We start from the raw sequence: 72,089 nt of genomic DNA, 5'->3' as shown, positions 1-72,089 counted from the left end.
GAAGGCCTCCTGCACAGGCAGGGCACCGTCCTTGCTCCTCCAACCTCAACAAAACTTTCCTCTCTGACTCTGTGACAAAGTTTCCAAGCTGAGTAGGGTATCAAACCCAACTTAGAATGTGCAGGATGCCCAATTATGCTGCAGTGAGATCTCTGTGCGTCTTAAGACCTTCTAAATTATGGAATTAAGAGGGTTTGGGTGGGGGGAAACAGAGCTGGCGATGCCAGATGTGTTCAGAATTTAGATTGTGCTTTCTCATATATTAAAAAAGATCCTTTGAATATCATCAAAGAGATTGAGCAATTTTTATTCCTTTTAAAAGCTGCTTTAAGTACTGATTGGGATCTCTGGTTTCTGGCTCATGTGCATGTGTGTGTGTGTGTGTGCGTGTGTGTTGTATCACAAAAGCATCTCTTGCTAAATTTGGTTGGTGCCAGGTCCACCTTCTGAAACCCTGGCGTGCAGGGAAAGCCTCGCGCATGTGGGCAGCTTTGGCACAGAGTCCTGGCACTGTGGATGAAGAGAGGCGTCAGCACTTTTCAAACAACAAACTAGCAGCAGAAGGCAGGCGCCAATCTCCGAAGTGGGCTTTGTGGGAGAGGTGAGGGCTGTGTCTGGCTAAAAATCTGCCTGTAAAGGCCCGACAAGGAAAAGGCACAAGACACTTGAAAAGTAAGAGAGAGTCTTCTCTCTATGGGCCACACAAATATAAATCTCTACCCAACCGACCATGGGTTTCTGGGTGTATCCATATGAGTGAGATGAAATAATAATAGCTTAAGTTTTAGTTGATAACTTAAGCAATATTTATTAAGCAACTAGCATGTGCCAGGCACTAGGTAAGTGCTCTATCTATCATCTATCGAAGCTTCCATTTATCAGGTAAGTTTAATCCTCACAACAAAGAGGGCGGTGTCATACCTGTTTTATTGATCAGAAACAGAGCCTAGAGAGTGTATGTGGCTTTCCAAGGTGTTATGGGCTGAATTGCGTTCCCCCAAAATATTTGAAGTCCTAACCCCCCAGTAGCTATGAATGTGATCATAGTTGGAAATCGGGTCTTTGCAGATGATCAAGGTAAGATGAGGTCATTAGGATGGGCCCTAATCTAATATCATGGGTGTCCTTATAAAAAGAGTCTTCCCAGAGGGAAGAACGCATAAAGACGCAAGGAGAAGCCAGTTATTTACAAGCCAAAGAATGCCAATGATTGCTATCAGAACCATCAGAACCATCAGAAGCTAGGAGAGAGCCCTGGACACATCCGTCCCTCACAGCCCTCAGAAAGAACCAGCCCTGCTGACACATTGACCTTGGACTTCTGGCTCCCAGAACGGTGAGACAATGAATTGGTGTTGTTTATGCCACCCGGTTTGTGGTACTTGTTATGGCAGCCCTGGGAAATGCAGACAAGGTCACACAGCTGGTCAATGGTATAGGTGGTTGTGTATCCAGGCCATGCCTGTGCTTGTTACTCAGCGTAGGCTGCACACTGCCTTTCTCCATGAAGAAGTGCCAGCACCTAGGCTTGCTCAAATGGGCCTTGAAACTTTTGTAGTTGCTATGTTGGGGTGGTTTGGGGGCAGATGCTGAAGGGAGAATTCGTTATGAATCTAGTGTCTTATATATACTTTAGCTTGAGAAATCTGAGGACAAGCCAATTTGATAGTTTATATGAAGAACCTTAAAATGTTTATATCCCATTTCTTAGAAATCTATTCAAATCAAATAGTAATAAATACAGGTACATATTTATGTAGAACTCTTTATCACAGTACTATTTATGTAACAGGTAAGAATGCCCCACATCTCAGGAAGGTATGAAATGCCACATTATTTTTCAAAGTGAAATTACATCTAGTTGAAGCCAACACTAGCCAAGAGTGATGAAGAGAGCCCTCAATTTGTCCAGCTCGAGCTGGGTTTGAGGATCTTGGCAGAGCCTCCCCAGATGTGACAGGTGATGGCAACCCCATAGGCAGCCACACAGCAGGCCCCTCTGAGGTCACCCAGGCATGAAGCTCAGATGGAGCCATGACTCCATCATGGCTTGAAGTCCAGCCCTTATCTTCTCTTCCCAGTGTTGGGAGGAGCCGGCCTCTTTTCAACACCAGTAGCTCATGGCCTCCACCCCTCTCCTTGGATAATGTAGCCCACAGGTGTTAAAGGCCTCCACCTTCGAAACACAAAAGATCATATTCTCCCCTAAAGGCTTCACTTTCCATCTGGGAGCAAAGTGAACCCTCTAGAAATACCTTCTCTCTCTCTTTCTCTCTCTCTCTCTTTTTCTCTGCAAGGTAGAGCTCAGCAGCTTTTGGGAAAGAGATGTTTCATCTTTCTTTCTTGTGACCACAGAAGCCAAAACAAGCACAGGCAACAAAACAAGAAGCAGCAGTTGATTTTTAAATAACCAATCTCTAACACCTATGAGGACAACACCTAAATGCCCAGGCTGGTTGCATCAATTACCATCCATTCACACAATAGATATAGACATTAACACTTTAGTTAACAATAATCGGAGAGAAAGTTTAACTTATAATATGAATGAAAAGTAGAGTATTCTCTTAGTCTTCTATTGCTGCATAGCAAATTACTACAAACTTAGCCACTTACAACTGCACCCATTTGTTATTTTATGGTTCTGCAGATTCTGTAGTTCGGAAATCCCAGGAGGCTCAACCAGGTTTTCTACTCGGGGTTTCATTAAGACTAAAATCAACATGTTGGCCAGGTGCTATTCTCATCTGGAGCTGGGGTCTTCTTTCAAGCTCATTCAAGTTGGCAGAATTTAGTTCCTTGTGGCTGTAGGACTAAGGTCCCCATTTCCTCACTGGATATCAGTGGGGGCTGCTCTTAACTTCTGGAGGCTTCCAGCATTCCTTGCCACATGGTCCTTTCTATCTTCAAGCCCACTGAAGGAGAATCTCCTTTGCTTAAGATTCCTCTCATGCTTCATATCTCTGTCTCCAGGAAAGACCCATCCCTTTTTATGGCTCACCTGATTAGGCCTGATCCACCCAGGATAATCTCCTTTTCTTAAAATCAACTGTAAAATAACCTAGTCATGAGAGTGCTATTCCATCATATTCACAGGTCCCTCCTGCCCATACTTGAGGAGGAGGAGATTAATCAAGAGAAAGGGTGCTATGAGTCATCCTAGGATTCTGTCTAACACAGGTATCAACAGTATGTACAGCAAGATCTCAGCAGTGGAATGTATACATGCTCAGAAAAACACTGGTGTGCTATAAACCTCAGTGTTAATAAGATCTTTCTGTGGGGTAGGATTATGGATGCTTCTCTTTTCTTCATGCTTTCCTGTATTTCCCAAGCATTTTAGGATGAGCACATATTAGCATTATAATCAGAGAAAAACCCCACATTTTTTAGATAAAGAAACAATTGGGCCTCCAGCTAGGAGAGCAAAGCATGGCTAAGAGGCATTTGATCTGTGGCATTAAGCATGTGGAGCTGAGTGGTTTATTCATTCATTTATTCTCTCATTCGTTCACTAGCCAAGGGATGGAGGAGCAGGCAGATTGCCTTTTCCTATAGGAGCGTGTGGGGATGGGGACCTTCTGTCCAGAATCTCCCTGGAATAGCTTCCCACTTTCCAACAAAGAGATTCCCAAAGGCAAGTGACACTTCTGTTTGTAATTTCTCCTGGGAAAAAATACTGAAGGCAAGTTACTCAAACTGGTTGAGAAATGCTTTGCAATTTCTATTTTCCCATCACTGCCTCAATAGCTTGATAATTTTTAGGTTTTGAAATTTCCCATTGTCTTTGTTAGCAAAAAATACCAGCTTCTCATAAATAAGCGAAATGAAGCAACAGAACTCTTGGCTCAAATTCACTTTTCAGCCTGTCATGTCAGAAGGAGCTCGATGCCAAATTCTCTCTCAAAACAGAAGTGTGGCCCTGGGAGACCCAGCAACGCAAATGAACCAGAACCCCTTATGGTGGGAACCCCCTCCTCGAGCATTAGAAGGAGGAATTGCTTAAGGAAGGTAATCTTGGCTTATAGCAGTGCCACCAGGGGCACCTTGACCAGCCATCTTGGGGCATCTGGTGCCAGTAACAAGTCTGGGGCTCAAGTCAGAAATGAAGAGAGTGTGAAGTCAATGGAGTTGTACAGAAAAACCAGGCAAGGCTGCCCTGGACCAAAGGTGACGTTGGCCTGAAGTGCTTTTGGGCATCTCTCACCTCCTCCCCCTCTGCCACGCCCCTGCCCTTCTCCTGTGCCTGCTCTGGGCCCCACTTACTCTCAGTTAATGAAGATCATTAGGGTGTTGGTTTTGATGTGGATGCTTTGTGGGATGTTTGTATTTTAATAAGGGGATGTAAAAGGTGGAAAAACCTTGAGGACTAGCAAGGGAGAGTTTGCTCATAATGGAAGGACCGCTAAGGAGGTTATTTTTCCTCAAGCATCCTAACATTGTCCCTAAAGTCATCTTCTTCAAACAGTCTGCACAATTCCTGCGTGTTTTTTGTACAGTGATGACCTGACTCAGGACCAGGCCCCAAGGATTCCGGCCTGTCGGCCTTAAACGGATGAAGCTGGCTGGTGGAAGCTCTCTGAGGCATCCCTGAAGAAGGTGGAGGGACCTCTTCTTTCTGAGACTGGGTATGTTCAGGCAAACCTGAAATCAAGCTAGTTTTAATTGTTCAAAATGTATTGACTTTTTATTCATACAAACTTACAAAATTATGAAACATAAGACATAAATGGATAATCATGAAACTGCTACCCAACTAAAGATAAAGAAAATTGTCGCCCTCCACCCCCTCTCAGATGCTCTTCCTCCCGTCAGCTCCTCTCCTTCCCACCTCGCTCTATGCTTGGCAGGTAACCACTCTCTCAAGGTTGCTTTTATTCTTTTCTAAAACATTTCTGATTTCTACTTTTTTCGTTACAGTTTGGCCACATATGCACCTAGCGCATATTATTTACTTTTGCTTCTTTTCTGAACTCTGCATGAGCGCTATCGCAGCATGTGTATTCTTTTGTGACTTGCCGTTTTTATTCAACATTATGTCTTTGTGATTCAACCACTTTCAGGCCTGTAGCTTTGGGTCATTCATTCTCACACCACTGCTTTCCCTTATGAACACACCAGAATTCAGTCACCTGTTCTCCCATTGATGGAGGAGCTTTAGTTTTTAAGTTGGTTTTAAACATGCTTTCCCCATAGGATGTAGAGTGGTGTTTATTCAAATGGCGACCAAGACAAGGTGTGGTTGGGTGGGATTGAGTGATTGGGCAGAAGACAGTAAGAAAGAAATATTTTGAGGGTAAATCAGGTAGTGGTCCCACCTCTCCCAATAGTTCCTTGTGCATACTATTTTAGTATCTCTTATAAACCCTTTTTTTCATAAAATAAAGGAGTTGGAAAAACTTCAGGTTTCCCTCCAAGACAACCCTTTAGTTCAATGAGTTATTCACTCAACACACAGTGAACACCTGCTATTTGTCTCCATTGTGAAGATTCAGTGGGAAACAAAACAGATATGGTCTTTGCAGTCAGAGAACTTTCAGAGTCAGGAGGTGTCAGAGAAAAAGGAGCAGGGCAAAATCAAGTTGGTGTTTTTTAATCATCCAGACATAACCATCTTAATGTTACGTGAACAACATAGAGAAATGGAAATACTTTTATTCGTAAATGGAATAATAGCAACAACAATAATAATAACGGTTCATACTTATTGAACTTTTGTTATGTTAAAGTTGTTTTTTAAATTAGCAACTACAGTACATACTATGGAAGCATGCATGGGGTGAAGCTACAGAGTTCTGGATGAGTGTCTTCAGACAGAATGGTCAGGAAAGGCCTCCCAGAGGATAGATAGTTAAGCTGAAGAGAAACCAGCAATACACAGTCAGGAGGAAGAGAATTCCAGACTAAGGGAACTGCATGTGCAAAGACCCAGGTAGAACACGAACTTCACTGATTCCAGAACCTGCAAGAATGGTGTAAGACGGCGTGTGGCTCCAGGCGAGCCCCAGACACATCTGGGAGGGGTACTGTGGGCTGTGGTAAGGGCTTTGGATTTTATCCCATGGGCAAAGGGCAGGTGTTAAAGGGTTATTAAGCAGAGGAGTGACATGACCAGATCTGCATTTTTAAAGATTGCTCTGACTGGTGTGAAGAAAGTAGGTGGGAGGGGGCTGGAGCGGAAATGGGCTCTGGTGGGAGGTGATAGGGGTTCAGACCACAGCAGTGACCACAAAGATGAGGGAGAGGGAACAGACTGGGTTCCATGATGGTTTGGAGCCAAGAAAGGGTCATTGTTAGAGTTTGTTTTTAATGAGAAACATAATCAACATTAGGGATCAAAGGGGAAATAATCAGACCGTAGCTCACTTTACTAGAGAAGAGAAAGTTCAAAGACAGGGCTGGGCAGATAACAAAGTCCTAGTCCTTTAGTAACCGAACAGTACAGATCCTCTTTGCATCTCCCTCCCTCCCTCCTTTCTTCCTTCCTTCTTCTCTTCCTCCCTCCCTCCCTCCCTCCTTCCTTCCTTTCTTCCTCCCTCCTATTTTCTGATTGTTTTATCTGCAGAGGATCTTTAAAAATCTATTTGGTTTGAAGATGTCTTTTTCTACAAGAATGCAGTAGACAGGAGCCACCTTCCGCCATCTTGCAGAGGAGAGAGGACATCTCGCCCTGCACCCCCCTGACCCATACGCATCTAGGCTCCTGACAGTGTTCCCACCAGCACGTTTCCACTCCTCCCCATCCTCCTGGCTAGAAGTGCCTGAACGCTGTTCTGTCAGAGCCCCACCTCGGCATAGACTTTATATCTCCCTAACAATATACTGTCCATTTAAAGTACTGTAAAACATGACCGAACGGGGAATATTGGTGGCTGTTTAGTATGCTTTAAAATTCTTTAATTTGCTGTACCAGAATAACTTGCACCTTAATAAAGGCAATCTCTCTCGTCTTAATAGCCACACAATAAAGAGTTATTTATATGAGGCAGCGTGCAGGCCCGAGCCTTCCAGGTGTGCCCCAGATTTTAAGCACTCCGAGAGATCTGTGGGGATGGTGCTGCCTGACGCAGCCGCGACAAGCCTCCTAAACGGTGCCATTTTGCGGTGTCACAGCTCCAGGGCTGCCGCCCGGCCCAGCTCCGGGCCCTGCACAGCACGCTGGGCGCACTGATTTATTTCGGTATTACGTTTAATTGTTTCCTTCTTGTTGAAGCCTTAACATGCGATGCTTGTAAATCTGACCCGAATCCTCCATATGGCGCTCTGGTTTTCCATTTTCAAATGCATTCGCCCTGGAATAATGACTGTGGTATAACTCAATTTGAGTTCTGCTGCTGGGGACTTTATTACATAATGCTTTCTAATTGACCCTCATAGTTTAATAAGACAGAACATTTCACCAGAACATTGACAAAAGTTATTAATTTTCACTTCAGCAGAGACCCATGTCCCAATTAAATCCCCCGAGAATGCCTGACTGACTGACTGACCTCATTACGGCTAATGCTTATTAGTCCTGCGGAGAGGATAGCCTCGCACACTGTTAAAATGCCTAAATGAGCACATACAACCGTCCAACGTGATTACAATTTACATACATGACTAATTTCACTCCCCTAATCCTTGTCCGGTGCAACGAATGTGGTGTGCTGCTGTCATACCAGGAGATCAGGCGCTGAGGATGCGGAAAGTGGTGTAAAACTGCTCTGCAAACGGCGAAGCTACACCCAGTTAAACTCTCTCTGCCTTTCTAGGAAACGATTTCAAGCACGTGGGCGTCTTTAAAGTGGGGAGATTGACTCGCGCCCATTCCGTCTTTAATGTGAAACAGCCAGTACTCACTCGGTTTTTTCTAGGTGTTTTATTTTTCTTAGCCAACTTAAAAAAAAGAAAGGAAAACAACTACCACCGGCAGCAGCAAACAATTCTTCCAGCCTTGCGGCTTGGGAAGCTCCTACTCACTGAAGTGGATTTTTCCTCCTTAAGTGTAGTGTCTTTGCACGTTTTCTACGAGCTTTCATTTCGCAGGAGCTGGTGGGAGGAGCTGGTGGAGTCACCACACCTGCCTTGTTTCGTCAGCTTCGATGTGCGGCCCTCCCAGGTGCCACCCTGCCTCCCCGAAGGTGAGACCAACCAAAACTAGTCCCCTCATGTGGGACGATGGGCTGGAAGGTCCGTTGGATGAAAAATACAGTATTTGCCCGTGCTGGTAAAATGAAGGTCCAGAGTGGCAAGAAAACGCAAGTAAAGAAGCCTTACAGTGTCTGAGGCTTCCGATGGTTTTTTGACCTCTCTTTTCCTGGTCTACATTACGGTGTTTATCTTGTAGGCAGCCTGACCACAGCTCAGTTTCTGCCTTTTCTGTGCATTGTACTCGTCCCCCCGGGCTGTATGATTTGACACATGACAGCAATCTCCCAGCCCAGATCAAGCTTCTCCTCAGACTCTGCAATGTGACAAGTAATGTGTATTGACACAGCAAAGTGCACTCTGGAAATATGAGTGGTTGGGCGGGTACCCGACCTCCTTGCTCAGCTAGAGAAAGCTTAAATCATAGGCTTCAGTTGCCCACAAAGATAAAGCCAAAATTTAAATAATGATAACCAGCTGGAAGCTGCAATTCATTGAAATCTTTTCTCTTTCTTTTTTTTTTTCTTTTGATACTATCATACGGAAAGCAAGAATTTGGTGGAAAAAGCAATAGTAATAATAGCAAAAGAAAAAGACAAAGGCAAAAGAAATTAAACTAAACCTCCCAGGGAATATTTGAAAGTACTACACATTCTGCTCAGTCCCCCTTCTGCAGGTGTTTACTAAGTACCTCCTTTGTTTTAGGCACTGTGGACGAGACCCCAGCCTTCATGAAGCTCGTAGTCCAATAGACAATGCTGTCAAAAGTGAAAAGCAGGTATACAGAGCGATCAATTCTACTGATGACAAAGGCTTATGGGATCCCAAAGAAGGGACATTTTATCCCACATTTGGTGCTGGGAATAGAGGTTAGGGTAGTCCAAGAAGGGCTTCCTGGAGAAGGAGACATTTAAATTGAACCCCAAGTGGGAAGTCAGAGACAGCTAGGTAAATCAGGGAGGAGTGGTTGGGCTCCAGATAGAGAAAACAACAGTTCCTTCTCTCCTTCATTCATCAGACAAGCGGGCGTTTAGCCCTACTGTGTACTGCATGCTGTTCAGTCAGTGTCTGCACCTGATGTGGAAGAGTGCCTCCTGGTGGTGACCCGCGGTGTGGCAGCCTGTTCAATGAGAAGAGGATTCAACGGGGAATCATGGAACGGAAGGCCCTCAGTACTCTTTGTGGAGTAAATGGTTGAGGGAATGCATACTGTGGAAAAGTGCACTTGTTCACCCAAGAGAAGATCTTCAAAGGCACCGCTGTGAGAGAAGAATCATCAAAGAGCAGTGTGAACTCCGGGAGAGGAGAGAGCTAGTATTTTGATGGGAGAGGATGCTCAGAGCTGTTGCTGAGGAGATGGCTGCTAAGTTTTGTGTGTGGTTTTGGTGCTTAGACCTGATCACACATCCTTCTTCCCTTGGGGTCTCCCGCTGTTGTGCTGGAGCCAGCTCAGACTGGCTCTCGAGAGCCAATCATGCCTCTTTCCAAACCCAGGCTCAGCTGCGTCACATTGGTAGCTTGATTTTGGTCATAGTGGGAGTCTTTACACCACAGGAGTGGATAACTCTACAAGCCAGAGCTTCTGCTCCCCACCTACCTGCTCCCCGGACAGGTGGTTGCTAAACATTGATCAGCACACCCCTGTCTGTACACAAGGATCACTAGCTGTAGCGGATGAGGAGGATTCAGAGGTGTGACGAATGTCTTTCTTCTGAGGGTTAGGGAAGAAACTTGAGTCAGGGGGCAGACGTATGCCTGCTCCCTCACCAGCAATGAAGGTTGAAGAAATGTCCAACGATGGGAAAGGCAATAGGGCAGTGGGCATGGCGTGTGCAGAGGCATGACGTTATGCGTTTAGGAAACTGTGCACAGTCCTTTGGATCTTACAGGTGTGTTCTGGGGAGGAGAGTGGTGATGCAATGGAGGAGCATAGAAAAGAAGATGGGGCCCAGACTGTGGGCCAAGGTGTTGGTTCTTTATTCTGTAGCCACTGAGGATTGAACAGAGATGTTTAAAAGTGGGGAACAACTTGTCAGATTTCTTTTCGGGGAAATAGAGGGTAGAGTAGTGGGTGAAGATTCTGATGGCTGGGGGACAAGACTAGGCGATTGCAGATAGTTATTTGCTTGCACAGTATGAGTTCCTTTTTTCTTCCTTTTCAACAGAGCCCCAATTTTATTACTGGAGGCAATGTGCCTTGCTTAAAAACAAACAAACCAGACTCCCACGACCAACCCCAGTCTTCCTTGCAGAGAGTGGTCACATGACACAGTTTGGCCAACGGGAAGGTAAGTGCAGGTCACTGGGTGGAGCTTCCAGGAGAACTCTTGGAAAGGAAGCTGACTCAGGAGGCATTTGACCTTTGCCCTTCCGCCTTCTTCTTACCTGGAGTGTGGATGGGGAAGAGGAGCAAGCGTTTTGTGAGCATGAGGTGACAAGCCTATAGATAATAGCCACGTGTCAAAGATGGCTGAATGGAAAGGTAAAAGGAACTTGGGGTCCCTAGAGGCATCGTGGGGCTGCCATATTGGTTCTGGATCTTCTATATCTGGATTTCTTACTGCATGAGAAAAGAACCAAACTGTTTGGTTAAGCCATGGCAAGTTCCACTTTCAGTTATGTCAGCTATGCCTACTCTTAGCTATTTCGGGTACTATTTCAAAGATTCAGGTGACAGACCCTAAGGACAAGAAGCAGAGCAGCAGCAGTGGCATGAAGACGTAGGAACATCTCTCAGGTAGACTTGGCAGCAACACCTTGTTAGGGAGAATGAAGCGTGAAAGACCATTTAGCTTCTGAGTCGAAGTGAAATACAGAGGGCAGAAGAGGCTGCAAGGGTTCAGGATTCGGGGGATGGGGAGGACAGAGGCAAGAAGACAACACGCTCGTTTGGGTCAGGCTGAGTTTGAGGGGCTTGACGTGCAACTAGACGGGGCATCCTGTGGGCAGCCGGAAGGTATCAGGAGAGAGGCTGACAGAGTTCTGAAACAGAGATTTGACAGTTAACAGCAAAGACGTGGTACCTGGATGCGTGGGAGTGGATGGGATCACTTAGGAAATGGACGTGTGATGAGAAGAGGAGTGGGGGGAGTTCTGGGGAACACCAGCAGGCAACAGACAGGTGGCAGAGGGGGAACAGAGGGGTTCAAGAAAGGACAATGAAGGGTTGGGAGAGAGGTGGGAGAAGGATTCACAGAGGCAGGGTCTCAGGAGCTGAGAGCAGAGAGAGTTTTGAGAAGGAAAGAGCAGTCAAGAGTGCCACGTGCAATGGAGTTGTCAAGTAGGATGAGGAATGAAAATTAGCCTATGGATTTGGCAATTAGGATGTCAGTTTTTCTACTAAAACTGCTCCTGCTGAGGTCACTAATGAAGCCAGAGAAATAGAGTGATTTGCCCAAAGTGGCATCGTTAGTAACGAGTCTAGGATTAGCAATGGAGGCTCCTGATTCCCCAGTAAGTGCTCTTTCTCTGCTATTACGCATACTTTAAGGCTGCCCCAAATCACGAAACCAGGTTTTCATTCTAGAAGAATAGCCTTGGGGGATAATTTATGGTCAGATGCAAACAACTTCTAGCTGCCTTTCTTGACGAGTAGATTTAGATAAGCATCATATAGTCCCCAGATTAAAGTTATCTCCTTAACTAATATTTTGATGTGCTGAGGTCTCCTAACAAAGAAGGAAGCAAGCCACAGAGAGGAATAGAGTCAAGACGGGTGCCAGCCATCTACTCCCCTGCAAATCGCTCAGGGCCCTTGGCCTGGCAGGAGACTGTCTTCCATTTCTCAATCCGTGCCTGCCCCACAGCAAGAGGCTAAAAGGACAATCTGAGACGTTGGCTGGCATAGAAGTGCTGTTTCTTTTATCTTAAGCAAGGAGGAGGCTTTTTTGGAGACAGGCCCATCCTGAGTGGATTTCTGGTCTCATGGAGACCAGAAACAGCCTGGGTTCGTGACCCCAGCAGGTGCTATTTTAGCCAAAAGTTCTGACCCCATTTCCACACCAAGGAACATGGAGGTCACAGAGTCTAAAAAGCCATGTCTATCAACACGAGAGAGATGGGGTTGAGAGGGAGGGAAGGGAGTCCATTTGGAAATTCTGGAGGCTGAGCTGAGCCTGAGTTTTTTTTTTTTTTTTCTTTTTGCCTGAAAGCAGGAGTCAGAAAAGTGAAACTCTGAGGGGTGAAGGTGTCAAAATCCCAGTGAATTTGACCCAACTGATCTCCCAGGCGATCCCACACCTACCAGCACTGAGGTTAGAGCATCAGATATACAGGCTGGAACCCCTCCTGCAAGACGCTCTGTACATTATAGCACAAAGGGAAGCAGATACATCCCCCCAAGGCTGGAAAGCTCTCCCATTGCTACCCCTCCCCAGGCCGACAGGCCGTGAATCAGCAGCGTGGATAGATAGCTGGCAGTTGGCAAAGAACCTGGTGGGTTTGCTAGGGGGCACTGCAATCCATAAAGGAAGAATGGTCTAAACAGAGCAGGAGGTTTTGATTGTTGTTGCTTTTCCTAAGCAAACGAGCCCTGATGTTCTCTCCCGTGTAAGAGAAAGCTGCTACAGATCTGGAGACAATTTTTCTACGATGGACAAGGCAGCAAGGGCTTCTGGCTGATTAAAGGAAGTAGCTACTATTCACCATCTCTCAGAAGTGGGAGCATAAAGAAGGAGATGCAGCCAAAATAAACAGATGGCTGGATCGGGTGAGGGATGCTGTCATGAGCAGACACACAGGTAGCATGGGCCCCAGGCAACCACACAAAGCCATTAAGAGGAGCCAAAACTCAGCAAAGAGTTCTAGAACCCTGGGAAACAGCATGTGCTCTGCCCAGGGAGGTCGCCTTGGAATTGTCACCAATCCAAAGGTAGTGAAATTTGCACAGAGCAGGAGGGACCCAGCAAGGAAGCAATCCTGGACGCCAGGGAGGACTGAGAGAAGATGGAACTGGGAGTGAGGGAAGAAGTTAGCAAAGTCAGCATAAACTCAGAGCCCCTCAAGGGCCTGGAAGATGGAGTGGGAGATAACATGGTGTGCCAACTGGCAGGCTGCTTCCAGAACCAACTCAGAGCCACTGAGGCAATTCTGCAAACTTTGACTGAACACCTTCTGGGTATCAGGCACTAGGACATGGTTCTACCTTTGAGGACCTCGTGTTTTGGGGAGTGGAGTGTTTTTAAATAGACCAATTACACCGCAATGTAGTGGTTATGAACAGAGTCCTGAAGGACCCCGAGGGAGGGAGTTGTCAGGGAAGGCTTCAGAGAGGAGGTGACATTTGAGCTGGGTCATGAAGACTGAACAGGCGTTTGCCAAGTCAAGAAGGAAAACTTGCACCAGAAGGCTATAGCTGGGTGACGGTAAGGTTATCTTAGTTAAAGCTCTGGTTGCAAAGCAAAGAAATCCAGTTAACTAGCTGAAGTTAAGAGGAGTGTTACGACAGAAGTACAACAGGTAATCTTACAGAAAAATAAGAGGAAAGAAGTGCTGTTAGACTCCGTGAGGTCCGGAACCAGGAAATCGTGAGCCGATGTTCATCATATGGGCACAAGGACTCTGATCTGCCCCGTTCTGTGCATCTGCTCCACTCCTCTATCTCGCTGAGGTTCATCTCTCTCTATTTACTTGTGGCCTCAAAATCTCATACCTCTGCTCATAGGTGGCCTTTTTTATCTGGCACCAACTTCAGGGCCAATTCTCTATGACCTTTCAGGTCAAGTGCCAATCGTCCTTTGGGTACACCTAACTCAATCTCTCACCATTCTCATACCAAATTCCCACGACAGAGAATCCCATTGGCCCAGATTAGATCATTGATATCTGATTGCTGGATTGGCTCCCAGGAGTCAAAGAGGGTAATGCAGGCTGTTTGTAGTGTCACCCTTTTGAGGTGTGAGTGGATATGGATCGGGGGATGATGACCAGCATCTTTATTATGGTGAACTTACTCATGTAAACACTCTGGAAATACAGGAAACCTGCCATAAACATCCAGCAGGGCCTATCAGCTCCTCCTCTGTGCTCCCATCGCCTCCAGTGCAAAGCTTTATCTTAACACCAAAAATATTATGATTAAATTTTATCTTCATGTGGATCTCTCCTTCAGCAGAACTGAAATTCTAAAATAAAGGTGAAAACTTTAAGCATAGTTATCATTGTAATTCTAGAAGATAGCATAGCATCTGGTACACATGAGGCTGAATAAACTTTGACTGTACTGATTGCTGTATCTGCCATCACCTTCATTCTTTATTTTCCATTCCCTACAACTGTCTGCTACCTGCAGCTTCCCGTGGCGGGGAGAGGGGTGTATTCCGGATGCTGTTTAAGTTGACAACTGAGAACAGAGATTCTATTGGACATCTATGACAGATGTCATAACTGGGCCTTACTTGTGTCCAAAGTCCATGTGTATGCAGTGGGGTCCTAAATTATGACCACTATGGGATAGACATACCTGGGAGTGTTCACCCAAAGTCTTTCTGCAGGCATAACTAAGGAGCTACTTGCAGGAGACCTCATTCTAATGGAAGATGGGATGGGCGGACATAAGTTTCCTCAATGTCAAAGGGGCAGGCAGTATCTGAGTTTACCTGGCCCAAGCTGTACAAATTCCTGTCTGGGGATCAGAGAAGGGGAGCTGGAGGTAAAAATGAAATGCTGTGGGGCGGGCCCCGTGGCTGAGTGGTTAAGTTCGCGCGCTCTGCTGCAGGCGGCCCAGTGTTTCGTTGGTTCGAATCCTGGGCGCGGACGTGGCACTGCTCATCAGACCATGCTGAGGCAGCGTCCCACATGCCACAACTAGAAGAACCCACAACAAAGAATACACAACTATGTACCGGGGGGCTTTGGGGAGAAAAAGGAAAAAATAAAATCTTTAAAAAAAAAAAAAAAAAGAAATGCTGTGCTTTACTGAAAACTTTATAAGACCAAGGCAACCTCATCTTGTAAACCTGTGGACAAAGCATAATATGGGAGGGAAGACCTCTTCTACTCATATACTGAGTGTGGCTTTGAGATGTTGAGAGCTGCAGTCTTGGTCACAGTGGAGCAGATGTCTGACAGCTGCTAGGTGGTGGAACCAGTTAATGTACAATGCCGCACGGAGGTGGCAGCAGTGCCCAGCATTGGTAGCAGTACCCAGCATCCAGAAGGTAGACATTGGCCAAAGAGCCCAGCAGGATACCATTCACACCTGACTGGTCTTGTTAGCACACAGGACTCACCCAGCTACCCGGGCAAGCACTTAGTAGGGGGTTGAGGTCCTGATGTGTGCACAGAATACCACTATAACGTGACTCCACTGCACCCACAGGCGGTTGACTTGGGGAAACTCGAGTGACGTGTAAATCGAGGCACCCAGCTCCTTCTTGACCTGCAGAGCCATGTCTGGGGGAACTGCTGATTCCCAGTAAGGCGCAGCAGGATTTAGGATACTCTTAGAAGGACATGCAAGAAATCCAGGGGGAACAAAATTTGTCAGCTCCTACCAAGAAGATCCAAGGGCACTAAGAGATTGGAAAGGACAGCTGCTGATGGAAGAGTATAATCGGAGGGAAATGAATAGAAACTGCCCAAAGAAAATATGTGCTCCCTAGCAACATGAAGCGTGGAAAATAGGCCAAACAAATAGCTCTAAAAAGGATGTGGTAGTGGTAGGGGAAGTAATCAAAACTAGGAAAGCGAGAAAGTAAGAAAAAATCAAAAAGCGACTCAGCTAGAGACATTATAGTACAAAGTTAAGAAAGTGCAAAAACATGATAAGAAAAGCAAAGGTGAGGAATGAAAAGAAGATTGCGAGAGAGGCTGAGATAAATAATAAGGCATTTTTCAAGTACAGAAGGAACAAGAGGTCAGTACAAGAGCCAATAGGGCCTCTAAAAGCTGGCAGAGGTAATTTATTGACAGAACACGAAGACAGAGCTAAAAAATATTAAAAGGCTTTTTTCTTTCACCTCCTTGCCTCTCTTTTCACAAAGGAAGATGGGGACATATGCCAGAACAGACATAAATTTCCCAGGAGTGGAAAAAAGACATATTGAAGGAAATCAGGATCGTGTCAGCACAGGTGATCAAGAAATTAGGACGTCAGAAAAATTGCGGAAAGCCGAGAGCCAGGCCAGAGCCTCCTGGATTGAAGGACCCAGAGGCCAGTGAGGTCCAAGGCCAGGAAGGGAAGGATGGGAGCAAGTCTGCGGCGTGCAAGAGCAGAAGGGCAGTGACCCACCCATTAGCTGGCGCAGGAAGCAGTCTTGGGCTGTGCCTTTAAGCTCATCTTGTGGCTGTTTTTCATCTCTGATATAGGGAACAGCTTTGTGGTTTTTATCAGGGCTTTTATACTACAAACTGTTGGTATTTAATGATCCCTGACGGAGCAATTGTTTTTAAGAGTACCCAGGATGACCCAAGTTTTGGAGAAAAAGTTTACTTTCCTTCCCATAAGAAGACTTCAGAAGACCTGGGTTCGAGTTATGGTTCTGCCACGGACTGACACTGTGACTTCAGGCCAATTGCTTAATGTCAGAGATGTAGGTACCTCATCTCCAAAATGAAGATAAGAACTACCTTATTAGGACCACAATGCTCAAATGAAATTATTCACTCATCCACCCATGCCACAAATAATACTGAGTGTTTTTAATGTGCACTGTTTTTGGCCCCAGGGAGGCAGGAGTAATAAGAGGAGAGGTCCCTGCCCTCATGGGGCTGATGTTCTAGTGTGGGGAGAGAGAGATCAAACAAGGAAACCGAAAAATAAATAAGGTTGGTTTAGAGAGTAATGAGAGCTTTGGAAGAAATACACAGCTGTGTAAAGGCTGGCTCATAGGGGTGGTCAGGAAAGATGACATTGAATTGAGATCTGAACTAAGAGGAAGGAAGATTTAGTATAGAACATTCCAGAAAGAGGGCAGCAAGCCTCAGTCCCAAAGTTAATGTGTAAAAGCATTGTATAAATCATACAGTGTCATCAAAATGCTGGCTCTGAGTAGTATTATCCAGAGCCTTGTCCAAGGCTGAGAATTTGGTTTTATCCCCTGCTCCCTCCATCTGAAGAGACTACAAGAAATTGTCAAATCAGGGCGGACTTCAGCAAGACAAGCCTGGTGACAAAGAAAGAAGTACAAGCACACAACATTTACAGAAGCATAATACGGATTCCAGGAGAAGCAGGAAGGGTATGGTCTTTCTTTCTCAATGTAGGGGCCTGCCTCCCTTATCACAGGGCCTCTGAGGCTGTGGTCACTGCTTGTGGCCTGCCTCAAAGTCCCAGACAAAAGTCAGCTTCACGTGCGTGGCTTACCTTGGGCTGTCCAGGTTCTGTATAGCGGTTGGGGTAAAAAATGTTGTGTGAATGCGCTTCCCTGCTCAAAAGCGTCAGCTCTATTTGCAATGGATTCCCTTCCATGCCCAAGCTGTAATAATTGGCATTGGGTCATGCAGCAGTTAAAGGGGAAAACGTCATCTTATGTTTCCAAAGATATACTTTCATTTTCATAAAACAAGTCAAACTCTTGCTCTTAAAAATGAGCTGAATGCTGAGAGAGAAAAATAAGGGGAAGCAGAAACTTCTGACACTGTGTCTTGACGCAATAGTCCAATGAGAGGGAAGTCAAATTTCATTTCACCAGTGCCGATTGAAAACCTGCTAGTTTCAGGGCATCACCAAAATAAATACCACCTCGTCCTTGTCCTTCACAAACTTGTGGTCTCTACTTTGCATCACACTATTTATAAATGTGGTATCTACTGGATGAGGAGAAAAACGTTTATGGCGATTTTCCCCAAGAAATAAAGCAGAAGAATCATACTTCATTTAGGAATATTCGACATTCACAGATGAACATTTTTTCAATAAATGAACCTTCGGATATTGGTCAGGATGTGCAGGTGAGGTCTCAAATGGAGCAGCGCAGAGTGGGAAGGCAGCTTTGTCCTCAGGCAGGCCTGGACTGAAAACCTAGCTCGTCAACTCACTAGCTGTGTGATCTTGGGTAAGATATTCAGCTTCTCAGTTTTCTTGTCTGTAAAATGGGGCTAATAATACTTACCTTGTGGAGTTGCTATGAAGATAAAATGAGATCATGTATTTAAACCCAGAGCTTGGCTATCGTAGGTACACCACAATTACTCCTTTCCCCTTTTCTTTTCTTTCTTTCTTTCTTCTTTTTTTTTTTTGAGGAGGATTATCCCTGAGCTAACGTCTGCGGCAATCTTACTCTATTTTGTATGTGGGTCACCACCACAGCATGGCTTGATGAGCAGTGTGTAGGTCTGTGCCTGGGATCTGAACCAGCAAACCCCAGGCTGCTGAAGCAGAGTGCATGAACTTAACGATTGCACCAATAGGCTGCCTCCACTCCTTTCCCCTTTTTATTGGAGAAATTTAAAAATAGGCAGCTAAATGATTAAAAATTTACAATTTGTTTGTATCTTCCTTTTCAAGAAAGGGATAATACCAGCTTGACATTTTAGAACTGATCCCTACAATCTATTTCGTGTCCTCCTCTCGTAAGAGAGAACAGCTCCTTATTTATAGCATGATCCTCTGCTTTCCCAGGTCACACTTGGCTGAGGCAGAGCAGCAAGGGTAGACCACAGAGACAGGACAGACCCTGCCCCTGCTTGTACTGAAGCAAATACCCCTCCTAAAATCTAAAATCCTCCCCACTTGGTTCTGGAGTTTCTAAGTTTCTAAGGTTGGTCTGGATGAAGTTCACTGAGTGCCTGCTGGGCGCTACTGAGGACACAGTGGTGAGAAACCCCACACAGCCCTGGCCTCATGGAACCTGGGCTGGGGTTGCTGAGTCACGTGGTCACCCAGTGCATGTTTGTGATCGTTTCTCTGTGACTTCTTGCAGCCGTGGCAGGTATTAAGGAGAAGAGGTCCATGGTGCTGCAGGAACATGAAATAGGGAATTTGTCCTAGGCAGGGAGTCTGGCTAAAGTGAAGAGAGAGGTAGAGCTCGCATCATGAAGGGCCTGGTGGCCACCATAAAGAGCTTTGTACCTAAGGGCAACAAAGATCTACTGGAGAGTGTCAGGAACTGACAGGATTAGCATAATTTTGCAACAATCACTGATGAAACTGGGAGGGAGGGATGTAAACCTGTTAGATGGAATTGTAGATGCCCCCAAAAGAGTTGATGGTGGCTTAGACGTGGTGGTGGTAGAAGTGAATGGGGGGAATTTTATAGATTTTAGGTACATTTAAGAGATAAAATCGACAGGAGCTTGAAGACGGCTTGTGTGGAGCGGGAGGTCGGGTGGTGGAAGGGATGGTAGGCTGAAAGGGACAGAGGGGTCTTGGGAGATTCCTAGGATTCTTCCTTGTGAAGTGGATGGGTTTCATGGAGCTGGGGAGCACTGGGAAGCATTTGGGCTCGGGGATGTGGGAAGACCATGAACTCTGTTTTGGGTGTGTTGACCTTGAGACCACCTTACATACTTGGGTCTGGAGCTCAGAGTAGTCTGGCTGGAGGTATAACTGAAACTGTGCGTATTATTACGGGAGGAGGTCCCTAGAAACAGACCCTGAGATGAAGGGTCATGTGCAAGGTACTCAGTTAAGGCTATGCGCCTTGGGAGCCCTGAGAGGAAAGGGGAAGAAGCCGAGCAATGGTGTGCTCTTGGGCAAATCCCTGCAGAGGGCAGGCGTTGGCCGGCTCTCCAAGGGAAACTCTGGAGAATGTTAGCCTCACAGCTTCCCCAGCCCCCAGGGAAGGAACCTCATTGGTAGAGGGGATACAAACACCCAGGCTTTCCCCTCTTTGCCCTGCAGACAGAACAGCTCCCATAGCTGAGAGCAGTCTCATTCCTCTCACTCCTCCTCCTTCCCCTCCTCCTCCTCCTTCTCCTCTCCCTCCTCCTCCCCCTCCTTCTCCTCTCCCTCCTCCTCCTCCTTCTCCTCTCCCTCCTCCTCCTTCTCCTCTCCCTCCTCCTCCTCCTTCTCCTCTCCCTCCTCCTCCTCCTCCTTCTCCTCTCCCTCCTCCTCCTCCTTCTCCTCTCCCTCCTCCTCCTCCCCCTCCTCCTCCTCCTTCTCCTCTCCCTCCTCCTCCTCCTCTTCCTCCCTCTCCTCCTCTGAAGAACTCCAGGTGCAGCTGAAAGCACAACACACCTGGCAAGGGCTGGGGCGGGGTACAGAAACCCTAAAAAGGGAGCCAAGGGCCCCTGGGTAGAGTGCTGACCTTGTCACTATTGGGGTGGACCAGACTGCCTAGGGAGAGAGAGAGTGAGAAGAGAGGATGGTCAGGGCCTCTGGGCTGAGGAACCCCAACATCACTGACTGAATAGAAGAGAGGCTTATGAGGGAAACCAAGAAGGATTGTTGCTTCACAAACAGGTGCGAAGGAAGTGAGCAGGACAGTCATTATGATCCTTGTTTTAAAGATGAGAAAACCAAGGCTTGAGCGTTGAAGTAGCTGTCAGGTTAATGGGGGAGTTAGGTCTTGAACGCAGGTCTCTAGACCCTAAGCCCAGGGCTCTCTCAAATGCACCAAGGGAAGCTTTCCAGGGCTCAAGGGCCCCTGGGGCCAAGGGAGCTGGTCCTCTTTTGGAGATGTTTATAGATGCTCATGCTGGTGGTTGAGCACTTTGCCTTGTCAGACGCTGAGGACCAGGGAGGAGGAAGGGAAGCTCCTTTCTCAGCGAGCCTAAGACTCTCCTGTTTTGGAGACCATGTCATCAAAGGCTCTGGGATTATGATTTTTCTTGTGTGAGGTGGGGAGATGGGGTGGAGAGATTTGAACACTCAGCGCAAGGTCTCGACTTGGAACAGCTAGCAGTCTGGCCCAGTGGGGAGGGAGGTCTTTAGCCACCCCTACTTGCCCCAAGAGGGACAGAGGTGGGTACAAGGAGGGCTTAGGGGCGAATGAGGAAGTGTGGGCTGCCCAGGGGACAGGCCCTGCTGCGCTCAGTGCACCAAGGCCCCTGAGTTCATTTTCCGGCTCAGGGCAAGTGCTGGTGGCTTTGTCCCATTCAGCAGGCTTGCCAGATGTCTGCTGGTCCCAGGCCCTTTCTCCCCTGGGGGGCCCACTGCCTCAGAGATCAGCAGGGGTGTGCTCGTTCCCAGGGCTGCCACAGTCCGGAGGGAGGGTGCCTGGGCTGGAGTGGGCTCTGGGCTGGGACTCAGGGGCATGCTGTGGGACACAGAGCATGACCCTTTGTTTGCTGAGTCTCAGCACGAGGAGCAGTGAGGACAATTGGAAGTAATAATACCTGCCCCCTGAATTGCCTGGGATTAATTAGGAGACTGATAACGCACAGTGTGTGCTTGGGATAAAAATGAGTTACAGTCTCGTTATTAATATAGCTGGATGGATGATTAGTTTATACAAAACAAGGCCACTTCTCGATAAGCCAGAGGTCATTAGGTGTCCTTGTAGGGTGACTTAAGGGAATAGCCTAGGGGCGTATTTGTGAGGAATTCCCACTGATTTACCAGAGGGCCAGCGAGAGCCAGCAAGTCAAAGTTGTTTTGCCCCGTTTAGTAAATAAAATGCAAAGACCCAGCAGGACGCCTGTGTTTACTTTTTTTCTTAAAGAAAATATTTTCCATAGAACTGGACACTGACATTAAAAGTGAAAAGGGGTTGGGGAAGAAGAAACCTAAAACCGATGTAAATTGGAGGCAAACTAATGTTCATTTCCTGTGGAGGAATTTTCTATTTTTTAATGGAGTTACTGTGGCTTTTTTATTTCAGTATAAGGTGAAGAGTCAAAGCATGAGGATTTAAGGCTTCCAAGTGTGTGTCGTTATATGAGCAGACCTTAAATTTGCCAGCACGCCCCGGGCGCTGCTTCTGCATAACTAACGTCTCCCTGCCAGGGCCGGGGCTGAGGGCCCTTTGACTCCCCTGGAAGGTATGCAGGGATAAGGGGAGTGTCAGGAATGCAGGATTAGGCCCCATAATTGAAGCTGTCATTAGCTGCAGAGGCGGGTGGGTCTTGAGCCTTTCCAAGTTTGCATTTATTATGGCATGAAGATATGGCTCCTTTAGTATAAAGGGGGTCGGGGGGATTTCTCCGTAAGTCGGCGGTATTTTCTTCTCGTTCTCTCCCTTTTTTTAAGTTGGCTGGTTCTGTAACATTCATTACACTCTTCTTAATAGATCCCAGAAATGCTGAAATAGTCCTTTTGAGGAAGCATTCACTTGAAACAACAAAAGATTAGAGAGACCTTAAAAATGTTGGATTTTCTTTACCTTTTGAGGAAGGCCAGCTGGAACCTTCTGAAATTATTCCTATTCAGTGTGCAGCCACAAACAGTCCTGATGTGAGGATGAAATATTATTTTTGTAAATCACATGTGGATACAGCAATGCCACTTAATCAGATACTCCTTAGTGGATGGTGGGAATAGAGGCCACGGCCAAGGCTGAGGATTTTGCCGCAGCGTCAACAGGCCAGGGAGGGGAGAGGACTTAAGATTCTGAAGAGAACAAATGGCCTGTGATCATTCTTGCACATACATGCAAGTGGCATTCTGAGTACATCCATTCTTTTCTTTTAAATTTTTTTTTTACTGTAGTAAAATACAAGTAACATAAAATTGATCATTTTAATCATTTTTCAGTGTGCAGTGCAATGATGTTAAGTGCATTCACATTGTCGTGCAACCATCACCACCACCTAGCTCCTGAATTTTTCATCCTCCCCAATTGAAACTCTGTACCCGGGAAACAGTAACTCCCCTTTCCGGCCTCCCTCCAGCCTCTGGGAACCATATTCTGGTTTCTGTCTGCGGGAATTTGACTATTCCAGCTACCTCATACAGTGTTTGTCCTTTTGTGTCTGGCTTATTTTACTTAGCATATCATCTTCAAGTCTCATTCATGTTGTAGCATGTATCAGAATTCCATTCCTTTTTAAGGCTGAATAATATTCCATTGTATGTATGTACCACATTTTGTTTATCCATTTATCCATGGATGCACATTTGTATTGGTCCTACCTTTTGGCTGTTGTGAATAATTCTGCTATGGACATGGGTAGACGAATATCTCTTCTAGACCCTAATTTCATTTTCTTTGGTACAGACCCAGAAGTGGAATTGTTGGATCCTATGGTAGTTCTATTTCTAGTTTTTTGAGGAACCACAATACTGTTTCCCATAGTGATTGCTCTATTTTACATCATTCCTACCAACTGAGCAAAAGGGTTCAGTTTTCTCCACATCCTCCCCAACACCTCTTCTTTTTTTTTTATAGCAGCTATCCTAGCAGGTGTAAGGTGGTACCTCATTGTGGTTTTGATTTGCATTTCCCAAGTGATTAGTAATGTTAAGCATCTTTTCATGTGCCTGTGTACAAATATCTGTTGGAGTCCCCGCTTTCAATTCTTTGGGGTATAGTATACCTAGAAGTGGAAGTACACACAATCAAACTTTGAAGCAGGCCCCCTGAGGACTTGCTGGGCAATGCTTCAAGTGGGTTACTACAAATCCTTGAGAGTATAATAAAACTTTGATTAACCAGAATGCTTAGAGGCAGAGGATATTCTGGTTAATGGTGGGTTAATTAGACTTCTCCATTTTTGTACCAATCACTTTTGCTGAAGTTCTTCCCAAAATGTTTTATTGTGTTTTTTAGATGAGTTACACAGCCTGCCCTAGGGGGATTTCTCTTTATCCTGGAGGAATATTAGAGGTAACCAACCAGGAGCTAGATTCTTAGTGTGCTATCCTGGAGGGCTAGATTAGAAGGCATCAAATACCTCTAGTTATGTTATGAGCAAAAGTAACCACTGCATAGGACTGTGAACTCTGAGTGAGTTAAATGTTCAGAGACGTGGTTTCAGAAAAGATGTTCTCTGTAGCTCTTCTTCTTGGCAGTAATTGGAGAGCAAGGCCTGTTGTCTATTAAGGCCACTCCTAGTTCATGAAAATAAAACCATGTCAACTGCAAATAAAAGAATGTTTATCTTTCTATTCTCTATGGAGGGAGTTGGAGAGCCCAGGCTGGGAATGTGTCTTATTCATCCAAATGCGATAGCACATCATTGATGTTTTACTGGGAAACAAAGCGAGTTCAAATTCATCTGTGTTTCACTTCACTGGAAATCGTGATTTAGGTTAGATACTGTGTTTATTCATCATGGCACCTCTGGCACTAGCCCCATGCCAGGCACCTGGTCAGTGATCAGTAACTGTTAGTGGAATGAATCAGTGTGGCCTGACCCTTTAAAAGACAGCTCTACTGCAGCCCACTCTCACCAAGTGTTGAGATGTTGGTTCTCCATCAGCACTGGGATGGAGCATTCTGCTGGCCAGGCTGGGTGCCAGGTGCTGCTAGTGCAGACAGGTCCCTCCTTACTCCCTACTTGTATCTGTTTGTGACTGTTCCTTTAATTGCATGGGGAACACTTTTTTTTTTGGCAACTAACAGGGGAAGGAGGCAGGAAGATGTGGCTAGAATGGCAGGAACAACTATTTCAAGTCTGCTCTGGTGGATGGGGTTTGAACCCAGGACTAGAGGAATGAGAGGCAGAGCATGAGAGAACTGTTTTCCTGAGAATGTCTGTGAGAGTCTGCACGTGCACCTGCTGCCTCAGCACCCAGGTGACAGTGTGGCCAGGGAGGGCTCTATGTTCCTCTCCTCTGCATGGGTCCGCTGCTCTGATCTGGGCACATCGGAGACAGCAGCCTGGGTGGAAAATGTCATCTGGGGATGCTCGCTGTCCCAGGGACAGCAGGGCCTCCTTCAGGAGCTCTAGGGGAGCCAGGGCAGAGAAGAAGGAGATATGGGCACCTGGTACCCACAGAAGTTGAGTGACAGACTGTAGGTTCATGCAAGCTCCTTGTTTGGACTCAGAAGAAAAAGGAAAGGCACTTAGAAGCTCTGTACTTGAGTATATGTGGGGTTCAACGTCACAGCTCTGCGTGTGTGTGTAATCACCAGTTAATGGGACCTGGGGGATATTTATTTGTGCTCCAATTTACTACCTTTGTATCTACAAGCAACCAAGCCCATAACAGACACCCATTTAGATGATAAATGGATGAAGAAAGGGCAACAAAATCTACACACAAAAATCATCCATTATTCAAATAGATTTTTCCATAACTTGGTATAACTCATGGTCCTTGTGTCAAACCAGAGACTCAAGTTTGAATAATAACAATAATAATAACAGCACTCTTCCATAGTGTTCCCTGTATGTAAGGCATGATAATAAGCACTTTGCATAATTTAATTAATTTAATCTTCCCAACAGTCCTATGAGATAGGAGTTTTATTACGTCTGCTTTACAAATGAGGAAACTGAGGCACAGAGAAGTTAAATAACTTGGCGAAAATCACACAGCCAGTATGTGGCAGAGTTCGGATTCAAACTCAAGAAGTTGGGCTCCAGAGTCTGAGCTTTTAACCACCTGATATATATATATTTACAATGACAGCTTTATTGACACATAATTTACATACCATAACATTCACCCTTTTAAAGTGTACAATTCAGTGGTTTTTCATATATTCACAGACTTATACAACTATCATCACTATCTGATTTTACAACACTTTTACCACCCCCAAAAGAAACCCCGTACCCATGAGCATTACTTCCCATTCTCCTCTCCGCCCAATCCCTGGTAACCATTAATCTACTTTCTGTCTCTATGGATTGGCCTACTCTGGACATTTCATATAAATGGAATGAAAGAATAAATGGAGTCACACAATGTGTAGTGTTTTGTGTCTGGTTTCCCTCACTTAGCATGACGTTTTCAAAGTTTGTCCCTGTGGTAGTATGTATCAGTACTTAAATACTTTTTATGGCCAAATAATATCCCATGGTATGAATATACTACATTTTTTTTTTCCGTTCATTGGTTGATGGACATTTGGGTTGTTTCCACTTTTTGGCTATTATGAGTAATGTTGCTATGAGCCAGCACGCTATAGGGACTACCACAAGTTTATTAAAAACATAAAACCAGTGTATAGTTTACATGCAATGACTAACAAGCTAATAAGTCTATTTCCTGGAAGATTCAAGAATTGCCCCTCTAAAACCAGGCGGTCACTCCTCTGCCCATCTGTATCCATGGAGCTGATGAAGATTGCGTTGATCATACCAGGTGAGGTCTGTGAAAGTACTTTCTAATGCTTTAAAGCATCAGTCCAAATATTAGTCACCAACCATGTGAACTTGTCTAATTACTTGAGAGTTCTAATTAGTTATTTGAGGATAGTTAGTTGGCTAATGGAGGTTTTATTGTTAAAAATATTATTTTAAAAGGTTCCATCATGCGTTATTTGGGAAACAAGAAAAAGACCCGCATGCATATCACAGCCAGCTGCAATGGGCTTTTCTTCCACAAATGCCACGTGGGACCCAGACATACCAGGCTCCCTGCTACCATTTTCCTTTTTCTTATAGGTTGTTCACTTTTGACATTTTGTTGATCATTCTTCATGCAAAGAAAAAGAAAACTTTAATCTCTAACCTGGGTAGGAATACGTTTAGCGTTAAGTAACAGAAAAATCTAACAGTGGCTTAAACAAAACTGCCATTTTCTCATGTAACCAGAAATCTGAAGGTTGCTTTGGTGACTCAGTGATCCCGGGATTGATGTCCCTGTTTTTATCTTGAAGTTTTTCTTGTGTTCACAAGAAGATTGCCCAACTTGAGGCGTCATGTCAGTGTTCAAGACAGAAAGGGTTTGGGTAGAGATGGTGTCGGGAAAGCAGACGAGTTCCCAGAAGCCTCTAGCAGACTTATGTGTCCATCTCATTGGCCAGAGAGATCAAATGACCACCCTTCCTCACAGGGCAGGCTGGAAAAGTCATAGTTAGCTTTTCTAGCTGCTATAGTGGAAGGATGTGAAAGAAAAGAAAAGTGTTTGAAATAGGTGTTGAATTGTTAAAAAAAAAAAAAAAAATTCTATGAGCCACACTCTCCTCAGCAAGAGAAGGTTAGGAAATCTAGACAGACAGAAGCCAGAAGCAACAGCTCTGATGGAAGAGACTGGCATAGCCCCTTCTTTTTTCCAGTTGGTGTGTCCACTGAAGTTCTCCGTTTGCCTTTTCTGCTCTCAGACTTGGGATTGTCCTGGAACCACTCATCTCCCCGCAGACACTGGTTTGGCTGCCTGCTGGTTGAACACATGTCTGGATGTTTTAGTGATGTGACCATAGTGCATTGTGACATGATGTGGTCTTGAGACACTGTGACCGGAACCGATCTGGCTGGCTGAGCCACGTCTAAATCCCAGAAAACTTGTCCAGGGCTCTGGGGCCAACTCAGAGTGTCAGAAGGGTTCTGCAACGAGCTTTCAGAATCTGTCCCTCCTCATTAGGATTAAGACGCTTGAGGACAGGGCCTGAGGCTCACCGTTCTATTATCATTCTATTATGTCTCCTTTTTCCTGCTCTCCTCCCCCAGGGACTGGAGCAGCCTGAGTCTCAAGAAATACTTGATGGGTAAACTCACATTCCTGGTGACTGGTCAAAGATGTGTCACTTGGTATGAAGTGTGCCAAGAAAGTCAGTCACTCATTTGTCCAGTAAGCACTTTAGTGATTTAATCTGTGAACCAATTACTTCAATACAGTTTCCAGAAATAGAGTTCTCCATCCTTTGAAGCGGGTTAATTGTCAACCGATATTTTATCTGTGTTCATTCACCTGATACACAATTAATGAGGGCTTCAAAGTATCAGACGCAGTGCTAGGCACAGGGACACAGAGGAAAGTGTGATGCTGCCTGCCTGGACTCAGAGGGGAGGCGGGTAGACAGGCTGGTCAGCAGTGTGATGGGGGCTCTGAGAATGGCTGCACCAAAGCTCTGTGGGCTGACAGGGGGGCGGGTGACTCACAGCCTGGAGGAGTTGTGGGGTTGTGCAATTAGATTGGCTGCCAGAGACTCCGCTCTTAGACATTCCAAGCTGACTGCTGGCTTGGGTCCACTAAGGGGGCTGTGGGGCATGCCCCTGTCTGGCTTCCCCCCTAGCTGGGTTCACTAGTGAGAGCAGGCTACTCCCTGACGACTAGTTTCACACATGCTCCGAGTTGGCTCTTTGAAGAAACAGGACAAAGAAAAACATTAAGGAGAGTAAAGAGGATGTTTGGAAAGCTGGAAGGCCAGGTGCCTTCTCTGAGTGGTGGTGGTGGCTCGAACCTTTTTCCTTCCCCAAAGATTAGAACCTGTGCCTTCGCTTTTCCCGAGGGGATGGGGTGAGATGTGGGAGGATGTTTGGGGAGGGCTGTCTCTACAAGATGGCTCACTGGATGAAACAATCTGAGGGAAGGGCAAATGCTAAGCCAGTTTCTTCACAAAAAGGTCAATTAAGGAGAAAAAAACCACCGACATATTTTTGAAGGCATCTTACTCCCTCATTCAAAGGAAACAGCTTTATGGACTCTTCTGGGGAAAAAATGTATATTCTTCCAACTTAGATGACCCACTTATACGAACATTGGAACACTGCTGGGAAAAAACAACACTATTTTGTATCCTCTAAAGGGTCAAGACATATTTGAGACAGCAGCAAAAAGCACTGGTTTGCCATCTTTTATTGTGAGATAAGATTGGAGGCCATGGCACAGAGCTGGGGGAGGAGGGGTCAGCCTGGGGCAGGTGACCTAAGACTGCTGGCCTGGGCACCGTCACGCCCTGCAGTTAGTGCCTGAGTTAGAAAAGCAAGCTAGAAGGAAGCCAGAAGCTCAGAGGGACATTTCCAAATTGGCCATCCTTGAAGCCCTTTGTACAAAATAAAATTTGGACTTCTGTCTCCTTTAATTTTTAGTTTGCATTAATGTAACAGGTTAGTTGAATCCGGAAGTGGGAAAGTAAGTAGGTAATCCCTGGTAATTCTTCATCTGAGAATCTCACCAAATATTTCATATGCCGCCTCCTTAATGCCTGTTCCTGCCTAGGACTTCCTGGCCATTCTAGATACCACTCACTCCTATTTTCCAGATGCAAAAGTTGAGGGAGAGGAAAAAAAAAGGCACTTCTTGGAGAATTAATGATGCAACAGAACCAAAACTCCAAGTATCCTGGCTTCCAGTTCTTGGCTCTGGCAGTGACCCTGGGCTCCCTTTTCTTCTCATGGGAACAACTGCTAACACTTTGACTTTAGATTTTCACTTTACAGCACTGATGGAAAAAAAGACCATTTGCTGAGAAGGTAGTGAAATGCAGACGTCTTAGCCCTTCGGTCAAGGCAACTTCCTAGAAAGTGCTTTAAAGTAGGTTGATGGGTTGCAGATCCAGCCATTGTGGAGATCCTTGGAAAAACGGAGAAGAGGATCTCAGTGTGAGAAACCATCTGAGTACCCTGGGCTTGGCGATAAGGAGTTGGGAAAGAGAGAGGAAGCGGCCTCAGGCAAAGACAATAAAACTCGATTTTAGTTTAACATGGAGGCAACTTGCCTCAAAAGAGAAAGGAGGAGCTGGGAGAGATGTGGTAGCGAGAGAGGGAAGACAGTGTGTTCAGGTGGGTTTTTGTTTCTTTTTTTAAAGACATTCCCTCTAGAAGGCTACAGTTAAAAGTGAAGGAATAGAGGAGGTCAGATAGAAACAGAGAGCAGAGGGAGAACAGAAGGGAAAAGATCACAGGAGAGGTAAGAAGAAAGCCAGAGGTAGCACAAAGCCCCAGGGAAGAGCGAGGCAGCGAGCAGGCCAGTTTAATCAGCTTTGCCTAAGGCAGCCGCGGTTCAATAAAGGATGCAGCCTGGCGGAGTGCGGCACTTCTGGAAAGGCAAGGGTCAACGGTGGTTTCAGCGACAGCTATTTAGGGGCAAAGAGACAAAGGTGGGGAGACAGTGGGAGAGGCCCAGTTTGCAAGAACGAGGAAACAAAGGCCAGCCAGGAAAATGATGACAGGACAGAGGCGGGCGAACTACTCTCTCCCTAAGAGGTATTCAGGGGCTGGAAGTTGCTGACAGGAGGCTGACGGTTAAGGCGTAAATGACACAGGAGACAGAGGAAAGTTTGGAGGAATCGTAAAGTGGATATTTAGATGCCTCTCTGAAAACTGAAGTTCACTGTGGCTATAAACTTTGAACAAATTTGCCCCAGGCATGGACAGCTTCAGGCCATCTGGCTAGCTTAGTGCTGACCACAAAGAGACGTGATCTGGTCATTACAGTGGCTGAAACACTAGCCCAGATCTGCCACAACCTGTTTGTGCATCTGCTCTCTGATAGAGGAGGTAGCCAATAGACATGTGTGGATGAGAGTAAAAAAATAAATGCTATAAGAAATGAGTTTCTTTTTAAAAGAGTCATTTTATCAAAGGAGAGAGTCCAGTGATCTTCATTTTGGAGCCGAGCAGCATGAAGGGGAGGGTGTGGGTCCTGGGTCAGACGGGTCTGGGGTTTAAGCTTGGTTCTGCCACTTTTGAACTGAATCTGGCAAGGTCTGCCCTTTCTTGGGGCTCAGCTTCCCCATCTGGACAAAAGCAACCCCTCAGAGGTTATCGCGGATCCATCTTGTGCAGAGGTAAGCATCTGAGAAGGGTGGCAAGTTGCAGGGTCTTGCCTCAGCTGTAGGAGTGACAGGGAGGTATGAGGACAAAACAGTCTGGTAGGACCCAGAGAGTGAACTTCCCAGGGCCGGATTTTATTACGTTGTTGAGTAATGAAAAATCTAATTCCAAAACCACCCGTCTTTCGATACAACAATGGAGGACAAATTGTATCTTGTTTCAAAATAACAGATGCCAAATTCTAGGAGTCTGAGTGTCAGGGATTATATGATGATAACGTGAGGATCAATCTGTTTTTAAAGATAGCTTATCATGGCATATTTATTAAATATTGCAATTATTCCTATCTGTCTATCTATCTATCTAGCTATCTATCTATCTGATCATGCTTGGAGACCCTTGGCAAACTGAGAAATCCCTATTGCTCCCTTTTCAATATGCAAGTTTGAGTTTATGAAGTGCAAGAAAGTCAATTTTATATCTGCCTTTAGTGCCACATTCAGACTATGAAAGCGGCCGTTTAAAAAACCTTTAGGTAAATATTTGAAATATTCTAAAACTGACATTCTGAATGATATTCTGATACCACTTCAATAATGTTTTATAAAATTCCGAGGAAACATAGAATTAAGTAAATTTGAACTTTCCCTTTTCCGAAGCAGTTAAAGGCCGCACTATTTGCATATTCTAATGTGGGATCACTGTAGCTCAAGGTACCAAGCTTCGAAAGAGACTGTCCCTAGCAGGCCAACAGAGCCGAGCCGTTAACCTTTGGCCTTTCTTCTGTATAAGACAAAAATCAAAGTCTCTTCTTTTCAAAGCGGCTTCTGTATAACCACTCAGCATAGTCCTTGCTTTCCAGAACTGTCTTTGGAAGCACAATTAGAAGGTTTAAAAAGCAGAAACACAAGCTCCATCCTATTTACACATTTAAAGTAAAGGTCATTCTCAGAAACTGGGCTTCCCAGATTTCTCCCCCTGAAATCCCTTAAGATATGTAATACCAACATAAAGGGAATCACAAATCCAGTTTTCAGAAAATGGCATTAAATATAGATTTAAACTTTGACCTTTAGTCCCAAGTGAGAGGACAAAAAATTCTCTTTACAGTGAAGGGCATGTTGCTACTAAGCTCAATGAGTAGGAGCGAACCTGCCTGGTGGTAGCCAGGATTAAGAAGCACCAATCGATTTACCTCCAATGCAGGTGTGCTGCAAATCCGCTGGGTCCAGATGTAGTGCGTGATTGGGCCAGGCTCATCTATATTCTAGAGTTTGTAGAAGTAGCTTCTGGGAAACAGGGGTCTTCTTGGCTTAGGGAATTGACGTTTCCACGGCAATATTTGAAATGCGTTCGGAGTGAGCAGGAATCAGAGATGGAATACACAGGGTCTCCCACTCCACATTAGGGTCATGAGCAGTGGTGGGAAATCCATGGGCAGCAGAGTGACGGATTGGCCAAACAGGGAAATCATAGAGACCCAGAGCATTCATATTTTTATATCCCTTATTACCCTGATTACTCTGCAGGTGCTGACCAGGGCCCCAGGCTGACGACTCACTCTGCAGGTAATCTCACTGCTATATCAATGACACATTGATATTGGGGCCTAGGTGGGGGAGATGGTTGACAATGGGAAATGGAGGTTATCTATGAAAGGGACTATCAGTTATGTGCACACCCAGAGGCAGAAGAAGGAATTTTCCCTGAGTGTGGAATTTGCTAGAACAATTAAGAAAGTAATGAGATAAACAGGAAAGAGCATTGGACTGGGAGTCAGTTTGTTTTGCTCCCTACTAGCTGGGCGAGCCCACGATTACTAGATAGCACAATTATTCATTTGTTTGTCTCTGTCCCTCAACAGTGACCTTTAGTACAAACCTGATCTTGCTGATTTGACATCAGTGCCTGGTTCATACTGGGTGCTCAGCAAATGCTTGTTGATTGGATAAATGAGGGAAAGAAGAAAATTATTTGTTGGGAGTGACCCAGTACTCATCCAGTCCAACTCTTTTATGTTAAAGGTAAAGAAATTGAAGCTTGGAAAGATGAAATAACTTGATTGAGGTCCCACTACTTGTCAGGTGCAGGAATAATAATAACAAGGATAATGATGATAGTTAACATAATCAAGTGCTTGAACTGTGCTGTATGTGCTGTTGATTTCTTAGCTGGTTCTCAGCTCCATACTTACTCTTCTATTTTCTCCTCCGTATCCAGGGTTTGGAAACATGAAAACTACATTTCCCAGACTCCCTTGCCAGCTTTGGTTATGTTGTGTCATTGGGAAGCGCTCACAGAATCTTGGGAAATGGGAACAGGGGAGAAGTCATTATGTCACGATTTTAACTAATTAATTAATTGTCTGGTCCAGGTGGCAACAGCAGCAGCTGCAGAAATGGAAGGTGACTGCAGACTGCTGTAACACGGCTGGTGAGTGACAGCACCCGTGGGTTTGTTGGGCTCCTGCAGCCTCAGCAAGGGCACAGGCTCCTGGCTTCCTCATCATGGCAGTATCAGTGTCTGCAGCAGTAGGGACAGCAGCGGCATTCAGCAGCCTTGTGAGACAGAGCTGGTGAGCTGTGGGTAATCCCACCTCCCCTTTTGCCCTTCCTGTTCTGGAGGATAGGGTCTTGCTGCAGTTGCTGAGCTCTGTCTGGGAAATATCGCCTTCCTGGTTCTGCTCCAACAGCCCTTCCAGAACATTTGTAACCAATCTCTGGTACTAAATCTCCCTGCTGTGCTTTATGTGGATCCTCTCATTGTATTCTCATAGAAACCTATGAGATGTGAGCCATTAGAACTACAGAGCTATTTTACGGATGAGGAAACTGAGGCTGAGAGACACTAAGTGACTTGCCCAAGGTCACACAGCAAGATGGTGGCAGAGCAGGGAGATAAGCCAGGTCTGTGTAATCCCTAAATCCACATATTTAACTCTGCCCGCGAGAGCAACTCTGCCTCCCATCGGATTATCTCATGGAGGTCATGTGGGTGCTCAGTGATGGGGTCTTCCTCTCCTGTGCGGGGTGGGACTGATGTCAGTGGGCCCACTTCTTTAGAATGCTCTTCCTCCAGGACCCTTGTTTTCTTGCCGCTTGACCCGAGCCTCATGATACGTCACTTCCTCCATTGACTTTATAGGGGCTGGTTTATCTTTTGTCAGCAGGGGTAGCTAAGGGCATGGTGCTGTTGGCAAGAGAAGCAAGGAGGTTACCTCGAGTGAGGGTTTGAGGGGAGAGCAGGGGGTGGGATGAACAGGCCCAGGGTTAACACACAGCAGGCCAGGCCCCCCTGTCAGGACAACGTAGAGGCGACTAGCTTCTAGCTGTGGGTGGAGATGCACTAGAGGGCTGAGGATTGAAGGACTCAGTTCCCGTAGATGGCTTAGAATGGTGCCTGGCTTACCTTAAGCACTCAACCAGTGTTAGCTTAAGAAAAGGTCACAAGGCGTGAGGTGCTGCAGGAGGTACCAAGGCAAACAAGAGCCAGTCAGCTCGGGGGATGTTCACCCAGAAGGAGCTGAGCTGCGGGCACATCCGAACTGGGACGGAAGAGCTATGAAGCCAGCACAGGCATGCTGGGGGTAGTGGGGGTCAGGGGGGTCCTGGGGAACAGAAGGGGCCAGCCAGACTCTGGGCTTTAAGCAGGTTCTTATAAAGGGGTGAGATATGAAGATGTGGCCATGGGGGCGGGAAGCACCTTCCCCAGGCAAAGAAACTGTCTCAGAGGTATTGTCCAGTGAAAGTCTAAACTCTCAGGGGAATTTTTATGAAGCTCCCCATCTCCCTTCTAAATGTCTGAGAGCAGCTTCTGTGGACCCCCAGTGCCTTCAGGTGTTGCTCAGAGTTGAAGCCTCCTCCATAAGAGGTAAATTCTAGGAGAAATTTCACCTTTTGCACATCCTTTCCAATCCTTCTCCATCTTTCCTCAAGCACTGCTCACCTCCCCCAGGACTCAGTCACTACAGTGGCTCAGCAGGGACAGAATCCTCTCCCTCCCATCAATGCCATCTGTCCCCTAGCCTATTTCCTCAGGCCCCTGCTGTTGGACCAGGCGGCTCTCTTGATGAATTCACTTGAAGTAAGTTGTGAATGGCTTGTTAGAACTTAAAATGTTCCCCTCCCAAAGAACATTTGTATTTTAACACTGACCGTCAGCACTTCATTCAAAGCGGTGAGTAATGTGGAATTTCAAATGACATGACATAGAACTTACATCAGTTAAGAATGCATCTGGCTGTAACAGGAAGCCATACAACAGTGGCTTAAACAGGGAAAGGTGTTTATTTGTTCCAGGAGTACGTACACACACACACACACATGTTGATTTGTCTGTCCAGGGCTTGTATGGCAGCTCTGTAATGTCAGCACAGGCCAAGGCTCCTTCTCTATTTGGGCTTCAGACCCGCAGTTGCAAGATGGCTGCGGCTCCTTCAGGCATCACAGCCAGGAAGGAGCAAAAGGGAAAAGCCGAAGACGAAGGGGCACTGAGGCAAAGGGGCCACCTTTCCAGGGACTCTGCCTACATCCCACTGGCCAGAACTGACTCACGTGGCCAGCCCCCAGCTGCAAGGGAGGCTGGGAAGTGAGCCTTTAGTTCTTATTTATTTTGCATAGTTGAGGAGAGTTACGCTCAAAACCAAAATCCAGGTTCTTTTAGCCAGCAGGAAAGGAGAATGGATGGGGAGTTGTCTGTCACAAAATGGGCACAAGCAGGGGCTGGAGAGAGTGTGGAGGACACTTCGTCCCACCCTCTTTGTCTATGGGAGAAGGCGCAGAGTGAAGTGCGGAGAGGCGAAGGGGTAGAGCTGAGCAAAACCAGACCAAGCACCCAGGTCTCCGACCCCCGCCTGCCAGCTGCACACCTCATCGCTCTATTTCTTATCTCCTAGAGTTCAGGGACGTGCTTTAAAGCGAGGTGGAAAATGCCACCCTTTCCATCACTGCCCCCACTCTACCCATCGCATAAAGTGTCCCCCTGCTTCCCTCTGGCACAGTTAGCCTGGCTTCTTTTTTCACTTTTTTTTCTTTTCCACTTTTAAGCATACAATTCAGTGCCATTAAGTATATCGACAACGTTGTGCAACCATTGCCATGATCCCAGCCTTTATTTTTCCTTGCTAATCTAATGTTCTGTTTTTCAGATGTGAGGTTCAGAGATGGGGATTTGAAATAAGGGCAATGAAATTTTAATTCATTCAAATATACAAAGTACTTTTACTTTTCAAAGTGGCTAACGGCTTAGAAACACATGTATTTTCTGCCTGGAAACATGTGGTTTCTTATCTGGATTATTTATCCCCTCCAATAAATGTTGCTGCATGTAACTCTCTTACGCAGAGAGCCAGCATCAGGGCTATGAGCTGCTCCATCTTTTATTCAAGGGCATCAATATCAATCCTCTTGTGTTTGTACTCAGATTCTACAAATAAATTATGTCCTTTGAATGTTCCTGGGGCCATTTTGTGACTTTGGACAGATGAACGTTCCTCTGGATTCCTAATCCCTACGAATTGGGCCATAACCAGGAACAACAAGGAGACAGTCAGGGAAGGTGAAGGCGGCCCCCAGCCCACAAACAACCTCCCATTCTTGGAAAAATTCCCACCGAGTCGCACAGGCAGAAAATTGAATCCCGTAACTTCAGTAGACTTGCAACTCTAGAGAGACAACTGGTGCAATTTCCATCTCTTGAAACATTTAAAATGTGTCTGATCAAAGGAGGAGAAAATTAACCACCGTGTAGGAAGCTGGCAGGGGGACGGACAAGATGACCTAATTTGCCTTTCCCATTACTAATTTCAGTAGGAGTCGTCTCTGGGAATTCCACACTGAAATTCCAAGGCAAGCGCACCTCGATGGGATCCTGATGGCTGTGAGAATGACAATCAGTTCTTGTGATTTTCGAAGCCTCTGCTGTGGCATCCTTTGGGATTTCAAAGGAACTAAATTCTTCTCAGATAGATACATTGGGCCCCATTCTTATCTACATAATAACTATGGAGAAATTGTCCCTTTGGGTTTCAAAGGATGTGAGTTTGGTCTATCAAAGTTGGGGCTAAGCAATGAATTCATTACTTGCTGAAATAAAAATCAACACAAACATGTCTTTGCCTTAAGAAAAAAAAAAAAACCACACCACTTAGTTGCTTTACCAACCTCTGGATTCAATTAATTTTTAACATGGAAGTAAAGTTCCCTTTTATTTTTTTTTCCTTTCAAGCCAGACATTTATTTTTAACAGGGGATGAAATCATTTGAGAACAAAACGGGACATCTGTTACTTTATATCTGTTTATTTTAAGTACTTAAATCTGAGTTTGATTTCACACAATTTTGACATTGTTGCTTCATTAATAATCCTTACGTAATTGCGACCTCGGAGTGCGCCCTGCGATTGCAGCATTCACTTCTCATTAGTGCAGAGTCGGATAGGAAAGCCAGAGTCGCCCTGGGATGGAGAGGCTTCTAGGTTCAAAGCTGGTCTGAATGCTGAGCTCGGCAACAGCAGGAAACCACCTCAAAAAGTGCAAGGAGAAGGCCTCTAATGGGGCTCAACGTGAGTGATGGCCTGAAGTCTGCTGTTAACATCTGCATAGTCCCATTCTGCAGGAGCTGTTGGATGGGAAACCTAGAGGCAGCTGTGGTTGCAAGAGCAATAAAAGACTGCGTGTGAAACACGTACAATTAACTCATACACACGTGTGCAGAACTGTGTGTTGGAGCAGAGGTACTATCCATCCACCAGGTCGGCCAACCCGCTTTTCAAGGTCACCCGAACACTGGGGGAGCAACGGGAAGGCAGTTGCAGAGTGATGGGCAGAGATAGGATGTGTGAGGGCTTCACAAAGAGGTGGCTCTGGAGACACAGGGGGCTGGAAGAAGGGGTGGCCTGGTACCTGTGGCTGAGAATCAAGATGTGGAGCTCAGAGATGGAGATTTGAAAGAAGGGCAGTGGAATTTTTAATTTGTGCATTCATTTATAGACCAAATATTTAATGAGCTCTATGCCAAACACTGGATATACATTAGCAAATAGGTGGTCCTTCCCCTTCTGTAGGCTAACAGAGCAGCGTGCTATGACAGAGAAGGACTGAGGGGCCTATTTGAGATTTAGGGTGCCATAGGAGGATACTCAGAGAGGTAACAGGTAAGTTGAGACATGAGGATGCGAAGAAGCTGCATGTGGGAAGACAAAGGGAGAGAGAATTCAAGCCAGAGGAAAGAAAATAAAGGACAGCACAGAAGGGGAAGGAGATTGGCTTGTTGGAGGAATGGAAAGGAGGCCAGCGTGGCTGGAGTGCAGTGAGACAGAGAGTGGAGAAGAGGAGGAGAGAGAAGATGGAAAAGGAGGCAGGGATCACGCCTGGTCTGGCAGGCTAGGGGGAGGTATTTGGACTTAACTGTATGCACAAGGGCAGTTACTGATAGTTTTAAGCTGGCGGGTGATGTGATTTGGTTTATGCTTTAAAAAGATCATGCTGGCTATGCAGGGAATGCATTACAAGGGGAAGGAGCTGAAGCCGGGAGATTAATTTCATAGGCTCTTGTCATGGTCCAGATAAAGGCGGCAGTGGAGGTGTGGGGAGGGGGTGGATTGGGGCAATCTTTAGGGTCAGGTCAGCAGGGAATGCTGACGGATTGGATGTGGGGAGCGAAGGAAGAGGAGGGATCAGGACCATCCTGAAGGTTTCTGGCTCCAGCATCTGGGTGAATGGTGGTGCTATTTACCATGATGGGAAGGTGGGGCGGGGCTGGGACAAGGACACCAGGTTGTTGGGGTAGGGTTGGGGTGGGCAATCAAGTATTCCATTTGGGGCATGCTTGCCTTCAGACGTCAAATTGGCATTTGAATATTTGAGTCTGGAGTTCCTAAGAGAGGTCTGGCTTGGAGATATAAATTTGAAGTTGTTGACAAGTGATGATTTTTAAACCAAGACAATGATTGATCTTAGATTTTGAATTAAAGTGGGTAAGTGTTGTGCTGGTTAGAGGTTCTCCAGGGAAGAGACAAAGGTGCCATATTTACTTCACAATATTTTTTGGAATATTTTAAAGTAAATTACAGACGCGATATTTCACCCCTAAGTTTTTTAGTCTTCGAAAAATCAGGACATCTTCCTACTTAAGCACAATCCCAGGAAATGACATTTATGGTTGTCAACTCAATGCCAGGCTCTTGCCCCAGGCCCAGCACTGTCCACTTATATTTTTCTTTTCCTTTTTCTTTTCATTATTTTTTTTGTGTGGAAGATTAGCCCTGAGCTAACATCTGCTGCCAATCCTCCTCTTTTTGCTGAGGAAGAGTTGCCTTAACATCTGTGCCCATCTTCCTCTGCTTTATATGTGGGACGCCTGTCACAGCATGGCTTGACAAGCGGTGCGTAGGTCCACACTCGGGATCCGAACCGGCTGCTGAAGTGGAACATGTGAATTTAAGTGCTGTGCCACTGGGCCAGCCCATATATTTTTCTTTTAACCTTTACCTGAATAAAATGAAAAAGATGTGATTGGCCCATTCTGTCAATGAGGACACTATAGCTCAGAGAAGTTTCGTGAATTATCCCAAATTAGATAGCTAGGGACTCTGGAGCCGGGATCCAAACTCAAGTCAGACTGACTCTAAAGCTTTCCCTCTATGCCTCCTTAGCTGTAGACAGAGGCCTAGAAACCCTCTTCATGGAAGGCACAGGATTCTTCTGTCCCTCTGAAGCCTACCCTTGACTTGACCTCTTTTTCTTAGAGAATTATCCTCTATGATTCCCATTCTTTGCTGAGGTCCGAGGACTATGCTCTCTTTCCGCCAGGCTGCAGTGGACCCTTCCCTGAAGGCATTGGGGTCCAGGAGGAATCTGGCTGCAGCCTATCAACCCAATTATCATAGGTTTGAAAAGCCAACTTTCAAGCAGTCCTTGGCTGCCCGCACCATGCCAGGGATGGGGACAACAGCCTTTCCCTGGAGTTTGGCAAGTGAGTGGTGATAGAATAAGGGGTCCTGATGGTAGTGACAGGATGAAGCAGGGTACATTACCATTTTACCTTCTGTGGTCATATCAATGTGTCATGCTCCCAGGGCTGCCCTCCTGAGGAAAGCTTAGGGTTGTGCTCCCGGGGACCCTGCCCCAGCTTCCTGAAAGCCATGACTGGGAAAGTGATGGGGTGACAGCAGTTGACTCAGTACACTGCCTCTTCTACTCTCCCCAGGAAGGGTGTTCCTGGCTCACTCCCACCATCATCCTTCTTGTGGATGTACGTGGAGAGGCCTCTTTCACTCTAAGGAGGTATCTGTACAACCAGTGCACCCAGGGAGGGCTCCCCAGCACTCTCCAGGCCCTTCGCCTGCTTTAGTTTTCTTTATACCACTTCTCATTATCTGTTGTAAGTGCATTTGCTTATTATCTATCTCTCTGCTAGAATTTAAGCTTCCTAAAAGCAGAACCTTTACCAGTTTGCCTCACGATTCATCCCCAGCACCTGCAAGAGTGCCTGGCACATTGTAGGCACTTCACATATTTGTTGAATTAATAATTGAATCAGTCAATCAGTTATATAGAGTCACAAATATCTAAATATTAACTGAGTTCAAAAATAGTCCAAAAGAGACTTCTGTCCACTCCCCTACAACAAAACTCCAAACACTTTCTCCTCCCATAAATCTCAACAACAAAAAGAAAAGAAGAAAGAAAAAAAGAAGAAAGGAGAGAAGGAAGGAAGGAAGGAAAGAAGGGAGGGAGGAAGGAAGGGAAGGAGGAAGGATGGGAGGGAGGGAGGAAGGATGGGAGGGAGGGGAGAGCGAATACAGAGAACATGGGAGCACACTAGAGGGAGCCCCATTCAGAGCACAGCAGAGACCCCAAGCTGGCTTCTAACCTCGGGTGGGGCAGGAGAAGGTTGCATTCCTCTAAAGCCAGAAATCTAAAGGAACTGGAGCTTTCGACCATCAGCTTATTCCAGGCTGGCTTAGAGGTCTGGGGAGGACATTCAGGTGCTCTGAAATACAGTGATAATCAAGAGAAAGAGGGAGTCTTAAATTGAGGATGGAGAGCAATAGACTCAGGTTAATGGAAGCACTAGCAATATTAAATGAAATTGCGCTACCACTTCTTCATAAGACGGCACTGGGGAGCCTGCTCTTTGCATAAGCAGGGAGGGTCCTGGGATTTAGCGGGAGGGCGGAGGAGTTGGGGAATCAGTCATGCAGCAACCATTACCAGTCCAGGGGAGCCCAGCTCACAGCCCCTCGGCGCACCTGCCGCATATTTACTCAGGCCCACGCAGGAGCCAGGCAAATTTGGGCAGGATTTCAAGGGAGCCTGGAGCTAGGGGAGCCTGCGTTAGTCCAATTAAATGAAGCAGTATCAGGTGGAAAGTAATTCTGAGTATTCACCATTATAGGGAATTTTGTGTTTAAGCCCCTCTGTGGACCTTCTTTTAATGAAGAACTGAACTGCGGGGTCTGGAGGTGGGCAGGAGGAATTGCTCCAACTCACAGAGCTGAATCTCTCCCCGAGGAAAGCAGACAAGGGCCTGTGAGGTTTCAGAAGGGCTGCATCTTCCGGCTCCCGTAGGAACTCCCACCTGGGCCCCGGGATACCTCTGTGGATGTGTCACTTCCGTTGTGTAAAGATAACGGGGGGACCTCACCAGGCCTGGGGGTGCTAAGAAACTGTTTCTGAATGATCGTAGGTGGATCCAGCGCACTGAAATCTTTGGGGGGGGGGGTCTTCTTTCTACTTCCTGCCTTTCTTTCTTCCTTCCCCTGAGCTGGTCTTCCGAGGCAGCGGAAGCGGCAAGAGTGAAGATAAGCTAATAGGGTTGCAGAGAATCAAGAGTCTTACATAACTCTGTTAGGGAAAACAAGCCCACCAGGGTGGGTAGTAAACCAAAGAGGCAGAGGGTGCAGTTCGTGAGTTCAAATACCACAGAGAGGATGAGCTGCTTTCCGACTGTTGAAGGTACTGATTGGAGAAATCTATCAGGAGACATCACAGAGGACTTACAGTGAACCAGGCCCTGTGCACATCTGGGGGCCAGGCGGGTTGGGGACAATATAGAAAAGCACAAAACAGGGTTTGGGCCCTCACATGCCTCTTGATCACAGTGCCCTGCAGATACTTGTAGAACTAAACAGACAAAGCATAAACGTGTGAAATGAACTAACCATGCATAATTTAACCCCACAAACAGCGCAGGCCCTAATTCTTCCTTGCCTGCCAGTGTCCTCTGGGTCTATTTGAGAATCCTCTCCTGCTCACCACTCCTATGACTGTCCAGCAGTGGCCACCAAGGGTCGGGCAGGGAGAGCAGAACCTCCCAGGTACAGGTGTGTGGTTGGTCAGCTTTTTTTCACCATGCACCGGCGATTCTAAAAAATGCCAGCGACAAAATACGCCTCTTCCTGTCCCCCCCAAAGTTTATGTTGGTCTAAGTTAAACCATGTTGCAGTTACCGTTGAGTTTTATATACAAATATTAGTACATTTTTGTTGCTTATCATTTAATAAAGATTGTATTCTGTATGGAAGTTAATTCAGAAATTCTCAGCCATCTGGTCTCCGATACAGGCAGACACGGGTTCATGTTCCTTCTGGGAGTAAATTCTTGCAGTTAGGGATCCCTTGAGTTCACACTGGGCGCAGTTTACGTCTTTAACTCCTGTGATAGAACATAGCCCTGCATTGAAACAATAGATGAAAAGAAACCCAGCGATAGTTTGCGATTGTAAGGATGAAGCAACAAGACTTGTCACATCAATTCTGTTATTTTATGTGACCTCTTTTTTGTCTTTGTTTTAAAACTTCAAGACAGTAAAATGGAGTGCAAACTGTGAGATGTAATATTTTTCTTTAATCCATGTAAATTTTAGTGCACACATGAGATATTTTGCTGACTTGGAAGATCTTTAAAGTTGAGATTTCCTCTTTTTAAATGGCTAGTTATTAGTTTTAAAACGAAACAACAAAAATAATTATGGTTGAAAACTACATGCTGATTCCTAGAAATTAATGCTGTGGCATGAGGAGGGGGGGTTAAATAATGCTCTGCTTTGGCAGGTCAAACACACCACGGATGCCTGTGCTTCCCAGAGATTCTAGAACTCGTCCTGCAAGGATTAAGGCCTGAACTCATGACCTGTCTGTTGCTTGGGTGGGTAGAATTACCTTATTTTTATACATCAAGGCAATTCAGGTCCCTCCATAATCCCATCTGTCTTCTACCTTCCTCCTCTCTGGTCCTCAATGTTAGCCACTCAGAACCCCTCATAGGGCCCCTATTTCGTATTCTCACAAGAAGAATTTTGGAAAGCAGAGTTGACTATTTTTTTTTTTTCTTTTAAGCCTGCTACTTGTTTTACCCTATTTCTACTTCCAGATTTCTTTTTGGCCCTGCCTTAGTTCTTTAATATCTACAAAGGGAGAATACCCAGGAAAGGGTGGGTTGGAAAGAATACAGATTGGTAGATGTGAGGGAACCGCTCTCCCCACCCCCAATTAGAAAACTGATCAAAACAATTGCTTAAGAAGTCCACTTAATAAAGGACTGAAAAATATGAATCACGATCAGGGGATTTATCAGAAGTATTAAAAGAAGACATGTGGGACCAATTTCCCAAATAGGAAAGCATTATTTCCCTGGAAATAATCCAGGGAAAACATAGAACTGGGAATTTCAATATTTTGCAAGAAAATGGAACAAATCTTGAGAGAAGGCCTCAGTGAGCAAGAAAACAGGACGATGAGAAGTTAACATAGCGTGTTTATGAAAAACTGAGCTTGCCAAACAAACTGGATCTCTTCTGACATTTCAGCTGCGGGATTAGCAAATGAGGTGGCTTCAGTGCACTTCATGTGTCTTCATTTTTGTGATGGATTTAATATGAAGACTAGAAAAAGCTTAGTGGTAGTGGGAATTGGAGAGTGACTAAAAGACACACAAGCAGGTGGCACTGCCTCAGACCCAGACAGGAAGTTTCCAGCAAAGTGCCAAGAGGATCTCTCTCTGGCCAGGGTGGTTTCATTGATGTTCTGGAAAGGAAATTAAACAGCATGTTACTGGATGGAGGAGTCTAGGTTTAAGAGCTATCTGATACGGAGTGATAGAGACTGGAGAGGATTAGCAGAGTCTGTGATCAGCGTGAGCCACTCTCTGTGCACCTAGCAGCTGAGAGCATGAACTGGGCCGGAGCTGACATGGAGAAGTAGAGTTGCATGACTGAGGGAGCAACTCCTCAGAGCCCAGCTGGCGGGCTGCCGCCCTTTGGCATTGACAAAGAGAAGAGTGTGTTCAGAAGAGACTCCCAGGGCAGAAGAGTCTGGCAAAAAGCTGGAGATTGTTAAACCAGAAAAAGAGAAGCCTCAGGGATAACACGAGTGCTTTCTCATATGTCTATAGGGATGATTTGCAAAAAAGGGGCTGTTGTGGGTTGAATTGTGTTGTGGGTTGTTCATATGTTGAAAATTCATATGTTGAAGTCCCAACACTCCATTACCTCTGAATATGACCCTATTTGGAAATAAGATCATTGCAGATTTAATTAGTTAAGACGAGGTCATACTGGAGTACGATGGGTCCCTAAACCAATATGACTGGTGTCCTTATAAAAAGAGGAATTTTGGAGACAGACATGCACACAAGTAGAATGCCAGGCGAAGATCTAAAGCCAAGGAATGCCAATGATTGTCAATGAACCATCAGGAGCTGAGAGAGATCAACGGAAAAATCCCCTCTCACAGCCCTCAGAAGGAGCCAACCTTGCTGACTCTTTGATTTTGGACTTCCAGTCTCCAGAAATGTGAGACAATAAATTTCTGTTGTTTACACCACCCAGTTTGTGGTGCTTTGTCATGGCAGCCCCAGGAAACAAAGACAGGGGCTGAAGTCATTCGGTTAGACATGGCTCTTGCTGGTGAGTGGCTGGGTGGGTCAAGAAGGCAGAGTCCACAAAGGCAGTGGAAGAAAGACCTTTCTAACAATTCAACTGCCCAATAGTGGGCTGAGCTGCCTTTGGCATAGTGTGCTTTCTAGCACTGAGGATGTTTCAAGTGGAGACTGGATGACCACCTGCTTGGGATATACTAGAGAAAATTCCTGCCTTGGGACCAAGGTGGGGATGGGTCACCTCCAAGATTTCCTTCAATTATAAGGCTTATTGATTCTAACTATGAAAGTGTTCAATGACAACAAAAAGCTAACTTCAAATTTTAAAATTGGGAATTGTTCTGTTCTTAAAAAGGACATAATGTAAAGAAGCAGAAAAAAAGAACCAGTAAAATATAATTCCACACAAGAAAAAGTGCAAATATTAATGAGGGAGACATTTCAAGAACCCATTAGCCAGGAAGTCCATGAAGAACAGTAATGTCAAAAACAAAGGGACGTTGAATTATATTAAAGACATTTACATAATGTAGCTACAAGCCAGTGTGGTGTAATACGAACATTATCTGTAGGGGTTAAAAGAGTGGAGTTTCAAGTAAGGTAGCTTCCTGTCATGAAACCTAAGAGCTTTGTGGCCTTGGCCTATGTGGTTAACTTCTCTGAGCAGGAGTTTCCTCACCTGCAGCATGGGACAACATCGCCTGGCTCCCAGTGTCAGAAGGATGACGGGAGATAATTGATGAAAAGTGCGGGGCACATAGTAAGAATTCAAGAAGGGATGACTATTCTTCTTATGAAATTATTGTCCCCAGAGCCAAAACGGAAGGCTGTTTACACACACACATACAAAGAGAGAGAGAAACAGGGATGACAGAAATCAAAGTTTTAAACAAAAGTCAAAGAAAAAAAAGAGGAAATTTTTTGTTAGATTCTATGACCTGAACAATGATCTTTCCTATTAAATGCAGAAGTTCCACTTACAGATATTATACCCAAGTTAAGTTCTTGGGAATCATGGTCTGCTACCTCATTCCACGTACTCTTGAGTGGGATGGTGGACAAGCGTTAATGGGTGAACAGGTCATTTGAAAGCACTGAAGGCTGGCCCATGTCTGAGACTTTGGTCTGATGTGTGGCCTCGGATAAACTTCTCTCATTCTTGGTTTTCTCATCGGTAAAACGGAGCTCAGCAGGTTGATGGGATGACCAGATGGGACCAGACTTGGTTAAAGTGTTAGACAAAGGGGGGTGTAAACGTTGAGCATGTCAGCGCTGCATCCTCATAGCTTTGGGATGGCGATTGTAGGCACTTACTCTGCCCCCAAGTGAAAATGTCCTAAATACCAGGGGAAGCGAGGGGCTATTTATCCTGATGGAGCCAGTCAAAAGAGGAGTAATGTGTGAAATTAAGGTAGATGAGGCTTTAAGGAAAGGAAAAACTTCTGTTCAGCAGGATCTTTTAGATAATGAAGCGGTCTCTAAGGAAACTTTGAAGAACCTGGAAGTGGAAGGAACACTAAAATAGGCAGCAGATCTGCCTACTGAAACATGAGTGATTCAGAGGTTCAATCTCCTCTTCGTCCTCGTAGCTTCTCCATCCTCGTTTACCTTTATGCTTTTTCCAAGTATGTTTCTTAATCTGAATTGCTCCTTATGTGAGGTTCCGATGCATTCCTGGAGTCATTTAAATTGGTCCATGTTTGTAGCATCTGGTGATAGAATCGTGTCTTATAAAGGCACCTGCCATCTCTCTCCTTGGCCCACCCTCACTGCCTCCCGTCACCCCACTCCAAGTTTGCAGCAGGCCCTCACAGCCTGGCTGACTCTTCCGCCTCAGTGTCAGCCTCCTCATTAGGCATGCTCTGGAGCTGGCTGGTGTCAGAGCTGGCCAATGCATCAGAATGCAGGGCATGCCTCAGGCTCCTAGGAAGCTGCACATTTCGCATGAAATATGAAGGCAACAGCCAGCCCAGGGGAGACCCAGGGTGAATTTAGTGGAATAGCAGCAAAGGTGGCTATTGGGGGAGGGGTGCTCTGCAGGGTCAAGGAGAGGATGTGGGCACCCATCACATATTTTTAAGGACACCGTTTTGCAGGGGGTGATACAGGGAGGGGACACCTGGTTTATACATCTTCTTGGCTGCTCCCGACAGACACTCCCCGGTTACCTTCTTTCTGCATATGCTCACGGTAGATCCGCGATTATGGTGATGTGCCCTTTTGAGATAGGCAGCCGGCTCTGGCTCTGTCTCCTGCTGTGCTCATCACTGATTCTTGAGTTTCCCTTTTGGGACAACCTGAAATCATAAGAGCAGTCCATGTGGATTTCGGAGCACCTGACAGTAAGAAGCATAATAAAAGTAATGATTGTCCAGCAGGCTCTGGGGATGCTTGTCGCATAGCACCATGGGCCTGCAGAGGTTAAGCATGCTTAGCAAGTGGTGGCCTCAGATGGCTCTGTGGCCTGACATGAAAACCTGCCTTTAACTTTCTCCAAATTCTCCCAGTTTCCAACCAAGCCTCCTTGCTGGGGTTCTAGGCAGCCATTCTGAGATGAGGGGAAAACCATTCATCTCCATCTTAAGAATTAACACCCGCCATGTGTGTTGGACACATTATAGTGTAATTTGCTTGGACATCTCCGTTAGAACACGTACCCACTAGAGTGTGGTGGGTTTATGTGGAGATCCATGCCCTGGCCGCTCTGTCCAGGAAGCAGAGATGTTGTCTTATTGGTTGTTCTATATCCAGGGAATGGCACTTAGTAGATATTCAATAAGTACTGAATAAATTCTATTTGGTGCGACCTCCCTCCCACCCGTCACACATCCAAGTCATTAAGAAACACGAGTCTACTGGTCTCTCCAAATGCAGAAAGTTTGAGAAGCCATTTTTTCTCCCCTAAACTAAAACCACAGTGCCCAATATGGTGCACTCAAACAGGGCACAGGTTGATTCCATTTCATACCGTCAGTTACAGAGCATCCCACCTTTTTTTGATCAGAGAGCAAAAAATTATTTTTATATATATATGTATATTCCCCTGTTAAAAACATAAAAGTATATATATATTTCCCCTTAAAATGTATATGTACATATTTTCCCCTTAAAAGTAATTCTTGGGTTTTTAAGGTCTCCATGGGCTCCTCGGCAGTAATTGACAAGTCAGTAGGAGCTGCGTGATTCTTTTTTCTGGAAACCTCCTGGAGTCAGGAGAAGAAGGGCAGATGCCCAGAGCTGCAGGGTCATCCTGCCTGCCCCTACCTGTGATGGACACCATCTGCTTTCCTTGGGAAAGTTTTCTGCAACAAATTCCAAAGCCATCATTTCTCCTTAGGACCCAAGCCATTTCTGGCTGGCAGGACTGCCTGCTGCACACCTCCCGGAGGCGCCATTCCCCTTGAGGCTGCCCTGATGGTTGGAACGTGGAGAGTCAACACATAAGCTTGTCTTATATGTGGGAACCTTCAGCACATCTAATCGTATTTGGTGACTTTCTGTTAATCTTGCAGAGGAATTGGCTTCCTTGTGAAGTGAGAGGACTGTCCTTCTGTTTGGTTCCTGAAGGAGAGCAGCAGGAGGCAGCAGGATTTGACTAAAATGCTGGACTCTCACATGACTGTAAGCTCCCTGGGGGCAGGGCATATCTGTCCTACTGCACTGCTGGGTCCCCAGGGGCTGGAACAGTGCCGAGGACAGGGTAGGCACTCCACAGGTATCTTGATGGACTACCGCAAAGAAAGTACAGTGTCTCAGTCTCTAGCCAGTGATAGGTTCAGGGCTGGTCAATGAGAATCCGCCCTGGCTTTGATATACAGATAGCGAGAGAGAGAGAGAGAGAGAGAGAGAGAGAGAGAGAGAGAGAGAGGAAGAGAGAGAGAGAGAGAGAGAGAAGTTCTCTTTCTTAGGGGCTGCTAAGTTGGGAGCAGGATGCTAATCACAAAGAGGAGAGAATGAGGCTATCAGACAAGATGAAGAGACGGTGAGAGAGAGAGAGAGAGATCAAATGAGCTAGCCCTAACAATGTAATGTGACTGTATCTTCAGCCCCAGCTGAAGATCTAACCCAGAACGTCTTAGTTATATGAACCAATAAATTTCTTATTTATTTATTTGCTTAAAGTAATATTAGAAGAGGGTTTCCGTCACTTAAAACCCAAAGTGGTCTGACTAATACACTTGTTTCATACAATCTCTTTCTTCTTTCAAAGCTTTTCATTTGCTCCATGCTGACAGCTGACTCTCTCCGTAGATTTTATGCATATGGATCTTCTAAACGTCTGTTTTCACACAGCGGTCATCTTGCGCATCCCTTTTGCTCATTTAAGCAGAACTGTGTTCAAGCCACGCACTCAGGGCAGATGCATCCTTCCCATACAAAGGATCTAGACAGAGAATTCTTCAAATTCCCTGGATAACAGACTTAACAGTTCCCAGTGGTGACAGATCCTCACATCCTCAGAACACACAGCATCCCCTCAACAGCTCACACGAACTCTGCAGTGGACCTCAGCTAGGGCACCCTGCTCTGTGCTCAGCTCTGCTGGGACAGCACTCAATAGTTTGTAGTTTGCTTCACAGGAATGAAGTTTGTCTCCCCAGTTAGACAGGAAACGTGCAGTTGTCAGAGAACAAAGGAGAGAAGAAGAAAGATGTTCGGTGAACATCTCCCATGTGACAGACACCGTCCAGGGCACTGCACATCCCTGTGAGATAAATGACTTCCTCGTCTATAGTCGCGGACCCAGGCTCAGAGTGGTTCAGCAGCCACTTGCCCACAGGCTGAGCTGGTAAGCAACAGAGCAGGTCTGTCTGATCTGGGCGTCCATGCTTTTGCTCCCTCCTCTCAGTGGCCTCTGAGGCCGTATTTTGATAGGCTCAGTCCAGACCACTCAGCACCGTGCTGCCACACTGTCAAGTCCAACAGTGACAGCACCATGTTTATCGCCATTTAATACTAACCTAATGAGGAGGGAATGTTATAGACCACCCCCTCCATAGTGTGAGAGAATTGCGTGACATGGAGATGCACAGAAACAAGAGAAGTCTGGAGTCCAATTTCCTTCCTCTGTGGCCCACCCAGCCTCTAGGGTAGAGAGCACAGCCTAGGAAGGCGTTCTGTTCCCGAACAGGCAGGGGTGCCTCTGGCTGGGCGTCAGCCACTGACCCACCTCATTTTTGTTCTGCAGGTGTTGGAAAGAGGATGCAGCCATCCCCAACCCCCAACAGGGAAGGGTGGAAAGTGCTGCACTGTGCAAGGGCGAGTGTACACATGTGTGTATGTGTGGTCCTTGGAGCGAGGGCCAGGCAAGGACCAGTCTGCAAAACAACATTAAGAAACTGAAACATTTTCCACTGAGAAACAGAATTACTGCCCGTGGAATTCTTACCCAGCCTGAGAAGCTAGCAGCAGCCCCTCCTTTTCATTAGTTAAACAAAGAAGGTTATTTTTCAAATGAAAATTTTCAGTGTGGAAAACAATCTAATTCCCGGGGCTTTTCAAGAAGCAAGATTCTCAGTGCTCGAATCAGCCTGTCTATGTGGACATGCAGCTGCAAAGGGCGGTGCAGGTACCTTGATGAAATGAAAGGCAGGCCTGGCCAGCGGGGCACCCAGGACTCAGCTTCAGGCCTCTGTGAAACAATCCCAGGTAGGAAGGCCAACAGAAGGAATGAACGATGGCTTGGAAGATTTGACTGTCTGCTAGGGAAAAAATAGGTGTAAATAAAAATATTTTCTGTATGTCCATTAAATGACCCTCTTTCTTCCTCCAAGTCAATGAACTCCCTCTGGCCGGAAAATAAGCTGCAAACTCAAACCCTGCTTGGTTCAACAGGGCTTGTTCAGCTTTATTGAACTCGTAGCCTTCAGATTTCTCTCAAGCACAAACTGGCTTCCATTCGGGTACCCTAGGGGTAACATCATGTCTTTCTCTTGAGCTGTTCTCTTCATGAAAGCTCCTGGGTACTTGCATTGTTTCATGGCAGGGAAGAACATGGAGGCAGACTGCCGGGTTCAAACACCAGCTCCATCACTTAAAAGCTGTGTGCACTTACTCTTTCTGGGCCTCAGCTTGCCCATCTGCAAAGTGGACTAGCAGTGGTACCAATCTCATAGAGTTATCATGAAGATTAAATGAGAACACGTTTAGAATGCACCTTAGTAGTTTCTGGACACAAGAAGAACTCACTAAAATTGTGGCCAGTCTTATGAACTTAAAGGGACAGGACAGGTGGTCATAGGCCTAAGCTTTTTAAATTAATAAATATGATTCTTTGAGGTTCCTACTTTTCCCATCTCACTTGTGGAGAGCACATTGTTTAAAAACATAAAAGCAGGCAGAAAATAGGCTCTCTTCAAATCAGAGCTTCCTTCTCTAATCGGTCCGTGAACATTTCGGGGAGCGCTCTATTTAACTTGGCTGGCCCCTGGTTTTGCCGTGAGTAATATGTTGGGCTTCATTTCAAACTCCACACAGCCAAGATCACTGGATACTTGAGCTTCCCCAAGCTGAGTTGATACAGCTGCTCTGCCCCTGGTCACTGGTGAGTTGTCCCTGTGGATTCTAAAGGGCCTTAACACTGACAGGTCAAGGTGCATGGGCCAGCCACAATGCTCAGGGACAAGGGCTTCCACAGAGAAGGGGCTCAAGTGAGACAAGGCCCAGGAGATCTGAGAAGCACTAATGGGGAGTGAGAGAAGGCTGAGACAGGAGGAGCATGGCCAGAGGTTGCGGAGAGAGAGGGCTTGATGCATGGCTGTGGGGAGAGCAGCGTTGCTCGGAGCATCCTTGCTCCTATGAAAGGAGTACCGAAGGTGAGAGGAAACCATCCTGATCATGAAGTTTCCACAGAGACAAAAGAAGGGAGCCAACACTCTCCATGTCCGGATTTCTGGGACCAGTTAGATTAGATGATGGATACTTGCTTTAAAAGGATTGAGTGGGGCTTTCTTTTAAACACAGACTTCATTTCAAATGGAACTGAATGAACTAAATTTAATTTAGACATTTTTTTCCCAGGAACTTAGCTCTGGCATGAAACATGGCTTGCCTGCAGCCACTTGAGAACACATTCTGTGAGACAACAATGCTGATGGACAAATAGAGCAGAGTGTTAATTGTGAGGCTGGCCTAACCTCGATGACGGGCAGGCTGGTAAACAGATTGAAGAAGCTAATGACTATTTAGTGCTTTCTTTCCAGGCTGGCAAATGTCTCTTTGGCTTCTGAGGTAGCAACACCCTTACCTTAAAAGGTTCGGATTGATGAACTATTAAACTATGGGCCTATTAAAGCCCCTTCCCAAGTCTGTAGGGAAACCCAAGCATTTCAAAAGTGAGAGATAATGAAGATGTTCTAGAAGCAATATGATTATGAGTATACATTATAAATGATAATTACAATTAATCATATTAGCCGTCACAGTCTCCCAACATTATCACTTAACACTGGTAGATTCATCTTCCCCATGTGCTTTTGAAGACAAATTTGCCTCAAAGTCCAAATTTTCCCCTTTGATCTCTATGTCCTGAAGATAGGCATATGATGGGGAGTGAGGTTTGGGTATTATATGAAGGTGGGGAGTTGTGATGTTCTGTAAGTTCTAGAACTTCGGAACCTACACGGCCCCCAAATGAGGCACTCGTGCAGTTTGTCTGGTTATTTCGATACTGTCACCAGTCCATTTACATGCCATCCATGGTAAAGCATTCTTGACCCCTCCCTGCTATCTACATCAGCCTCCTTCTTTTATTCTCTCTCATAACCTCTTCTTTTGCCCCAAGCACTAATCATGGTTTTTAACTATTTCTTTATATTTATTTGATATTTAGCTCCTCCACTAGATGTAAGCTCAATAGGACCGGGGTCATGTGTTGTTCATGGGGGCTGGCATGTGGAAGGAGCCAGTAAATAACTGCTGAATGAAAGAGTGAGTTGTACAGCTGGGAAAAGCATGTCCGTGGGAAGAAGCTCTACCTTCTCTTTCTGTTGACACCAAACACTCACGATCTCCTTCAATACCGCAAAGCTTGAAAGTGATTTCCCACCTGCCAAGTCCCGTAGCTTTCTGGGTCCTCATCACTTGGCAGCTCTGGAGGCTGATAGAATGAACTCTCCCTGACTGGAAACCCTGCTTCCTTGGCTCCCATGGCTCCATACTCATCCCTCTTCTGTGCCCACTGACTCCTTTCTCCTCTTACTCCTTATGGGGAGGGAGCTACCCAATGGTTCTGGACTCAGCCTGATGATCTCCTGGTGCTGCTCCCGCCCTTAGCTCATTCAGTCTTGGCTTCAGACTTCAGCTTCACGCTGGTACCTCTGAAGTCTACATTTCTCGTACTGAAGTGCTCTTTCTCCTGCCTGTCTTTTCTTCTGGAAACATCATCACCATCCTCCCAATCACCTGGCTGGAAAACTTGGAGTCTTTTCTCAACATTGTTCCTCATGTTTACCAAATATTCAAGATAACAAAATATTGAAAATATTCGCTGTCTTCTCATTGCCCATGACTCAAGTCTCTTGATAATCCAGAACTTCCAAGCTTTCAGACACCCCACTCTTCCCAATTCTCTGCTATACTTTATCCAAATGACTATTTCCAACTTTCCCTTTAGCCAACAATGCCTTTTCTCCCATTTACACTGCCCAAATTCTACCTTTCAAGGTTTATCTCAATACTTCCCATTTTATGTCTCTCTTGAATGTTCCAATCAATTATGATTTCTCCTTCTTTAAACCACCAAATTACTATGTACTTTCAGTTGGCATTCTCTTAATTCTTTATTGTAGAATGGGTTTCTCTGAATTTGTCTGTATCCTTTAGAGAAATACTAATAAAAAAATTCCTGGAAAGACTAAACTAGATGAAAATAGAGTTGGCATAAATTACCAATACACATCCTATAGACATTAAAAGATATTAAGAGGATACTATGAATAATTTTATATTAGTGAATTTGAAAATGTAGGTGAAATGGACAAATTTCTAGAAAAATGCAAAAAAGACTGATATGAGAAGAAATAGATAATTTGAATATTCATATATGTATTAAAGAAATTGAATCCATCATTTAGAATTTCCCTAAAGGAAATCTTGAGGCCCAGTTAGAGTGGAAAATTCTTCCAAATATCTGAGGAAAATATAGTATGACTGTTACACAAATTCTTCCAGGGAATACAATAAAGAGGAGAGACACTTTACTAATCATTTTATGAGACCAGCATAACCTTGATACTGAAACATGTCAAAAGACATTACAGGAGAGGAACATAGATATAAAACTCCTACGCAAAATATTAGCAAATCAAATCTAGACATATATTAAGAGGATTAAATATCACAATAAAGTGAAGTTTATTCTAGAAATGCAAGGTTGGCTTAACACTTAAAAAGCAATCGATAAATTTACCACAGTTACAGAATACAGAAGAAAAACTATATGATCATCTCAATAAATGAATAAAAAGCATTTAATACCACTTAGTACTTGTTCATGATTAAAATGATAACTCTGGGCCAGCCCCGTGGCCAAGTGGTTAAGTTTGTGTGCATTGGTGGCCCAGGTTTTCACCAGTTCAGATCCTGGGTGCGGACATGGCACCTCTTATCAGATCAGGCTGAGATGGCGTCCCACATAGCACAACCAGAGGCACTTACAATTAGGATATACAACCATGTACTGGGGGGCTTTGAGGAGAAATAGAAAAAGAAGATTGGCAACAGATGTTAGCTCAGGTGCTAATCTCTAAAAAAATAAAATAAAATAAGATAAAAAGATAACTCTCATCAAACTAGAACTTAGAAGGAAACTCCTTAATTTGTAGAGGGTATGTCTAATAAACCTATACTTAGTCAGCTTCTGCCTGAGATAAGGAACAAGACAAAGGTCTTCACTCTCACCACATCCGTCCAACACTGTACTGAAGGTTCCAGCCAGAGTAATTAGACAAGAAAAAGAAATTTTAAAACATTAGGATTAGAAAATACATAAATCTCATGTTATTTGTGGACATGATTGTATACATAGAATCTACAGGTGAATTATTGGAATGAGTAAGTAAATTTATCAAGACTAATCAATTTAAGATTGACATAGAAAAATCAATTATATTTTTGCATACTTACAGTAAATATTAGAAAATAATATTTTTAATTAAATTCCATTTACAATAGCATTTTAAAAATCAAGTAACTTCATAGGAACAAATTTAGCAAAATAAGCTCCTGACTTATGCATAAAAAATGCAAAACATTACAGAGAATAGTTTTTAAAGATTTAAATAAATAAAAGGATGTACCACGTAAATTGGATTGGAAGACTCAATCTTGTAAAATTATTAATTCGCTCCAAATTGGTATATTGCTCCAGTGCAATATCAGACAAAATCTCAGCAGGTTTTCTCTCTTCCTTTCTTTCTTTTTTTCTTGTGAAAATTGACAAGCTAATTCTAAAATTTACATGGAAATGCAAAGGGTAAAAAAATAGTCTGGCCAAAATTGAAGAAGAAAGTTGAAGGACTTGCACTACCAAATATCAAAACTTACTATAAAGCAACAGTGATCAAGACAGAGTGAAACTGGTGTAAATAGGGACAAATAGACCCATGGAAGGGAATTGAGATTCCAGAAACAGAGCAGTATATAAGTCACCTGATTTACAACAAAGGCATCATTACAATGCAGTGTGTGAAGAATTGTTCTTTTAGTAAAGGGCTGTGCTAATTGGATTTCCAAAAGGGAAAAAAATTTACCCCCTATCTCACACCATATACATAAATCAATTACAGATGGGTCATAGACTAAAGTGTAAAAAGTTAAACAATAAAGCTTCTAGAATGTAACGCATAAGAATGTCTTTATCACCTCGGTGATGGTGTATACCTCAGTGTAGGTATATTTAAACAAGATGTAAAATTCACTAGCCATAAAACAACAGATTGATAAATTGTTCTTATTAAAATTAAGAAGTTCTTCTTAGGAAAAAAAAGAGAAGAAAAGAAAAAGTACAACCATACAATTAAGAGAATTAAAGGGCAAGTCATAGAGTAGGAGAGGATATTTCCAAAAATACATCAGAGAAAGGACTTGTATCTAGAATATTTAAAGATTTCTTATGCAACAAGACATACAGTATGTTAAAAATGAAAAAAGAATTGAACAGTTACTTCACAAACACATCTAACGATAACAAATTTATGAAAAGATGCAAAGTTAGGCATGCAAAATTAAAATCCACTAAATGTGTAAAATTTAAGATAAATTGACAGTGCTGAGTATTGGTGTGGACGTGAAGCAACAGGAACTCTCACATTCTGTCAGCTGGACTGTCAACAGGTACAACTGCTTAGAATAATTGTTTTTGCAGTAGCTACTAAAGCTAAACATAAGCATACCCTAGACCCAACCATTCTCTCAGACATATACCCACAGAAATGTGTACACAAGTGCCTCAAACGATATGCATAAGAATATTCTTAGCAGTGCTATTTTCTACTAGCCAAAGGCTCGAAACAACACAGTGTCTCTCAAAAGTGGAATGGTATAGATAATGGTATATTCATACAATGGGGTACTATGTAGCAATGAAAATGAACGAACTACCACTACACGCCACAACATGGATAAAAATCATAAATATAATGTGGAATGAAAGAAGATATAAAAAAGAAATTTAAAAAGTTGCGTGACTCTTTGTGACCTTCAAAAACAAGCACAACTAACTAATCAATGCTGAAGGATATCTGAAGAGAGGTCACATTGGAGAGTGGGGGTAAAGATGGTAGCTTTGGGGTAATGGTAATGTTCCATGGGCAGATCTGAATGGTGGTCACATGGGTGTGTCTACTCAGAGATATCCATCAAACTGTGCACTAATGATGGGTGTATAAGTTATACTTCAAATGACAAAGCTTATAAAGCAACAATAGCAAAAACCTCGGACTGGAGGATCCATGTAAATACATTTGAGTCCTAGCACTTATCCTGTGCAGATTGCTTTATGTCCTTGTAGTTCTGGTGCTGTCTCCACTCAGAGTTTCCATTGCTTCTGTCTGTGGACATGGTTCTATCACTTTTCTCTATTCCGCCCTTTGCTCTCAATCTGAACTTGAGATAGCGATCTTGCTCCTTGGTCTAGGTATTCTGCCCTAGGAGCTGATTTCTCATCCTCAACTTCTGTTTCAATATTTCACTAACAATGCCTCATATCAGGCTAGTTCTATTTCTTCTATAAATTTTGTTAATGACCTTGATTTAAATTTATTGTTTAAAAGTTCACACCTTTCTCATTTAATTTTTCCCTGTTCTTGCCTAATGATGTGTATGTTCTTGTTATCTATAATTTCATAATTACTATTAGATTATTTGCTTGGCCACCATTTCCCCCCTTAAACCCACAACTTTTTACAAAAGGCTTTATCTCTACCTTTTCATCCAGTGGGGTGAAGTTGGGGGTGTGTGAAAGAGGAGAAGCTCTTTTTTGTTCTTTACCCTCCAGCTCCAGCGGTAAAGTCCTGGAGGTGATCTGACATGCAATAGGAAAGGGAAAAAAAGGAAGATTAAAAAATGATAACTAAAATAAGTGCTTCCCAGCTACCCAAAATGGTTTAACAGATTCCTTTCCTTATGGATTTAGCTAAGAAGCCGTCTGACCCGAGTCCATTTATGGAACTCTTTGGCCTCGCTTTTATTTTTTCTTTTTCAGAATAAATCCTCTAGTCTTCCATTGGAAACACTGAAGAAACAAGGACGACTGTATTTTTTAATCCAGAGGAAGGTTTTGGCCAGGAATTTTTCAAACACTGGAATAAATTTTTAATTTGGACTTTGATATCCAGACAAGCCCAGCTCATGTTCTCTTGGGTCTCCTTCCCAAAGACCAGACTTCAAACAGACCCGGCTTGCTGTCTTAGCAGAGGCAGCAGAGGAGCGCCACGCCAGCCATGGCAGCCGCAGTCAACAGAAAGCCTGCACAGTCGGCCTGTCTGGGCTGGACCCCCGTTTGCTCCCTCGCGCTGGAAGCCAACACATCCTATTCTGTGGACCTGAAGCAAGGTTTCTCAGAAGACAGTGAATGAGCCCGTCATCCACCAGGGCAGGAAAATTCTGGGGACTCTTACACTTCTATCTGAGGCCCTGCCTGGAGCATTCTCAGTAACACAGGATTCACATCTTGAAGGGAAACAGGCAAATAAATGCTATTTCATTCGGCTTTATTATTTGCTCCTGATTGTTTTGGTTTCCTACTTTAGTCTTTTAGAGTCTGGATTGTGGACGAAATAGATGTGTTTCTTACAGATGAGACCCCAGAGAACCTTTGGTTTAACTCTTGGGTTAACTTCCTGAAAATTCACAAAGCAGGGAATGGGAGGGAGAAAAAAAGAAGCTGATTTTCTGTGACAACTACAGAAGCAGCTCATTTCCTTTTGGAGACCTGGATCAGAGACTATAAGTTATTGAAACTTAATATCCACAGTTCCTTGGAAAACTGACCACCGTGGGTCTCTTCCCATCATTTCCTGTTAATTGTCACCTGAAATAACCAGTTGTGAAAAAGGCACGGGGGCCGAAGCGAAGGAATGTAGTTTGGGGAACATCTAGCCCACTCATGTCCCATAACAAAATACAAGTGATTTCACAGCGCTACTGACAGGGTCCTCAGAATAAATCATTTCTACTCCCACCACTGCAAATCACTTACCATGATTGCCTTGAGACAGATTTGGGGAGTTGGCTTTTGGTCACCCAGGCTCTGGGACAATTCCCCCTAGTTACCTTTGAGGATAAATTGCAGTTCTGTCTTAATTTATTGCTCTTCCCTTCGGCCAAGGGGCAAGTACTCTCTGTACTTCGGGAAGTCTAGAAACTAAAGGTGACCAGAATAACTGTGGAGTCTTTCCAGGAATCTCCTACCCCCATCCGGGGTGCTGACTCTTGAAAACCTGAGCACACACTTGCTGTGCCGTTGCTGGGCCAGCCTGGTTTTTCTACCAAACCAGGTGCCTGGTCAGACCCAGCCATGCCCTTCTGTGGATTTCCTTTCCTTTCTCCCAGTCTTTCTCTCATCCAATTGCAATGAGTAAGGTTTGTAAGCTCTCTTTTACTTTGCTGGAGAGGTCAAGTTCCCATGTTCATTTGACCCATCCAGAGGTCTCCTATGAACCATGCTTCTCATTTGAGTTGGTCACGTTGTGGCCTCCTTGGCCTCCTCAGCACTTTGGCCTTATCTGGGTATCAGTTGTCTCTCTGCCATGGGCTGAGAATACTTGGGAAGAAGGACCTGGTGCCTTGCATCTTTGTATGCCCACTACCTGCCAGAGCATGGATGGCATGAATATCTGAGGAAGCAAGAGAGGGGGAAGGACGATGGGATGAAGTCTTAGCGTAGTGACCCAGTTCTCTGAATCTGGTTGCAAAGTGATAAAAGGCACAGAAACAACTTCCAGGGAAGCTTCCTGGAAAGTCTTTATTCCAAGACAGAAACTCTGATATGAATGCCACCACAATATTGGTAGGATAAGCATGGCTGGGCAGTGTCCTCCAAGACCTGCCAATATTGTCCCTTTTCTCTATCCTGATACCCAGAGCCTTAGCCCTGTCCCTTGTTACTCCACACCAGGGTGGCCACCCTGGACAGACCATGTGTCCCGGCTCCTTGGGGCCCACTCATCATTATTCCATTATGGTCCAGTAATCATTCCCAAAGGACAGATCCTGCCACTCTCCTATTCAATAGTGCAATGCTCACTCCCAGGCCCCATCTGCCATTAAAGACGCTCTGACATTGCCACTGGCCCCATGCAACTCTCCAGAATCCCTGAGGACCCTCAGGCCAATCCTCTTGTCACATCTTGATTAGTCATACCTTAAGTTTTCAAAGCTTCCCTGCCAATGGGTATTTATCTGTTATTTCACAACTGGTTAAAGTATTGTTTCAAGAAAGTTTCCTAAGGGATCATAATCCAGGTGATCTTTTTGGTACTTTGCATCCCCTCTTTGCTTGGGTACTCCATCTGCATCTCATCCTCACCATCTTCCTCCTCCTCGTTCATTCCTTTTGTCCATATTTAGTAACCCTACTGGGTGATAGGGCCACACATTTTAAGAGGCAAAGCAGATTCAAATCCAGGTCTCACCAACGGGAGAGTCTGGTTCTCCATCAACACTGAGCCCCCTTGCTCTGGCACTTACTTCCCATCTCAGTGAAGATAGAAGTAGCATTGGCCATAAATGCAGGAGTCTTGACAAATGAGCTTCATCCACCAGGACCACTTGCTTCAGTGGTTCCCATGCATCACTTTTGAAATGAAATAGCTATGCAGACCTAGGGGATGCCCTTCTTGGAGTGCAAGACAGCAGCCTGGCTTCAAAAAGGTACCTGGATGACGATAGAAAGAGAAGAGCGTTCCTCTGTCCTCATTTATTGCTCTCTTATACAGTAAGTGGAGGAACTCAGCCTGGTGAGTGTGGGTCCCATCCTTGGGTAAGGGAAAAAAGGAAGCTGGTAAGGGAGATAGATGGAGGCAATGGTGACCAGAGGAGGCCTCAGGCCAAAGTACAGTGGCTGGATGGAGAAAAGGATCAGGATTTGGACACAGGGGCCATGCCCTCCTTCCCTCCCGTAGAGGTGTCAGCCTGATCCATAGCTGGCTGGGCCTGTGGAGAAGGAATCTTTGGACGCAGGCCTGAGGTTTTGAGTTCACTCATAGTGGGCAACAAAAAGGAGACGGTTATTTGTTTTATGGTAATGATCTCCGTGAGGCTCCAAACTCTGGAGCCGCCGTCGGCATGCCACACGGCAGGCCTTCCTCTGGGTGCGAGAGGATTTCCTTGGTTTGGTGGAATTCATTTGTTTTTTAAACGAGGCTGTTTATTTTCTCTTCTTTTAATGTTATGATTCTTTTTTCGGACTCACAAGGAGGATACATAACGTACAGCCGAATCTGCAATCTCCTATTTTGTCAGCTGCTTGTGTTGATTAAAACTTCAATAAAGATCCTGTGATAAAACAGAGCTATGTTCAAAGGATCTTGTTATGTTTTTAAAAGGCTGAGCTTGGCAGAAAAGATGTGGAGTATAGGTTTGCTACCTTGACATTTTTCCCCTTTTCCAAGTTTGAAAGGGAGCAGGCTAGGGGAGAAATGCACAGTGGTTTCTAGTACCTGTGGGATAGGTAGAGAGTATGTTTTTAACCAAATCCCCAATAATAAGCAATGCCTAATTTAAATGATGTGGGAATTGTTTATCAAACTGGTGTTAAATGTGTGACCCACTTGCCCTCTCCCCTCATAGGTCTGACTGACAGTCTCTCTCTGTGAGAGGCGTCAGCATAATGAAGGGGAAGAAGAGGAGAGCCATGGGCAAAATGAGGTCACCGAGTCCAGGAATCCCATACCCAGTGATTCACCCCACTCACGGGAGATGATCACTTCCAGCAAGATTCCACAGAACTGCCGGTAACACATTGCTTTAAAGACCAGGGATCACTCAAGGATCCCGAGGGAGAGACGTCAGCGGTGCCCACCTGCTCCCCACCCCCCAACCCCCCTTCCTTCCAGACAGCCCATTCCTGGCAGCTGCCGAAGGCTCTCAACTTACTCTGAAAGAGACCGAGAAATGGCTGTGCGTGAAAAACAGGCTAGCCAAAGTAGCTGACTTTATGCAAAACAGGCAAGTGCAGTCAAAACACTTACAGCAATCAATTCGAGTTGTTGGGTAAAGTTTTTTCCATGTCCCATACATTATTGAACAGTTAATTTCGTCTTTGTGCCTGCAAGACATTCCAGCTCTCAGATGACAGCTTTATCCATTAAGGAGCGTGTGGTGACAGCCGTACAGTGAGAGCTTTGCCAGCCCTGCCTGCCGGGAGGCGAGCCTGTATCACCGAGAAATCCTGGGACACATCAACATCTTAATCAATATGCGAGAGTCAATTACCGGGGAAGTGAGGGCTTAAGCAGGAGCTGATGATGAGGTTCACGTGCAAATGAGCTTGATCAATACGCAGCTGAGTCTCACACACGTGGCTTCACCTCATTCCTTCTCCCTCAGCAATCAGCTCCTCCATGGGCAGGCCAACCACGCCCTCTCCCAGCATCCTTTCCAACCTGCCAATCACCTGCTTTACTGGGCCTTCTTTGATTCATTTCCTTGATGGATGTGCTAGGAATGGAGAAAGCATGGTTGTGGGGAACAACCAAAGCTCAATTCCGTAGTTGGATACAGAGCTGGGCTCTTAGGATTGACTGCATGGAATCAACAGTTCTTCCATGGGCACATTCAAGGGGACAATTATACCCAGCCTAACTGTATTTGGATTCAAGTTGGGTGTTTGCATATTTGTTTTTTCCTTTAGATCATCTTCTCCATGAAAACAGGCACTGTGATGTTTTTCATGCCTGCCAGGAAGGTAGGTGGCTCTACAGAGCGTGTTGAATTTATTATTGAACAGCCTTAAGGAATCAGCCATGTCCCTGACTCCTTTCCTCATTATTGTAGATGTTGTCACATTGGAACCCAGGTGTAGAGGATCTCTTTGTCCTCCGGTTCCTGCCTCTTCTCAGGCACTCTTTATTGTTGTCCTGCACTAACCCAGCAGCAGAATTCAGCCCCTATGGGAGTTCCCAAGAAAGAATCCATTTGCATAAGCACTTTGGTAAGCAGTGTAGATTTTACTGAAAATTTGGAAAGGGCCAACGTGGACTCTACAGCAGACAACTTAAATCCCCATCGATATTTCTGGTCTCTGCTGCCCCTCCTCAGAACCATCTCTGGTTTCCCTCTCACCCCTCCCCCATGCAGCCTCCACCCACTGGAGTGTGTGCTTCAGCTTCTCACTCCCCCTCAGGCTATTAGCCTCCTTATTCCACAACATCACTCCCCTCCTCAGGAGGCACTACCATATGAACGTGTAAGAGAATCAAATGTTGTTATATTGCCATTAGTTGTCTGTACCTTCCTCCATCTCTTCCCAACTGTTTCTTCAGGACCTTGAGAGTCTCAAAGACATACAGTAAGAAAGGCTGAAGAGCCACTACAGAAACCAGAAATAAAAAGGCTGGGAGAAGGAAGACAATACTTCTCTCCTCTCCATTCTCTGCAGGTGAGGAGAGCTGAGTGGGCTCACTGAGGGGATAGAGAAATGAGACTCTAGATTTAGAAGACCTGGAGAAGGGGCACCAATGGGGGTGTTTCCAGTGGAGGGGGCTTTTGGATCTTTGGAAAAGGGCACTGCTGGCTCTGAGAGCCAGAAAGGGGTCTAGTGGGGTGCAGAGAGACCAAGCCGGCTGCTTCCTCCTGACTGCAGGCTCTAGGAGCAGGGACCACCGTGCTTGGCTTAACAGGGGAAGAAGGAAGTCGGCCCCTAGGGGAAAAGGAGGACTGCATTTGGCCCCTTTGCCGAGGGTCCAGGAAGCTGAGAGAATCCTCCTAAGAAGAATCCTTGTATCTCCTGTAGGATTCAGAAACTCACAAGGACATTTGGACAGCGCATGGCATTCTTGTACAGAGGCCAGAATGAAATCCCAGCCCCAGGGGGCAGGGCCTCTGCTAAGGACTGCTTCCTGCATGTAGGGGAAGCAGAGGAAGGGTGTGGGCAGGGTGTGGGGGAGGGGAAGGTGCGTTAAGAAGTGGAGGCAACTAACAGTTATGATACACCTACTCTACAAAAGGCCTTTTCATGAATGCTGTCATTTAATTTAATCTTTGCTGCAGCCCGATGAGATATGCATCATTAGCACCATTTCATAAGCATGGAAACAGAAACCAGAAAGGAGAATAGAGAAAGTGGCTTTACTAGGATCACAGCTGGGGAGTTGGAGTTTCAAGGGGCTCTAAAGGGTACGTGCCAAATGGAGTAGGGTCAGTTCCTTTTCCATGGTGGACATTGAACATGACCCTAGAGGAGTCCAAAGAAAGTTCAGGTTGCTGGGTTGGTTACGGTTGAGCGTGAGGTAGGTGTGTGAAGTGTACGAGGACCCATGTGGTGATGAGGGTGCTAAGGTGCTCTGTGTCTCCTCCACTAGGCTGTAAACTCTTTGAGGCTGGAGACAAGTTACTCACAAGAATTGAACAACAGCAACATCTACCATTTATTGGATTATCATATGCCAGGCTCTATGCCAATGATTGTACACGTGTTATGGTATTTATTCCTCTCAATCACCCTGAAAGGTTAGGATTATAACTCCCATTTTACAGATGAGGAAACTGGCAAAGAGAGGTTAGATAACTTTCCCAAGTTCACAGAGTAATAAGTGGAGGAGAAGATTCAAATTCAAGTCTATCTGACTTTCGTCCTTGATCCCTTTAAACTCTTGCCTGGAGCAAAAGTCTGAAGGACCTAAAGGAAATAAGGTCTTAGTGGAGTTTACTTTTCAGGAGATGCAAAAGTGTAGGCCTTAAATAAATATTGCAGATGGAATGACCTCTACATTAATTTTATCCAAGAGCATTTCATTTTTCATTCATTTGTTCTTTGGACAAATATTTATTGAGGGTCAGCTCTGTGCCAGGCCCTGGGACACAGGTGGACAAGGCAGGCTTGGTCATCCTGAAGCTGACCACCAGCTGGGCAGATGATCCCTGAACCTTGGTATGCGGTAGTCAGGAGCACCCCGAAAGAAAAGATCAAGAACCATGGGAGCCCGCCTGGGGTGCCTTATCTAGTTTGGAGTGGGGTCAGAGAATGTTCCTCAAGGAAGGCAGATGGGGAGGCTTTCCTTTATGCCCAAAGTCCTCCTTACATCATCACTTTGTCAGCAACGCTTATTGAGCCCCTTCTCTGTACCAGCCACAGTGAAACAGAGATAAAGAGATTCCATGCCCATGTGAGATAACAAGAGACCCAGGATGGAATAGAACAAAGGCAATGATGACATCTCAGTTGTACTTCCAGAGGCTTCATCTCACTGGTCTGCACCACCGTGCTGGGAAATATGCTCTGCCACCTTCCCTGAGGGCCAGCTGAGGTGAGAAGGTGATCAAGGGATCCAGTCAAAACCTGGGGCTGTGAGGGACGCAGTCAGGCTGAGCTGCAGATTGTCTTGATCAAGAGGGGGTGGAGTAGTTAGGGGTGGAGAGGAAGAGGGGGTGGGGAACATAATCCCCAGACATGTTCTTAGTAAGGGTCAAGAAGAGTCAGGTTCAGACTGATGCCATGGAGAGTGCTGAAAAGAGCATGACCCAAGACTAGGACAGAGGGTTTCTGCAAAAATGCCTTCTCTCCACATTTGTGCTCCTTTTCACTACTTCTTAAAGGAAAAATAGATTCAGCTTCTGAAGGAACAGTATTCCTTTTTTACAGATGAGAAAGCTGAGACTTAAAAAAGCCAACTGTCCAGGGTTGTGTAGATTGTGGATTCAAAGCTGGGACTTGAAGCAAGGTCTTTAGATTCCAATATCCACTTCATCTAATTGAGTGATAGAGCTAAAGGACCATAAAATGAGAGATCTATGTGAACTGAAAAGGTAAAATAAAATGTTTTCTTGGTTGTAATAAGAATTTCAAGTTGGATCTTGGAGAGTGGAGTATGATTTGACAAAAGTTGGGTGAAGAAGAAGGCAGTTTATTTTGAGGGAGGTGGACCTGGGTGCACAATGAGCAGAGAGGAGCCATGTTAACAGCAACAAGCTGCACTAATGGGGAGGGGAGGTGGATGGGTAGGGCAGGGAAACATTTTTCAAGTCAAGTTAATATTGTGGTTGGAACACCAAGGCCAGGAAGAGGAAGCTGAATTTTATCCTCTAGGGCAGCCTTTTCTACATGACCACGCTATCTCACCCTGTAAGAAGATGCTTCACAAAATAGTGGGGTATGATCAAGAAAATCTGGGAAACTCCATATAGTAAGTACCGCCTTGGAAAGTTACACTACACTTTAGCACATTGTCAGGCTTTGAGAAGACTGGAATAAAAAAACATATTTAGTTTCTTTCAACCCAAGGTACACCTATAAACATCTTATGGATCTTCCTAAAAGAAAGCCACCCTGACCAGCTGGCTAGATAAGATTAGATCACCTTGCAGGGGTTTCCATATGCATTCTGCTCTTTTCGTCAAAACATTCATCACCTCTGTAACTTTTATTCAATGTCTACCCATTTTATTAGACTGAAACCTCCATTAGTCTGTGTTGTCCCCTTCCTGGTCCAGAGCAGACTCTTGCCCCTCCAATGAGTGGATGTGTGTGGAATATTCCAGAATGCATTTTGGGTAAGGCAGCTGTCATGGAGAACCACTGGAGGTTGGTTCTTGTTCAATAGAGTGAAGACAGTATCTTAAAAGATGAGCTCTTGATAATGTTTCTGATGGGAAAAGGCTGAGTCCAAGAAAATCATGGTGTTAGGGAAATCAGTTCAGGAGAAAGATGGTAAGGGGCTAGGTGGACTGGCAATAGACCAGGACTGATGACTTCAAGAGACATTTCTTAGGAAGAACTGGTCAAACTCTATCTGATTGCTACATAGTGTAGAGAAGTTATGTGTGGGCTCTCGAAAAGGGTAGACCACGATCTGAATTGAATCCCACTACTTTTGGTTCCACACTCAGTAATGTGACCTTGGGCCAATCACTTCCCATCACTGAGTTTGTTCTTCATGTATAAAATGGAAAAAATAACAGCAACAATAATATCTAATTCATAGACTTGTCATGAAGACTTGACGAGACTATGAAGACAAATGAGGCAAAGCACATGGCACATAAGAGGAATCCAATTAAAACTAGCTCTTATTAATAAATGACAACAATTATTAACAGTAAGAAAGACAGGAGAGTAGGAATGGTTCTCTAGTATTTGAGATGTGGGGACACTGGCTAAAACAGGAAGCCCTGGGAAAGAAAAGGATTGTTTGGGGGCATGCTGAGTTTGAGGAGAGGCCACCATGTTTCAATGTCCCATAGGCAGCTGGGCACACAGGACCAAAGCCCTAAAGAGAGGTCAACATGGGGCATAGAGATTAGCATGGAAATCATGACTGAAATTGTGAAAATCAATGAGCAACTCTTAGAAGGAGAATAGAAAGAAAGGGCAGAGAGCAGGGGACTGCCTTGGGCAGCTGCCTTATTTTGGGAGCAGAACAAAAAGAAAAAGTCAACCTCATTGCTGTTACAAGTTGATGCTGTGGTTCTCATCTGCTTTAGATGGTTGAATAGCATCTCACCAGCCTGGGCCAAGGAAAGTCTGGCATGTGGGCTGAAGCTTAAGTGGTACTCACAGGAGATGTGGAAAGTTCCCGTGGCAACTTCTTGCTGAAAATCTTTACCCCAGTTATTTTCCATTCCTGCTGAGACATCTCTATGTCCCTCAGGTTATGATATAAATATTTTATGAAGTACAGAGGGTTGAGATATCTTAACACTTTGACTGAGAATTCATTTTTCTGAAAGTTAAGGGATGTATTTTCCACTTGCAAAAATATAAAACTCTAGATTGGACGAAGAAATGGAAGTGGCACATTGCAATATTTTATGCAGTGCTTCTCAGAGTTTCAAAGTACTTAAATATTAATACCATTCCTTTCTTCTGGGGTTTATAAGATTCATCATCCAAGTTTAAGACTAAGGAGTAAGCATAGTGCCCAAAACAAGGTAGGTGTTCAACACACATGTGTCCCTTTCCCTTCTTATATGATGAAGGTTGAAATGTGGTCCACAGACTCAGGGAGGTGAGTCATCTGAGATAGTTCCAGATATTTCTAGATTAAACTTCCATTAGCAGAGATTAGGAGAGAGGAGAGGGAATTAGAATCAGTAGAGTAAAAAAATATTCTGAGAGGTGAGTAGAGGACTCTGCAAGGGGGTAAAACTGCAGGAGCCCAGGATAGAAAAGATGACCCACAGTTCATGAATGGAGTGTAGACGTTGATGCTAAAAAGGAATCCTTTTGCTAACTGTGCAGAAAGAGTTGGATGTCCTTTGCCAAGCCAAGTTCTGACAAAAACCTCTGAGCGACCACGGAGTTCTAACTCTCCCTGCTGATTGCAGTCACACTATAAAGGACAAGGAACTGCGAGGTGACCAAGGAGTGAGTGTCACCGGGCAACCCCCACTCTGGGGGTTGAGAGCCATCGTACCTGTGGCTTAGGAAATTAGGCAGCTTTGGGGAAACATGGTTTCTGGTCCCAAAAGAACATCGCACTAACTCAAAGTCTGTGTCCTGGCTTGGGTCTGCCTTTATTTTTATCAGAAAAGGGTGGGTAACATGTGAGAAAAAAAAAATTGGCCCTGTAAAGGGATCCCGAAAGAATGACATATTTGTCTGTTAAGTATAAATACGAACAGCCATGGAGATATGGTCCTGTGGTGCTGGGTTTTCACTAGAGCAACATTCATCTATTGCCAGGAAACACTAGATTTAGTACCTAAGGGACTGGAGTTTCAAATACCTTATACTTTTTTTTAATACTCTGCCAAGAATTTAAATTGGTAAAAGCTGGGGACTGACAAAACTTGATCCCCAAGAGCTTTTCTGGCACTGGTTTATCAGAGAATATGGTGCCATTATTTTTATTATAATTATTATTTTTTTCTTTGGTGGGGTGAGAGCTCATTTATAACCTAGTGACTTCTACTCCCAGATGTATTTTTCTTTGGGAAAAAAAAATCCAAAAGCTTAAATAAACAGGGGCTTTGAGTTTTGTGGTGGCGTTAGGAGCTGTCATTGGACTTACATGCAAGGGGGTTGCAAGCCTTTTCATGTTTTCAGATCGGATCAGAAAGAGTTGAAAGGAGAAAAGCTAATTTCAGGATCTGTGTTGCCACCACCTTCCCACCGTGCACGCCCAGCTCCCCAACCCTGCCAAACACCCAGATCACTCAGCAGGGCTTTGCAAAGAGCAGAACTGCCCGAAACAGGGACAGCCAAGGAAGACCAGCAAAGGACAGAAACAAGTTAGAAAGCCCACGTTTGAGCCCCAGCGCCATCACTTTTCAGCAATGGAACTTTGGACAACTTCGCCTTTCTTGGATTTTTTCGTCCGTAAAATGATAATTGGATTTTCCACCGAGGGTTGTCGGGAGGATTAAATTAAACAAGATAAATTATGTGAAAAGGCTTGGCACCAGGAGTGTTTTAAACAACAGTCTACAAAAGATGAGAGCTGGGAAGGGGGAAAGAAGGGAGAGAACCTCATGGAGCAGGGTGTGGATTTCTTTCCAAGGTTAGGCTCTTGACATAGACATTCGAGCCGAGGAAACAACTGCCACCACGGAGACACATAAAACAAGAAGATACTGTTTACGGTCCAGCATCTTTACGGTCCCTCATTGCTCCCTGCAGCCATATTCCTGACTCCCTTCAGCCCCCTCCAACTCTACCCACAAGCAATTTCCAGGGTCAGCTCACTGCTCTCCTGCCTAGGGCGGCGGCAGCCGCAGCCCGAGCCTCCACGAACGCACCAGGCAGGTCCGATCCTGCTTGAAATGATTCGAGTTTTATTATACAATTAGATCAAGTCTCTTAGGTGTAGTCGGCCTCCTCATACTTAGAAGAATAGATTAGCCATTAGGACTTTGTATATTTTTCCCAGTAATTGACACCACATCCCATTTTCCTCACCAAAGGGAAAAAGAACCGCATAAAACAATCATGATTTGGGGGGCAGGAGGGGGGGCCAGGGGCACTCCTAATGCAACAATGTCTAGGTTTTTGCCTCCATCTACTTTCCTTCTCCCCTGCTCTGAATGGATCCAGAAGACGAGCAGAGCAATCCTCCTTCTGTTCTACTTGCTGGTGGTGGTTCTTGCATTACGGAGCCTCTCCGGGTCACACTCCCCAAGGGCTCTGCTAAGAATAAACCAGGCATCGTTCTGCCCCCGAGAGACGGCAGCCACCACCGGCCGAGCACTCAGCATTCTTAAGTAACCCACGGAAACATGCCAGGATGGAACCTCTTTTCTCTTTCTTTTTTTCAGTGCCTCCTGGCTCTCCCAGTATAGCCCCATTACCCACCCTATTTTTCAGCATCCTCTTTTCTTGTTCTGGTCAGGGAAGAAGAGGAGGGATTGTGGGATGGTCCAAGCAGCAGTGACTTGAGGCCTGTTAATATCCCAAGCTGGGAAAAGGAGAGAAAAAAGGATTCAAAGCCCAGAGGACAACTGGGGCCCCAGACACCCCAGGTCTGCTTGGTCCCCTCACTACAAACACTGAAAGTTTAGGTTTGGAATAAGACGGGAAGAAATTCATCTTATTGAGGGACTTAAGTAGGGGAAAAATGCAATCTCCTGCGTTGGCTTTGCTCATATCTGGCGTTGCCCATGTTTGCAATGGGCCTCCACCTTGCATCTCAGCCAAGAGCAGACACCTCAGGCCAGGCAGGCTGCATCCACACAAGCAAAATAAAACAGATGTTCTCAGATGTCTGGTCAAACATTTATTTCCTTTGGTCATGTCCTAGCAGCCCGAGCTCCTAGGATTCCAACGGCAAGGCCTGGTGGCACCAGCAGACGCTTCATCTGTTCCACCCTTGCTGCAAAACATCTGTGAGCTAAAGCCCGTCCCAACTGCAACAATCTTTGTGCCAAGGCTCAATGGGCCCCTGTCAGCCTCCATAACTGCCCAAAGGCCGGTCTGTGAGGTGCCTGGTACGGATCCGGGTTACAGTGGTCTGCGGATAGAGGAGATCCTTGTGCCCCCTCCCTCCCTTTCTTTCCGAATGGCCCAGCACACAGCACAGCCTGTAGCACCAGAATCAGTGGACGTGAAATGTTGTAAGTACATTTTTCAGCGTGGGTCGATGGGTCGATGGGTCGATGTGTCCAAAGGGACTCTTTGCTGACACATCCAGGCTGATTCCTCGGAGAGAGGCTCAAATGCCCATTTTCTAATAACATCAATAAGGCCACTCATCCTTGAATACAGAACTCTCTTCAGGTACCCTCTGACCAGTCCGGCCGTGCTGGACTCTCTTAATGGTCAGGTGACCCAATGTGTCACCCAAGACTCCTACTTCACCCAGAGTTTGCTTTCCTGAGAAAAAAAAGTCCTAAAACTTTCGATTTGATCCCCAAGGACTGGGGAAATATCACAAGATGGAAAGTGACTTTTCTTTGGCCGCAACGGGTGATGACTTGTGAACATGTCTCTTTTGCCCAATTTGGCTTTAGCTAAAACCTACTGTTTTGAATAAAACTTGGGCTACTCTCCACCCCCTTCATACCCTACCTCTAAGACACCCCCTGCCAAGTCCAAAGAGGCGCACCCTGTTTGTGACTGGGAATCCAAAATGAAACTGTAGTCATAGCCTCTCTTGCTGGTTCTGAAAACATACAGATTTAATTTTTTTTTCAGTTTTTCATGCTGCTCCCCCTCCCTGCCTTCACGGTTACTAGCTGGGGCCGAGCTGAGCTGAACATCCCCGCTGCACCCCGCAAGCACTTGAGGGTAATACGCTGTAGTGGGCTTTCCCTCCTTGCCCTTTTCCCAGTTGCCAGAAGAAACCCAGCTGGGTCCCTTAGCTGACGCAGGCCCCTAATTTAAGTTTAATAGTGTAGCCTTTTTACTGCTTTTGGCCAGGGTGTTTTGAGAAAGGTTAAAATATGTGAAAAATACATGCTAAAAAAAATCTGTTTAGAAAACAATTCCAGTCTAAGTGCTCCGTGCTCTCAGCTTCTGGCCCCCTTTCCAGGAAAGCAGCTACAGCAACCACACAATTTAGCTCCATTTGGGGGGTGGGGGGTTTCCATTTCCTTCCTATGGGATTTTTTTATTAGTTTTTTTTTTTAAACTGTTTTTCTTTCCTTATGCTGGTTTACTGCCTTGTATCTATCTACCCCCAAGGAGTTTAAAAACCTCAAGTAAGTATTATTGGATTTTTCTTAGTGTATTTTCTGATTTTTCTGGTGTGAGAGCATGTGGTCAGGATCTGTGTGTTCGTGTGTTGGTGAGGATTGAGGGCTGCGTGCCAAAGAGATGATGTTCACAAAAGCCTCGGGAAGTGTGAGCTGAGCCTTCTCAGTGGATGCTGAAAAATGAATCGCCTGTTGTTTTCATTGTGGGCAAACCCTGCTGATGGAAGACCAATGCACGTAGTAGGCATTGAACAAGTACCCACTGTATGGATGAGGGGATGATGGAGTATTAGGTACCACTTATTGATCTTGTACTCTGCTTATCATAATTGGTGCTTTATGTCGTTTATTTTATCCAGCCCTCACAACCGCACTATAACAGTGATGATCTCATCTGTGTGGAGGAGGAAATTCAAGATCTCTTCCTCTGATCACAAGTGGAATACAGCCGGATTCTAATCCAGTTCTGCCTATCCACTGGAAATAACTTACACTGGGTGAAATTATGCATATATCCTGACTCCCCTCCCCCAAAGACAAAAATGTATTGATGGAGAACCATAAGCAAATGTTTGAACCTGTTAGAAAAAAGCTGCTCATGGTAGAATTATTGACTCAAAACATTTGAATGGTTCAGTTCATTTCTCTGGGCTTCCTCCTCCTCTGGGAAAGGAGCATGTTTGGTTTGATCAAAGAGGCCTCACAAGTCACTGTTAGTTCCCCCCAAGCCTGCATGGTGCCCCAAGGCAGACATCACTAATAGATAACACATGGGGCCTCAGAATCCTTCTCAACACAAGATTCAAGGCAGCTACTAACAAAATTCCTGCTTTCCTGCTCTTCGAGGCGGTGTGGCTGACTG

Source organism: Equus quagga, chromosome 6 (assembly GCF_021613505.1).
Source record: "Equus quagga isolate Etosha38 chromosome 6, UCLA_HA_Equagga_1.0, whole genome shotgun sequence".
Lineage (NCBI taxonomy): Eukaryota > Metazoa > Chordata > Mammalia > Perissodactyla > Equidae > Equus > Equus quagga.
Note: the sequence above shows the minus strand (reverse complement) of the source record.